Here is a 68,683-nt window from a genome sequence, read left to right on the forward strand (position 1 = left end):
CACCAGGGGCAGACCCGTAATTATCACCGCTGTCATTACCTTCCTGACCGCCACCCCCCAGCCACCACCATCACCACCACTGTTATTTTTCCTCCCTGGTCAGGAGATGGGCAACTGCCCCCCAGGCCTTTCTCACCAACCTGCAGCAAAATATTGGGGCCATGTGGGTGGAGCACCACCACCCCTTCCTCTGCCCCCCCCCCCAGCCCACCTCATCTCGGTACTTCAAGAGAGGCCAGGTATGGGACCCCAGGTAGCAAAATCTAGCCCAGCTCCAAAGGTGTAGGGGAACCCCTAGGACAGTTTCCTGGGAACATAACTTCAGCAGTGACCAGCTGGGTAGTGGTGTTGAAGTGGCCGGGTCACCCCTGCTTCCGCCTGTATCAGTGTGACATCAGTGGTTTCCTGTTAAGACTCAGCAGACATAGTGGCTGGAAAAATACTTTATAAACTGTAAAATGAATGACAAGGGTCAAGGTGATCCTCACACACATGGAAGTAAAGATTAATCAGCTTAGAGAGGTTCTTTAACACATGGGAGGCATCCTTATAAAGGTGGGAAAGTGAAAGTGAAGTGGCTCAGTCGTGTCCGACTCTTTGCGACCCTGTGGACTGTGGCCTACCAGGCTCCTCTGTCCATGGGATTCTCCAGGCAAGAATACTGGAGTGGGTTGCCATTTCCTGATCGAACCCAGGTCTCCTGCATTGGAGGCAGATGCTTTAACTTCTGAGCCACCAGGAAAGCCTGTAAAGATGGGAGGGGTCCCCAAATACATGAGCAGGGTTGTTGTTCAAGTGGGAAGAATCCTTCTACACTTACAAAGACATGTGGGTACACACTCCACTGTGGTCTGTACACAGTCATGCGGGTACGCACTCTGGAGTGGTCTGTACACAGACCTGTGGGTACGCACCCCGGAGTGGTCTATACACATAGGGAGGTTTGTGTAGAGAAGCTGTGTCCTTATACAGACTTGAGTGGGAGGTTTTTCACCCAAATGGGTTACAGGTGAGAATTCGCTCATAGCAGGGATGAATTTTACCGATGCAACCACTCTCGGTGACTGATCTTTATTTGTAAAACGCTGTGCAAATACTGGCGACCTAGATACGAAGGTTCTTCCTGAAGATAAAGGGATCGTGGAGCTGTAGGGTGATACGACAGTACGCGCGGCCCTCTGCTGATGTCGCTGTTCAGCCCAGCCCTGCCGGGCGCCTCCGGGAGCGAAGCGGTGCAGAGCGCGGGCCGCAGGTGGCGGTGGCCCCCGAGGGCGGGGGGCGCGGGGCGCCGGGCTCGAGCTGCCGCAGTGCGCCCCGCGGCCGCCAGGGGCAGCACCGGCCCCGCCCGGCCGCGCCGCCCCCCTCCTCCCCCAATCTCCGCCCCCCACCCCCTCCCTACCCCCGCGCGCTCCCCCGAGCCCCGAGCCCCGCCAGACCCCGCTCAGCCCGCGCCCGGCTCCGCAGCCCCGGCGCCCGCAGCCCCGGCGTCGGCCCCGCGGAGCCTTCCCCCGGGGGCCATGGGGGCGCCCCCGGGCTACCGACCCTCGGCTTGGGTCCATTTGCTCCATCAGCTGCCCCGCGCCGACTTCCAGCTCCGACCGGTGCCCAGCGCCTTCGCGCCCCAAGAGCGAGAATACCAGCAGGTGGGAGCGGCCAGGGGGTCTGTGGGGCGGGGGCTCCAAAGCTGCTGGGTCCCGCGGGAGAAGGGGCTGAGGACCGATTCCTGTGTTCTCTGGGGGTGGGGGCCGGGCCCGGACTTTGGGGTACCCGAGGGAGCAGGAGCGTGGTTACCCGTAGCTGGAGGTTCCCCTGGGATGGGCGCAGGCAGCCAGACCCCCTAGCTCCTTAAATAATGTGGGGGCTGGGGCCTGGGCCCCAGGGTCCCAGAGGAGGGAGGGGACGGGGGGCCCGTGGATTCCCGGGTCTCAGAGAGGATGCCCGGGAAGCTGGCCTCCTGGGTCGTCATCAGAGGGGTCCACCGCGTCCTAAAGGATGACCCTTCCCTCCTGGCATCGGGGCAGTCCAGTTAAACACGTCCCAGTTCAGGCGGGACCCAGGAGACAGGCGCTGGCATGGTGGAGGGGAAGAGGCTGAGGGTTGCCGCGCTTCTGGGACCAAATCGAAGCCTGAAATGGGGCAGAGGGTGTGAGGGGTCTTAGGGCCAGAGCTGGAAAAACCACTTGGAGGTGCTGGGAGAGGAGACCTCCAGCCAGTCCCGGGACGGGAGGGGCGGGAAAGGGGGGCTGGGGACGAGGTTCGGTTTGGGGGCCAGAGGGTGGGGCCGGTTTGGAGCCTTCAGGAAACCGGGGTCACAGGGGAAGGGGGCCCAGCCTGGGTCACGCTCCACTCGGGGAGAAAGAACGGGGTCCCCTGACCCAGTTTAATTCAAGTCCTTGACTTTGAGATTAATGAGCAAGGCTTGGCTGAGCTGGGGGCGGGGCGGGGGTGGGGAGGATGGTGGAGCCTCGGGTGGGTCCCAGGCTCTGCCTGCGAGGTCTGGACCTCTCCGATCGGTCCTGGAAAGCTCCCGGGACAGGGGGCTGGGGCTTGGCAGCCTTCGGAGGTGGGGGGGGGTGGTCCCAGGAAAGCGGAGCGGGGATGAGTGCTGTGTTCTGAGCTATTTGGGTCATGGCTGGACTGAGCTGGCGGTAAGCAGCTCCTCCCCGCCGGCTCCCCGCCACCCTCTCCCCAGCACGCGGCGACCGCCGGCCACGCGCCCACGGCCTCTGGCTTGCCCAGCCCGGTCCATGGACACCTGCTTACGATCAAGCAGACCTGCCCACGCCGGTGCCCACTTGGCCACCGCCAGAGGCACTCGGGGAGACCCACTGCGCCCCGTTGTCGACATTCAGGGTGACAGCGCTGGGACCCACAGGCAGGAGGGGACATCGCCCCCTAGGGAGAGCATCCTGAGGGCACAGCCGGGAAGATAGTCAGGGGCTGGGCGCCACTGTGCTGGGGGGACACACTCACACCCAGCCAGACACACATTCGCACACATGCATTCACACACAAACACACTCACATATGCACACATATACACCCATATTCAGGCCTCCCAGGTGGCACCAGTGGTAAAGAAGCCGCCTGCAATGCCGGAGACGTGAGACAGGGGCTCAGTCCCTGGGTCAGGAAGATCCCCTGGAGGAGGGCATGGCAATCCCCTCCAGGATTCTTGCTGGAGAATCCCACGGATGGAGGAGCCTGGCGGGCTACAGTCCATGGGGTCACACAGAGCTGGACACAACTGAGCGACTTAGCAAGCAAGCAAGCACACCCATATACAGATACACATTCTTGCAAGAGTCACACATGCACACATATATATCACTCACATATGCACACACTCAGACACTCGTGTCCACACAGACACACTGACACCTACATTCACAGACTACCTCTCTCTCACACACGCACACACACCCTACCACCACCAGAGACTACTCACAGATTCAAGGACTTGTGCTCAGAATGGCACAAGTGCACACAGATCACCCCCTCGTGCCTGCAGGCGCTCCCACAGAGGCGCACACGCACACTCACCTACACGCCCAGCACGCACACCCCAGCGTGAGGATAAGGCAGAGCCAGGCCTCAGCGCTTGTGAGTCCAGAAGTCTGGGTGTGCTGCGGCTGCAGCCCCCCGTGTGCTGTGTGGCTGAAGGGAAAGCGCAGACCCTCTCTGGGCTTCTGGGCAGAGCCCAGATCGGCGCCCCCGTTGTTGGGCAAGGCTCTTTGGGCTGCAAGCACGGCTCCTCTCCCCACCTCTGTCCTCCCACCTTTGATTCTGTCTCCATTTCTCTCTTTCCTCTGAGTCGCTCCTTCCCCCACCCCGCCCCATCCTGAGTCTCCCCCACCCTGCCTTTCTCTCCCCTCCACCTGCTCGGCCCTCACACTCTCAGCCTCCCTGTCCCCATCTCTGAGTCGTGTGCACACTGTCAGGGAGGCTGTCACGCTCTCCCCCCTGAGGCCCTGGGTGACAGACTCACTGCAGTGGGTGTGCAGAGCTCAGCCTTGGGGGAGAGTGAGCAAGCAGGGAGTGGGGAGGGCCAGCGGGAGGAGGGAGGAGGAAGCCTGCCACCCCCAGCCTCAGACACACCACCAGGAGCCCACACCCCCCCATACCAGCCCCCTGATCCCCCACGGTTCCAGGGTCCAGGTCTCTCCATGTCCTCGGATGGGGCTTCGTCCCAACTACCTGGTTTCTCTGGAGAGGAAACCGAGGCTCAGAGAGGGGATGGGCCCTCCGAAGGTCACACAGCCTTTGGAGGGCAGAGCGGAACTGGAACCCAAGACCCGGGCCTCTCAACTGGAAGTGCCCTCCAGCCTTAAGTTGCACAGCCCCAGCACAGACCTGAAAACCACGGGGTGGGCTTGCCACTCATCTCACCAGGATGCCCGCCACCCGCACTGAGATCTCGGACCCAGCGCATCCGGCCACTTGGGGAGGGCGCACAGAGCCCCTCTGACGCCCTGTCACCCCCCTCCTTCCCCAGGCCCTGCTGCTGGTGGTGGCCTTGGCAGGCCTGGGCTTGGGCCTGAGCCTCATTTTCATTGCTGTCTACCTCATCCGCTTCTGCTGCTGCCGGCCCCCCGAGCCTCCCGGGGCCAAGAGCCCCCCGCCCGGGGGAGGGTGTGTCACCTGGAACTGCATCGCTGCCCTTCTCGTCGGCTGGTAATGGGGCCCCAGGGTGGGCGGGAAGGGGGGCAGGGCTCCCCAAGCTCTCTGTCAGCAGCCTTCCTGGTGGTACCCCGCGGGGAGACTTGCTCTCCCATTCGATGGATGGAGAAACTGAGGCCGGGACAGGAGACATGACTTCCCTGGCAGGATGGGGTAGGGGCTGAAGGCTGGGCAGTCAGACTGCTGGGGTTGCTGTCTCTGAGTGGAATAGCTGTGTGACCTGTGGGAGTGGTATAACTCCTCCAGGCCTCAGTTTCCACATCTCTAGAATGGGCACTGTTGACACACCCACCTCCCAGTTGTGGTGAGAGTGAGTGAAATGTTCAGTGCCTGGTCCCCAGCTGGGATTGGTAAATGTGAACTAGTGATGTCATTCGTTAACTCATTGATGCATTCATTCAGCAGTTATTTCCTGAGTATCTACAACAGCACCAGGGGAGCCTGACCGAGCCAGACAGGAGCCCTGCCCTCATGGAGCCAGGGATGGCCCCGTCAGGGACGGCAGAGGGATGTCTGTGATCCCAGAGCAGACCCACACTGGCCTGACTCCTTCCCACAGTGACCTCGCTGGACTCAGAGTTGTCACGACCAGTTCTGAAGAGGGAGGCTCAGAGAGAAGCAACTTCTCAAGGCCGCCTGGGCCGCGGGGCAGAGTGCAGATTCAGACCAAAAGCCCCTAGGAGCGCAGGGCCGCCTCCCAGGGCACCAGCAGAGCAGAGAGGGACAGGACACCTGAGGAGACACTCTGTGCCCAGGGCTAGCTCTGAGCACAGCCCCTCCCACAGAGCACCCCCTCCACCCAGGACAGACCAGGGCGCTCAAGATCTGCCCCTGGAGTGGGGGCTGGGGGCGGGCAAGGCGGCCGCAGCCAGAAAGATGGTTCTGCCACCCTGCAGGGAGCCCCCCCCCCCCCCCCCCGTGCAGGGCTTTGGGGTGTGGGCAGGGGCGAGGGCTTCCTCGTTGGGCCCTCCAGAGTCAGGGTAGACTGGGGAGGTGGACAAAGGCCCCGCGGGGGAGCGGCACGGTGGCCCTGCGGCCTGGGAACAAGAGCAGCTTTGTGGGACCATGGACAATGGGTAGCGGCCGGTGTCCGATCCCAGGGCTGGGGGCGGGGCGCTGGGAGCCGTGAGGGCGTCCGGGCCTCCGGGCCTCCTCCGCCCCAGTGTGGCCCTGGCTCCCCTCCGCAAAGGGCCACAGTGCGTTGGGGGTGGGGGGAGATTGGAGACCATATTCAGGCCCCACAATGGAGCTCTGTCTGCTGGCAACTGAGGTGAAGGGGGGGCGCCCTGCTTCTGGCCCATCGGCCCACATTCCCTTCCTTCCCTCCCAGCTGTCCAGACACTTGGGTCCCCAGGGGAGGGGGAAGGCTGGGAGCTCCAGGTTCCAGGACCCCCAGGAGGTGGTGGCTCTGTGGAACCCCCAGGAGGCAGGGCAGAGGATGGCTGGAGCCTGAAGGGACGGGTGCTGAGGACCCTGGATGTTTGGGGGAAAGACTAGAGGGGCTGCGGGTGGAGGTGGCAGACCCCAGAGGTGAGAACTCCCCACTCTGGGGCTGGGCACAACAGGGGTTCACTCTGGGGAGGTGCGAGTTAAATCTGGGGGCCCCCTCCCCGCCACCTCTCCACCCACCATTAGCATCACAATGACGTCCCTGGGCCGGGGGAGTGAGACCTTCTCGGTTACCCTGGCAACCGGTGGGGGCCAGGCTAGAGACGTTGCTTTCCCACGAAGGGCTGAACCAATGGGATGGGGTGGGAGATGCGATTGGGTGTGTGAGGCAGGGAACAGCCCCCAGGGTCCCAGGACCGTTTGTGATTTCCCGTCCCTCCTCCTCTTAGCGCTGGCATTGGCGTCGGTTTCTATGGCAACAGTGAGACCAGTGATGGGGTGTCCCAGCTCAGCTCTGCACTACTGCATGCCAACCACACGCTCACCGCCATTGACCACCTGGTGAGGAGACCAGACACGGGCCAGACCCCAGGCCCACACCCAGACTGCTTCCCCACACCTGGCCAAAAGAACCCCCGTCCCCGCCCCCAGGAAACAGGGTCTGAACTCAGAGCTGAGAGCCCAGGTTCAGAATGTCAGGTTCCAACATGCAGATCTCAGACTGTCCCCCCAACGCTGACAGCCAGTCAGGGCTCCACGCATGGCAGCCTCAGAACCTCAGCCCAGATCTGGGACTAGAGACTCAAACCCAGACCCTCAGACTCACTGCATCCCCAGCCCTGGGCTTCAATTCACAGCCCAGACCATTCAGACACTAAACACCAAGACCCTGCCCTCAGGGCAGATCCAGGCCAAGTGCGAGGCGGGAGGCCTGAACGCTGAGATCCAGGACTCAGCCAGGAAGCCTCGCTCTGACCCCCACGACTCCAGGCGCGAGCCCAAGACCCAGCCCGACCTCACACCTTAGACTTCATGTCCAGTTGCAGCCCTGGGCCGCAGAACCCAGACTTGCGACCCCAGGCTCAGTCCTAGGATGCCAGCTTCATCCCAGCCCTGGGGCTCACCTGCTCACCTCTCCGCCTCCTGAAAGAAGCCACAGAAGCACGCACGCCAGACCACAGGCTCCTCCTTCGCTTCCCGCATCCTCAGATGCCCTAGCACCCGATCCCGGACAGCCAGCCCTGCTCACTCCTGCTGCACCCCCGCCACCCTGGCCCCTGCCCTCCCTCCCAGAGGACACCCTCCCCTGACTCCAGATGCCTCCCTTCCGCCCCTGTGCCCAGGTGCTAGAGATGGTGGAGAGGCTGGACGAGGCCGTGAGGACGGAGCTGACCACGCTGGAGGAGGTGCTGACGCAGCGCACAGAGCTGGTGGCCGCCGCCCGGGGCGCCCGGCGGCAGGCGGAAACCGTGGCCCAGCAGCTCCAGGGGCTGGCCTTCTGGCGGGGGGTGCCCCTGAGCCCCCTGCAGGTGGCCGAGAATGTGTCCTTCGTAGAGGAGTACAGGTGGGTGGCCTCTCTCCTGTCCTGGGTGGAGAAAATTAGGCAGGAGATGAGAACAGCAGGGGCTGGGGACAGAGGCTGGCAGTTTTGGGGGTGGGGGACGGTCATTCCAAGAAGGCCACATGGAGAAGGTAACATTTGAAGGAGGAGAGAGAACCAGTTATTAGGGTATCAGGCAGCCACTCATCCCAGCGGCCAGCACGGTGGAGTCCTCGTCGCTTCGTCCACTAGGAATGATTTCTTTGGTTCATCCAACACCTGGGGCCCCAACCAGACGTGGGGGCAGAGAGACAGGGAAGACTTTTGTCCTGGATTCCGTGCTCCAGAGGGGAGGCAGACCTGGGTTGAAGCAGCCCATAATTTGGATGCCCACCGTGGGCGTCAGACAAGCCTAGGTCCCAGTGAATTCAAGTTCTGGGTTGTGACCAAGTCCAGGGGCCACAGCTCCATTTCAGGGGGGCTGGGGGTAGGAGTGTAGACTTTGCCAGGATGAGACAGACCCACCATCTACAAGCAATAGCTGTTAGATACCCCCAAGAATCTACCTGCAACGCTGGAGGTGCAGGAGACGTGGGTTTGATCCCTGAGTAGGGAAGATTTCCTGGAGGAGGGCATGGCAACCCACTCCAGTATTCGTGCCTGGAGAATCCTTTGCACAGAGGAACCTGGGGGGCTACAGTCCATGGGGTCGCAAAGAGTCAGACACGACTGAGCAACTGCGCATGCGTGCACGTGAGGTCATGCATGCATATAAGACTGTCTGGCACTCGGGAGTCCTTCAGGGGACTTGGCTGGTTCTCCCAGAGGGAAAAGTTTGCTGTTCATGGAGGGTAAGGACAGAAGTGCCGCCTGTCCTGTACAGAAACCAGAGTGAGGCTGGAGCACGTGAGCTGTCAGTGGCCACATAGGGAACCTGGAGGTCAGCTGGACCCACTGGCCCCAGCTTCCCCTTCCTGGAGACAGCCTGACCCTCCCACGGTCCGGGAAAGGAGTGCACAGTCAGTCCCCACGGAGGTCCGAGCAGAGGCTGCCGCGGAGAAGGTGGCAGCTCCCTTGCCACTCTGCCCATGTGGGGACCTCTGAGAACGCTGCTATTTATTGAGCGTCTCCCCGGGGCCAGCACTGCGCTGTAGCTTCACGGGCTTTGTCCTCTGCAGTGTCGATCATTAACTAACACTGAATTTGTTTAGGTGCGCCCGCGTGCTCGGCACGCTCCTCGGTGCTTTGTGGGTTCTCTCAGCCTTATGACAGCCTTAGGAAGTAGGTGCTGCTGTTCTCCCCGAAAGTTACCAGTGGGGAAACCGAGGCACAGAAGCTGTGGGCGGGCAGGAAGCGGAGGGGCTGGTGTTGCGACCCAGCCCATCTGCCTGCAGACACTGAGCCCTTGGGTTGTGCCCTGTGATGCTGGATGCAGGCCTGGGAACAAGTCCCGCTAAGACACTGCAGCCTGGGGTGGAGAGGCTGGGGCTCCGAGAGGCCAAATCTCTGACAGTGCCAGTCGCAGGGCTCGTGCGTGGCATGGTGCGGGTGCGGTTACGGCGATCTGCCTCAGGCCCTGTGCTCTAAACGGCGATAGTGACCGGCCCCCTGTGCACCCGTTTCAGAGATGAGCTTGGCTGAGGCCTGGAGACTGGGCATCAGGGAGAGCGCAGAGATCCAGGCAGAGGCGGCCCTCGTGGGGGTGCTGTCACCTTCTGCTGTGTCCCGGTCCGGGAGCCTGGACACCCGACAGGCTGGGTTGGCTGCTTCCGCCTCACCCCTGTTGCCCCCTCCCCAGGTGGCTGGCCTACGTCCTCCTGCTGCTCCTTGAGCTGCTGGTCTGTCTCTTCACCCTCCTGGGCCTGGCAAGGCAGAGCAAGTGGCTGGTGATCGTGTAAGTCCTGGTGACCTTCCTGGTGGTGGGGAACATCACAGGGCGAGATCCCACACCGCCCTTGTGAGAAGGGCCACCGTCTTTCCAAGGCTCACGCAGGTTTCGTTCCCTTGTCCCACAAACCTCCAGAGAGTTCCTGGGGTGGGCAGGCACGTAGGGACACAGAGCGGCCCAGGAGGGGCTGGGGCAGCAGACTGTCCTTGTCACAGGGAGTGCAAGAAAGTCCCAGAAAAGAAATAACAGTAATAATGCTTGTGCTGAGGACGGGGGTGATCACTGCCCCCTTTGGTTGCCATGACAACACCGAGACCCGAGGTGCTGTCAGAGGTCTGTCTGGCAGGCAGATGAGGGCAGAAGGCCATTACAGGGTGCGTGGAATTAAGGACCACACTCTTACTGAAAGGTTCATTCTGTATGACTGATACTCTTCTGGAACACTCGCGTTGACCTTACGAAGAGGTCCTTCCTGTCTCCCCATTTAACAGAAAGGGAGACTGGTGATCAGAGAGGTTGTTAGGTCACTTGCCCAGGGTTGCACAGCCAGAAAGCGCTGGAGCTGAGATTCCACCCAGGCCAGCCTATCCCACTCAGAGGAGCCCTTGTATCCTCTCTGGCCCTGCTGAGGGGGCCCACGCTGGTGCCCACCACCATCCCCACGCTCCCCTCTGGGGTGAGCAGGCCTGCTATTCCATCCAGGCTCTCCTCTGAAGTTTGGAGATGGTAAACATGGCAGGTGGTCTGGGACTTGGGGCCGGGCCTTCAATGTGACCCCCTGCAGGCATCCTTCTCGCTCGCGGACCACCCTCCAATGATGATCCATCCCCCCGCAAAGAGAAAAAACAGGAGGCGATTTCAGCCCTGGAGCTGAGTCCACTCCTGGGCTGAGCTGGAGGCTGACCAATGGGTGAAGCTGAGAGCGAGCTCCTGCGGAATTCAGAGCTGGGAATTGGGGCCCCAGGCCGGGCAGTCACCTTCCCACGGTCCCACAGTCCGGAGCAAGGCAGGGGCAGACCTGGGCAGGAGCTGCCTGCACAGGGCCCTCTCACTGCCAACCCCCTGCCCCCCACCCCCCAGCAGGGCCAGATGTTCAGTTTGACGTCACCACCTACAGGCCCACCCTCTCCCTGCCCACTGCTCTGCCCCTAACTGTTATCCTTTTGGCTCCAGAGGTTGGTGGGGGAGGGGTGGGGCTGTGATATGATCTGGGATGGGAAGCGGTGAGGTGGGAGATTAGGAACCCCAGAACTCCAATCCCACCCCTCCTCCCCCACTTCAGGATGACGGTGATGAGTCTCCTGGTTCTGGTCCTGAGCTGGGGCTCCATGGGCCTGGAGGCAGCCACAGCCGTGGTGAGCACCAGGGGTGGGGTGGGGTGGGGACAGGCACCTGGGCTCCAAGACTCCAGGGGCTGAAGGCCCCTGACCTCCAGACCTGGGGAGGAGGGGAACAGAGGCCTCAGATCCTGAGAGACAAGACTTGGGAGACAGGCTCACAGGTTCTGCGGTCTGAAGCCAGTGTCCTAGGTGCTGAGGGGCGGGGGGCCTGGACCCCTGGGTCTGAGGAAGGGGGCGGGGGCCTGGACCCCTGGGTCTGAGGAGGAGGGGCGGGGCCCTGGACCCCCGGGTCTGAGGAGGGGGGCCTGGGGGACTGGACCTCCGGGTCTGAGGAAGGGGGCGGGGGCCTGGACCCCTGGGTCTGAGGAGGAGGGGCGGGGCCCTGGACCCCCGGGTCTGAGGAAGGGGGCGGGGGCCTGGACCCCTGGGTCTGAGGAGGAGGGGCGGGGCCTTGACCCCCGGGTCTGAGGGGGGAGGAGGGGCGGGGCCTGGACCCCCTGGGTCTGAGGAAGGGGGCGGGGCCTGGACCCTGAGGCACGTGAGGCGGGGGCGTGTCGGTCCGAGCCCCCTCTGTGCTGCTCTCAGGGCCTCAGTGACTTCTGCTCCAGCCCAGACAGCTACATCCTGAACCTGACCCAGGAGGAGACCGGCCTTGGCTCAGGTGATCACACCTCTGGGCGCACGTCCTGCATCCTCAGGCATCTACGCCTGGGGTGGGGTGGGGGTGCCAGCCCTGCCCAGTTCTGCCCAGCAGAAGCTCTCAGCACCTGCCCTGCCGAACTGGAAAAGAGGGAAGGGATAAAGACGCTGAGACAAGGGGTTAGGGAGAGGGGCGGGCTGGGCCACTTGGAGAAAGTGGGGAGCCCAGTTGGGTCAGGGCAGGTGCAGAAGCAGCGCTGTGGGGTGTTCAGAGCAGCGCGTTCCGCCTGTGGCTGCAGCAGAAGGGAGTCCGCTGGAGCAGAGGGAGTGGGGGCTCGGAGGGCTGGAGGGCTCGGAGGGCGAGGCCAGCGGGACCACAGGAGGGCCCTGAGCGGGGAGGGTGGAAGGCGTGGCCCTGCCCCGCCGCCTGTCCGCGGGAAGGATCCCGGGGCTCACGGCCTCCCCGGCCTTCCCTCCCGCTCCAGACATCCTGAACTACTATTTCCTCTGCGACCGGGCCATCTCCAGCCCCTTTCAGCAGGTGAGGGATGCGGGCGAGGGAGCCGGGGAGGAGGGTGCGCCCGGGGCCTGGATCTAGGGACCCCGGGGTGGGAGGAGAGGGGGCGGGGGGTGCGGGGGGTCAACCGCTGGGCCCTCCTCCCTCCTTCTTCTCGCAGAGGCTGACTCTGTCCCAGCGAGCTCTGGCCAACATCCACTCCCAGCTGCAGGGCCTGGAGCGGGAAGCTGTGCCCCAGTTCCCTTCTGCGCAGGTCGGCGGGCCGGGTGCTCCCCCTGCACCCCAACTCCCAGGCGGGGAAGGGGGCGGGGGCCTGGAGCGGTGGGCGGGGTCTTAGAAAGAGGCGGGTCACCGGTTGTGGGCGGGGCCCGCGTAAGGGGAAGGCCGAGGGCTGTGGGTGGGGCCCGGGGCGTGGGGTGGGCTGGGGCGTGGCCTGGATGTATGGGTGGAGTCTTAGGAAGGGGCGGGTCGGCGATGTGGGTGGGGCCCAGGGCGTGGGGCGGGCAGAGAGGCGTGGCCTGCTGCGGTGGGCGGAGCCCGGAGAGTTCCTGGGATAACAACCCCATTCCCACCGCAGAAGCCTGTGCTGTCCTTGGAGGAGACGCTGAATGTAACAGAAGGGAGCTTCCACCAGTTGGTGGCACTGCTACATTGTCGTGGCCTGCACAAGGTGACCCCTGTCCCCTTCCCTAAGTTATGCTCCCAGGGGAGCCTCTGCCTGGGCCTGGAAACCTAGGCCTCTCCATGTGGCTTCCTGTCCCTACCCTCCACGACCCTTCCTCCAGCAAGTCCTTCTGGACTCCAAGCACAGCTCACGCTAGCACCTCTGCTCCCGACGGCGGCAGAGCCTCTTCCCGCTCCCCACAGCAGCCCGCAGCCTAGCGAGCCTTTTAAACGCAATCTGATCTTCTTCCTCCGCTTAGAAACCTCCAGCAGTTCCCCCAGCCTGCGGATTAAAGTCCTGGCTTCTCGCCTGACCTCCAGGGGCCCCTGTGGTTACCCCTGGCTGGTTTCCGGCCTCAGCCCTTTGCACCCCCATCATCCCGGTCCCCCTCCCCCTCAGGGAGCGGTCATGGACCTCCCATCGCAGCGTTCCTTCCTTCCTGTACCATCTCTGCTGTAGCGGGGAGGGGAGGGGCGCCCAGTACTGCTTTTCAAACCGCCCCTCTCATCTCCTCGTGGTCTGAAGTGACCTCCTGGGGCTTGGTTACCGAAGTTGCCCCGGCGCTTGGAGCAGCGCCTGGCACTGAGCAGGCCGTCTGTCATTCAGGCCAGTTCCTGCTGAATGACTGAGAGTCTGGCATTCAGGAATCGCTGGTTTCTAGCGATGACAGCTGTGCCAACCAGTGTTTCCTGACCAGGCATTACCGTGCAGGGGGGGCAGGTCTACGCCAGTTGTTTTGCTAAAGCCTTCTTCTCAGTGTTGTTCTAAGCCAGGGATTTTTGCCCCGGGGGACAGTTGGCAGTGTGTGGAGGCATCCTTGGGGGTCTCAGCCCCGGGAAAGAGTGCTGTGGGCAGAGGCCAGGGAGGCACCCCCACCCCCCAACACACACACACACTGTGGAAAGTGTCCGGGACAAGCAGTCTGGCATCCAATAAGGGCCAAGCAGCAGCAGCCCTTAGCTGTAGCAGTGCCGGGCGTGTGTGGGGTGGTGGGTTCTCAGTGATGGACAGGAAGTCATGACTTGGGGTCGTGCCTGCGGGTGTGATAAATGACAGAGACCTCAGCACCTACTGTGCACTGAGCGCTTTCCGTGACAGGGGAGGAAGCTGTGGCACAGAGAGGCTGCGGGATTTTCTCAGTGAGGCACAGCCAGGTGGACGGTCTGGGCCGTGGGCACTGCTAAACCCTCCCGTCTCTCCCGCCCCAGGATTATGGCTCAGCCCTGCGTGGCCTGTGTGAAGACACCTTGGAAGGACTGCTCTTTCTGCTTCTCTTCTCCCTCCTGTCTGCTGGGGCCCTGGCCACCGTCCTCTGCAGCCTGCCCCGAGCCTGGGCCCTCTTCCCACCCAGGTCAGGAGGGGAGGGGCTGAAGTCCTGGGGGAGGGGATGGGGAGCACCATCGAGCCACTGCTGGGGACTGCGCCCTCACGGGTCCCCCTTCCTGCTTCTCTGCCACTCCCCTTGTTGCACCCCAGTGACGACTACGAGGACACAGACGATGATGACCCTTTCAACCCTCAGGTACCGGAGCCCCGGGTCTGAGGGAGGAGGGGCTGGGGGCCTCGAGCCCCGGGTCTGAGGGAGGAGGGGCTGGGGGCCTCGAGCCCCGGGTCTGAGGGAGGAGGGGCTGGGGGCCTCGAGCCCCTGGTCTGAGGCAGGAGGGGCTGGGGGCCTCGAGCCCTGGTCTGAGGGCACACATCGCCGAGCCCAGCTCCCTAGTCACACCCTCCCCTGCCCACGTCTCCCTGGCAGGAATCCAAGCGCTTCGTGCAGTGGCAGTCATCAATCTGAGCCCTTTCTCCAGTCCAGACTGGAGCCTGGTCTCCGTCTCTGGTGAGTGTCTAGACTGACACCCCAGCTCCCAAGCCGGCAGCCCCTGACCGCACCTCCCTCCCACCTCCATCTGGTCCGTTTTTGCCTCTCTCTGCAGTTCCTTCCCCGGCTGCCGGAGAAGACCCCACTAACCCAGCCTTACTGGGCTCCCACCACTAACAACGCCCTGGCCACGGACACCTTAAACAGGACTGCCTCCCTGCCCTGCCCTTCTCCGTGTCCTTAGCCCTGGAAGTAAGCCTGGGGAGCAGGCCAGGGTCTGGGGGCTTGGTGGGGAGAGGGGAGAAAGCCAGCCCCGCCACCCCTCATCCCTGGAGGGATGAGAGTGCCCTCCGGCCCCTGCCACACCCCAGAGGACTTAGGGCCCCTGCTCTCCACTTGCAGCACCCAACCTGGGAATGGGCTGATTTGAAATAAAAGGGAAGACTTTATTTTACAAGCAGCTGGGTCCTTATTTCTCCCTGATCTGGCCTCACAGTTGGGGGTGGGGGTGGGCAGAGAGCCCATCACCTCTGCTCCCACCTGGCTTCCTGGCTCCCAGGTGTTTTTGCTCCTGTCTCGATGCTGCACCAAAAAAAAAAAAAACAACAATCCCCCTTCCCCTGCCCCCTATCTAAAGCAGCACAAATGTCCTGATACAGGAAGAGACGCAGGTCCCTGGAACAGAAGACAGTCTAGAAATAGACCTCAGAGTGTGTGTGTGTATGACAGAAGACAGATTTCAAGTCAGGGCAAAAGGGACTGGTTTCAAAGGAATGCTGATATGATTAGCTTTCCATCTGGAAGGAAACAGTCTGCATACAATACAGGCCAAAAAATCCAAATGCAGATGAGTAAGGGGCTTCCCTGGTGGCTCAGATGGTGAAGAATCTGCCTGCAATGTGGGAGACCTGAGTTCCATCCTTGGATCTGGAAGATCCCCTGGAGGAGGGCATGGCAGCCCGCTCCAGTGTTCTTGCCTGGGAGAATCCCATGGATGGAGGAGCCTGGCGGGCTACAGTCCACGGAGTTGCAGAGTCAGGCACGACTGAGTGACTAAGCATAGCACAACGCAAGGGGACAGAAGTATTTCAAGAGAAAGGAGGAGACTCTTGTATCTCTTAGTTGTAGAGGGAGGGCGTTCAGTGAGATATCCTGAAGACAGAAACAAACAAGTAACTTATTTGACAAATTGTGGAATGAGAAAAATACTGTAAAGTCCAGAGGCAGATTGACAGTCTGGGGAAAATTTTTTAAAAAACAATGAAATAGATAATTCTTCATACATATAAGCTGCAAAGTTATATCCTCAAATCAAGAAAAAGACCACCCAACATAAAAATAAGCAAGGGAGAAGACCATTTAACAAAATGGAAATCCCAACACCAGGGGACAGACTAAAAGGCATTCAAACCCTGATGATTAGGAAGTGCGCTTTAAAACTTTGGGCGTCTCCGGTGGCTCAGTGGTAAAGAATCTGCCTGCAGTGCAGGAGACCTGGGTTCGATCCCTGTGTCAGGAAGATCCCCTGGAGAAGGGAATGGCAACCTGCTCCAGTATTCTTGCCTGGAGACTCTCATGGACAGAGAAGCCTGGTGGACTATACAGTCCATGGGGTCACAAGAGAGTTGAACACAGCTGAGCAACTAAACAAGTTGCTGGTCTGGTGTGAATGTCCATCTGTGTCTCTGGGAACACTGATGGGGTTACTCCCGATGCTGAGTAGAGTACTAAGGGTCATGTCCTCTGTGGAAAATAAACCAAATGTTCTCTCTTGAAAAAAGCCCCAAGGGTTTCAGGTCAAGGCCTGTTGGTCCAGAGCACCAGATGCCCGATGTGGGGCCTGCCATGAGGGGACTGCTCCATGCTTGCTAATCATTTCCATCTTGAGCACTGCAAGGAACGTTCAAGAAAGCCCCTGATGTGTGGGCCTGAAGCTGGGAAAGAGAAATGGACCATGGTTTCCAAAGAGGGACACCGCGGCAACCCGCAGGTCACTCACGACTGTGAGCTGTTTGGTGCCCTGTTGAGGGGATGGCCTGGAGGCTCTTCTAGCCGCTTTGCTCTCAAATGCTGCCCTCTAGTGCCTCTGAGTCTGTGTTCAGAAGCCGATGCCGCTGGATGTGTTGGGCCCTCACAGAGTACTCTGGGATTCACGCTGCCGGATTTTCCAGGAGTCATCATTAACTGGGAAGCCTGGTGCCTCTGATGCCTAAGAGATTCCCTGTAATGCAGGAGACCCAGGTTCCATCCCCCCTGGAGAAGAATGGCTACTCACTCCGGTATTTGTGCCTGGAGAATTCCATGGACAGAGAAGCCTGGCAGGCTACAGTCCTAATCAAGGAAAAAAACCCATTTTGGTCTAACTTTAACAAAAGTGAAACCTATTTTCATTTTCTGGGCAAAGTGGTGAAATTCAAACAAAGTTTGCAGTTAATAATATTGTGTCAACGTTGATGTCTTAGTTTTAATCTTAGTTTTAACAAACATACTACAGCGTTGCAGGGAAACTAGGTGTAGGATAGGCAGGACTCTGAATTATCTTTGCAACATTTATTGCAAGCCTAAAATTGCTCTAAAACGAAAAGTTAATTTTAAAAGTGAAGGGATGAAAAAAAAAAGATAAACTGTGCTAATACTAACAAAATGACACGCATTATCCACAGAAAAGTTTTTAATAATAGGGAATCGGAAAGAAATCGCTGCTTCTTAAACACCACCTACTGCAACTCCAGTGGCCCGCCCGTGAACTGCAGTGGATAATTCTATCATTCAGAATTGTGGGTGGGAACAGGATTACTGAAAAGATTACTTGCAAGGAATCTACAGACAGGCCTTTTTAAATGGTGCGTGTGTGTGTCAAGTCGTGTCCGACTCTTTGAAACAGTCTACTATGGACTGCGCAGCTGTCTAGCGTCCTCTGTCCATGGGATTCTCCAGGCAAGAACACTGGAGTGGGTTGCCATGCCTTCCTCCAGCGGATCTTCCCTGACCCAGGAATCAAACCTGTGTCTCTTGGGTCTCCTGCATTGGCAGGCAGGTTCTTTACCACTAGCGCCACCGGGGAAGCCCTTTTTTAAACAGGAGGGTCCCAATTCTTCAGGCGGACAAGGATGGCTTTTCAGGACCTGCTACCTGCAAACATCCACAGGCCTACCTCCTGACGCCAGGACCCCTCACTTCTGTTCCACCAGAGCCACCCCCGCAATCCCCAAGCTACGCCTGCTTCCCGCCCCTGTGTGTTTGCACACTTCCAGTTTCATTTCCTAGGGAAGTTCCCCTTTCCGGCCGGAGGCTGTTCTCAGGCCTTCTTTGGGTCCATCGTCCCACATCACTGCACGGTGGGGACTCTCAGAACTACTCAGCCCTACACCGATTTATAGCCAGAAATAGTAATGGCTGCCACCAGCTGGACCAAAACAAGGATGCCTGGGAGGGCGCAGGGCCCGAGCGCTCTACCGAGCGTGTCCCCTCAGGGCCACCGTCCGCAGCCCAGTTTCCGCCTTGTCTTAAAACGTCCACCCCGTGGTTGCGTCACAGGAGGACGGGTTCTAATCAAGTTTGCGGCGTCTATTGGCTGCCCGCGGTGACGGGAGGCGGGGCGAAGCACTGGCGTGACGTCAAGACGCCGCGGTCCGGACGTCGAAACTTAAAGACAGGAGCCAGCCGGGTCAAGAGCATTCGCGGAGCCCTGTTGCCGTCGCCTGGAGCCGCCGCTGACGAGTCCCGGGGTCGTACGGCCGAGGTGGGTGTGGCGAGCGGGGGTGGCCGGGCGGGCGGGCGGAGACGGCGTTTCCTTCTGGCCTTCCGCCCGCGGCCCCCGAGGCCTTGGCGGCCGTCGCACCAACGGACACCGCGCGCGAGCGACGGCAGGGTGTGGCGGGGACGCGGAGCAGTGCGCCTGCGCGCGGGGAGCGGCACGGGCGGCCGCGCCCCGTCGCGCCTGCGCGGTCGGGCGCCGCTCCCCGCCCCCGCGCTCGGAATTCCTGGGCCCCGAGCACCCCTTTCTTCAGCTCCCCTTGACCCAGCGGTTCCACCGGAGGACCGCGTTGCCCCGGGCGACGGGCCCCCTTGCTCTTTCTTCGCCGCCTCGCCCGGCTCCCCGGGACGTGGTGCGCAGGCCTGGCGCGCCGCGGCCGGGGCGGTGGCTCCGGGGCCGATGGCTAGGATCGGGATCCGGGCAGGCTGTTCCTCCACCCGGCGTCCTTGTTTGCTTTCCTTGGGCTCGCGGGACGGCCAGGTGCTCCGCTCGCATCCGCGTCTCCTTCCTGCCCCTCAGACCTGCCCGGAAACCTCCCTTCCGAGTTGCACCAGACCTTACCCTAAGTCTTCCTGTCCTGGGCTCCCCCTCAGTGCCCCCAATCTCTCGGGACCGCAGACCTCTGCGCCCCCTACTCTCGCTCACCCCCATTCCGTCTCTTCCCTGAGGCCCTTTCTTCTTTCGGACTCCTGTTCCTGTCGCCCCACTTGAAGGACTTCCGGGTTCCCCAGCGGGACAGGCTTTTGGACATACCCATCCTTCTCAGTTATCCCCTCGAGTCCTGGTCCCTCCCACCCAGTTCTTCGCCCCCAGGGCGCTCCTTCACTTTCTTGCAGTCCTCTCCCTCCCGCTCCTAAGTCCCTAACGATATTAGGGGTCTTTTCAGGCACCCGCAAAACTTTCTGTCCAGACCCCCAGCCAAGAGGATTTGATGCCTCTTCTCCTGGACCTACTGCTGTTTCTAGCAACCTGCCGTGTAAGAGTTTTCTCTATCCTTAAGGGACCTTCCGGAAATTAGTCTGTTTAAGAGTTTTCTAAGAACTCCTTTCCTTACTTCAGGGCTCTTCTCTTTGCCTTCTTCCGGCTCCAGGAGTAACTTCTGGAAATTCTCATTTCTTCCCAGGTTTCTCCGTTCTCCAGTGTTTTCTCCTCTCCTCTCAAGACTCCTTTAAACACGTCCCTCTTTACAGGCTTTCCTTCAGAAGTCTTTTCCAGCCTCCCAGCCTTAAGCTTCACTCAGACCTTGTTCATTAGTGCTTCCTCCCTACCCCTTGCCTGAGGTCCCCCCACCTGCCCTCTGCCCCTCCTCCGATCGGTCTCAGGGTTTCCCTTGAACGTTTCCCTGTCTTCATTTGGGTTTCAGATCATTCTTTTTCTCTTTGGGAAATTCCTTTCAACTTTTTTGCTTTCAAATCCTTCATTTTCCATCTAGAGCGCTGCAGGGGGCGGCCAGGGTCTTTCCCTGGGACTGTAGCCCATTTATTTATTCTCTTCAGGCTGTTTACCCTATTGGCTCCTTCCTCCTCTGGCTTCTTGTGAGTCATCTGCTTCCCTTCGCTGGTTTGTGACATGTTTCTTGCTCCTTGATTCTCCTTAATTCGTTTTTTGCCTTACAGACAGTGAAAAAGCATTCTGGCTCCCGAGGTCCACCCCTTACACCCCAGGGTGCAAATGGCGGCCAACGTGGGTGATCAGCGCAGCACAGATTGGTTAGTGGGGCTGGAGGGATGGCATGGGGGTGGGGGGCGGTGAGAGGAAGCAAGGCCCAGTGTTGGGCTCTGGGTGGGCCCTCACGCAGCATGGGGGTCATGATGCTGTCATCCCTGTGCTTGGGCTGGGGGTGAGGCCCTTGTGTGAGCTTTCATCATTCACAGTACAGTGCTTGAGTCACAAAACTTGAGTCACAGTTCATCAACTGTGATTAAAGGAGCAGCCTCTTAACACTTCATACTCAATTTTTTTTTTTAGTTCCTTATATTTTCCAAAACAGTCTGGTGATTAACTGTCTGACTGAGGTGGCATCAGACAGAATTTGTGGATTCTTAAAACATTTAGGCCTGCTCGGCCCCAGGTCTTAAGTTCTGTGGTTACTGGGCATCTTTTTGTTTGACTTTTAACAGCTGTACGTAGCAGGCATCTGGTGAAGCACCTTAGGTAGGCAGTGGCGTTCACGGCTCACGGAGAGCTGTGAGCAGGAGCTGTCAGCACGCCTCAGGTCAGATGCAGAGGCTGTGGGGCTCCAGCCCTGGCGTTTGCCGGCCTGCACCCTGCCCACCGCCTGTGGTGGGAGCGGGGGCTGACTCCACGTGCTCTTCCCTCAGGCCCTCTCAGTACAGTATGGTGACCGGGGCAGGCAGAGAGAACGGGATGGAGACTCCCATGCACGAGAATCCGGAGTGGGAGAAGGCCCGCCAGGCCCTGGCCAGCATCAGCAAAGCGGGGGCCGCCAGCAGCTCCGCCAAGGCCAGCAGCAATGGGCCTGTGGCCAGTGCACAAGTGAGAGAAGTCCCCGCGGGACTGGGAACCCTGAGCAGGGCGGGGAGCACAGAGGTGTCCTCTGGGATCTCCAGGGCAGGGCGCTCTGAAGATGCTCCCGGAGCCCTTGAGTGAGGATGCCTGGTCTGTCTCCTCGAGGAGTCTAAGGCCACGTGATCCTCACCTCGGGGAGTCCAGCCTGAGGAGGGAGAGGTGCCTGGGTGGGATGGCAGAGGGGGGGGCTCTCCATGGAGAGGTGGCAGACCTGGCTCCGTCCCTGAGCAGTTAACTCCTGGGAAATGGGGCTCCCGCCTGCAGCCCTCAGGCCCGCCACCCTCTGTCCACAGTACGTGTCCCAGGCAGAGGCCTCGGCCCTGCAGCAGCAGCAGTACTACCAGTGGTACCAGCAGTACAACTACACCTACCCCTACAGCTACTACTACCCGGTGGTGAGTGCCCAGCGAGGGCAGGCTCCAGGGCAGCTGATGGATGGACCACAGCAGGGGCGGCTGCGGGAAGGCCCTCCCCGGCGCACCCCAGGCCCACTCCTGCTCCCCACTCCCTGCCCTCCTCCTCGTCCCTACGCTCCTTGCAGAGGGCTGCCTGGAACAGGCTTCCTTGGAGCGACAGGCCCGCCGCCCACCCTGCTGGCCACTTGGCTTCTCTGCTTGGCCTTCTTTCTTCACTCACTGGGGGAAGTGTTAGGTGTCTACAGCTGACTTCATCGGCACTGGGTTTCTGTGTGTACAGTTATTCTGTTGTAGTGTTTAGACGGGGTAGTGCTCAGTAGATGGCTGTTGAACACGGTGAAACGTGGGACAGAGAGAGGTTTTCATCTTATCTTGTAACCTATAGCATGAGCCAGTTTGGTGCGTTTATGTGGTGGAGAAGGGAGGGGTGAGAGGTCAGTGGCAGATTGCTGCTGAGGTCTGGGAAAGGGCAGGGCCAGGCACACCCCCCCCCCCCCCCACCTGAAGGGAGTGGGCCTGCGGCTGACCCCTTCCTTCCTTGCCCCCAGCAGAGCGTGTACCAGAGCTACGGCTCCCCCTCCCAGTACGGCATGGCCAGCTCCTACGGCTCAGCCGCGCCCCAGCACCAAGGGCCTCTGAACCAGGTAACGCCCATGCCCAGCCCTGTGGCCCGTCCAGCAGGGGTATGGTGGGAGGTGAGGAGGAGCACGGGCCCCCTGGAGGTCAGCAGGGTGGCTGTGGTAGCTGAGTCTGCACCCAAGGGTCGCTCTGAGGTCGGGGTGGGGAGAGCTGCACGCTGAGGGATGTGACAGTGAAAACTGGAGCAAGGACCAGCCTGGAATGCCCGATCCGCCCTCAACACCCGTTCCCCCCACAGCCCCCCGTCCCGGGCATGGATGAAGGCATGCCCTACCAGGCGCCCCCTCAGCAGCTGCCCGCGGCCCAGCCCCCCCAGCCCGCCAACCCCCCGCATGGGGCCCATCCTCTGAGCAGTGGCCCCCAGCCTGGGACAGCCCCCGCCACCCAGCACAGCCAGGCAGGACCCACGTCAGGCCAGGCCTACGGGCAGCACACCTACCCTGAGCCGGTCAAGCCCAAGAAGGGCCAGCAGTTGTGGAATCGCATGAAGCGTGAGCGCCTCGGGGTGGGGAGTGGGGGCGCGGGGCGGGGTCCTCACTGGTGGGAGGCATTTGGGCGCTCTGACCTCGCTTCCAGTGTTGGGACCAACCAGGCTATGGGTGTTGCTGCTCGGGAAAGGGACGGGATTCCCAGCTCAGGTGTCCGATTCTGAGGGGCAGGGCCAGCTGACCCCAGCTTTTCATGCCCTCACAGCAGCCCCTGGGACTGGGGGACTCAAGTTCAACATCCAGAAACGGCCCTTTCCCGTCACAAACCAGAACTTCAGCTCCACCACAGAGGGCCAGCACAGCGGCTTCGGCCCACAGCCCAACCCCGAGAAAGTCCAGAACCACAGGTGACTGCCCGTGCCGTCCCTGAGAAAGCAGACAGTGCTCTCTCCCTCCTGTGGGCTCCTTGGGTGTTACAAGGGGGCTGACGAGGGTCCTGGCCCAGGTGTGGGGGCTGCTCCCCAACCGGCTGTACACGCCCGCCCTCCGCCAGGGGGAACCTGTCTGGGAAGCCGGACGACTGGCCGCAGGACATGAAGGAGTACGTGGAACGCTGCTTCACGGCCTGCGAGTCAGAGGAGGACAAGGACCGCACGGAGAAGCTGCTCAAGGAGGTGCTGCAGGCGCGGCTGCAGGACGGCTCGGCCTACACCATCGACTGGAGCCGCGAGCCCCTGCCCGGGTGAGTCGGGGGGAACACACAGGGCCTGGGGCTGAGGGGAGCCCCACAGAAGGGCGGGCAGGAGGGTTGGGTCCTGGAGTGGGAGTTGGCTGGGCTGGAATTCTGAGGCATGCGAGCTGGGGGGCGTGTTATTTATCGGCTCGGAGCACCTCTTCTTCCTGCACCGAGTTAGCCGCGTGTGAAGCCTGGGGGGTGCCCTTCCTCTTGAGCGCATCCTCAGGGCGGGGAACAGGAGGCACCAGACTGATGCTCTGCTCTGCCATATCCTCAGGCTGACTCGGGAGCCTGTGGCCGAGAGCCCCAAGAAGAAGCGGTGGGAGGCGCCCAGCACCCTCCATCCTCCCAGGGGGGCAGCCTCCACGACCAGGGGCGGGGGTGCCCAGTCCCAGCGAGGGACGCCGGGGGCTGGGGGCGCCGGCCGAGCCCGGGGCAGCAGCTTCGCTAAGTTCGGCAACCGCAACGTCTTCATGAAGGACCACAGCTCCTCCTCCAGCACCGACTCCCGCTCCCGCTCCTCCTCCCGCTCCCCCACCCGCCACTTCCGCCGCAGGTGCTGGGCCCCCCCGGGCGGGCGGCGGGGGGCCCCCATAGGGGCCAGGCCCAGCCTCACCTTCCCGCCCCTCCCTCCGGCAGTGACTCGCACTCGGACTCCGAGAGTTCCTGCTCAGGCAATGAGTGTCACCCTGTGGGCCGTAGGAACCCACCCCCCAAGGGCCGGGGGGGCCGGGGGGCTCATATGGACCGGGGCCGGGGCCGGGCACAGCGGGGCAAGAGGTGAGCCTGGGGCTGACGGCAGGAGGGGTTGGTTTGGGGGTCCTGGGAGGAAGAGGGAGGTGTCTCGGGAGCGTCAGAGAGGGCAGTGCCACGCCCCACGCACCCCCTCACGCCCCCCACCCCCTCCCCCAGGCACGACCTGGCACCCACCAAGCGCAGCCGCAAGAAGATGGCAGCCCTGGAGTGTGAGGAGCCGGAGCGCGAGCTGAAGAAGCAGAAGCGGGCGGCGCGCTTCCAGCATGGACACTCGCGCCGCCTGCGCCTGGAGCCCCTGGTGCTGCAGGTGGGCAGCCTGGAGGGCGGCACGGCCGACCCTGACTGGCAGGAGCTGCAGATCGTGGGCACCTGCCTGGACGTCACCAAGCACTACCTACGCCTCACCTGTGCTCCTGACCCGTCCACAGTGCGCCCTGTGCCGGTGAGTGCCCAGTGTGAGGGCAGCGCCAGCGTGCCTGGGAGGCCAGGCCAGGGCGGGGCGGTGATGGGCAGGGGGCTGGTGTACCCAGCGGTACTGACCTAGAGCTTGCACTTGGGAGACGAGTCCGGGAGGTGGGGCCGGCCTCGGGCCTCCATCCCTACTGAGGAGGCCGGTGCCTGCGAGACCGGGTGCATCCCCGAGGCCCGAGATGGGCGCACGGGTGCAGGAGGCTGGGAGTGCACTCTTACTGTTTGTGGTGCTCGTTTCTAATGCTGACACGCAGTCATTGAGGGTCTGATGTTGGAGCCACACTTTGGGACTCAAGTCCGTGGGCCCCTGGCGGATTTTAGCCCTTCAGGCGGGTCCTGCCCAGGCCACACTGAGCCTTACTTCACCTGCCCCAGGTTCTGAAGAAGTCGCTGTGCATGGTCAAGTCCCACTGGAAGGAGAAGCAGGACTACGCCTTCGCCTGCGAGCAGATGAAGTCCATCCGGCAGGACCTCACGGTGAGGCGGGCGCCGGCGAGGGGCCGGGGCAGGGCCGATGGGGGAGGCTGGCTCTGCTGTGACAGCCGCTGTCCTCCCACCAGGTGCAGGGTGTGCGCACCGAGTTCACGGTGGAGGTGTACGAGACGCACGCGCGCATCGCCTTGGAGAAGGTGAGGGCGGGCAGGGCCCCGCCCCGCCCCACCCCACCCCAGGCTTTCAGCCGTCCCCCCACCCAGCCGTGTGGGCCTCACTCTGCCCCCTCACACTCTGTCCTCCAGGGGGACCATGAAGAGTTCAACCAGTGCCAGACGCAGCTCAAGTCGCTGTACGCCGAGAACCTGCCGGGCAACGTGGGCGAGTTCACCGCCTACCGAATCCTCTATTACATCTTCACCAAGAACTCGGGAGGTGAGGTGCAGGACTGCGGCCCTGGGCCCCTGACGCAGCCCCCCGAGCCCCCTGACCCCGAGTCTCTGGCCGCAGACATCACCACGGAGCTGGCGTACCTGACTCGGGAGCTGAAGGCGGACCCTTGCGTGGCCCACGCCCTGGCACTCAGGGCCGCCTGGGCTCTGGGCAACTACCACCGCTTCTTCCGGCTCTACTCTCACGCTCCCTGCATGTCTGGCTACCTCGTGGACAAGTTTGCAGACCGGGAGCGCAAGGCTGCGCTCAAGGCAATGATCAAAACGTATGTAAAGCTGAGCTCCGCCCCGCCCAGGCCGCGGGCCGCCCTGTCTCCTCCCCCTACCTGTGCGCTCGTCCTCATCTGGACCCGCCCCTCTCTGCACAGCCCCCCGCCCCTCCCCTCTCTCCTGCTGCTCTCTGCTCATGGCAGCCTGGAACCCCCCGACATCATCCCCTTGTCCAGGCCGCCTTCATCCAAAGCCTCCCGCTTCCCCGACCCTCGAGGCCGAACCGCGCCCAGAGGCTGAGCGCCCCCCGTGGGGCAGCCCGCAGAGCCGGCCCCGCCCTCAGCAGCTGTGGGCTCAGCGACCGGGCCTTGTGCCCTCGTGAAGGCTCAGATGAGTTTAGGGCCGGGTGCAGGCAAGCGAGGCCGACAGCCCCCAAAGAGGGTGCCCTCTGCCCCGGGCAACGGTGTGTTCGCATCTGTCAGGAGGGAGGCGCGCCAGGTGGGCTAAGGACACCCCTTTTGTCACGGCCGGAGTCGTCCCGGCTTCTAGGACTGGAGGCCGGGGATGCGCTGAGCGTCCCACGGTGCCCAGGTCACCCCCACCAGGGCCACCTTCTGAGGTGACAGGCTGCCAAGCCCTGCTCAGAGGTCCCAGGGGCCTTGGGAGCCACGGGGCGCGGTCTGGGTGGGGGTGAACACCCACTGAAGGTTAGGAGGCTCCTTGTGGGCTCCAGTGTGGGATGAGAACGTTTAAGGGTGAGGTAGGGGGCAGGGCCGTGCAAAGACAGGCAGTGAGGCGGGCTCAGCAGACAGGGCAGGGCGCGGGCTGCTTCCTGCCCAGAGCGCCGAGGGGCCTGTGTCTGAAGGGGCCCGCATCTTCAGCAGAAACTGCCCCCTGTCCCAGGGCCAGTCCCACAGACGGCCAGGGTTCGAGGCAGGAGGGGTCCTGTGTCCCCCACTAGTGTGAGCTCAGTGGCTGTGCCCCTGGAGCCCTGCTCCTGGGTGCGTACAGCTGGGTGGGCCCGCTGCTGGGAGGGTGCATGCACAGAGCTGCTGGCCGGCACCAGCCCGCCTCCTCTTAGCTGGGTGCTCAGCCTCCTCTGACCAGGGCGAGGCAAGCAGGAGGGGTGGTCCCCAGATAGGATCAGCCCCCTCCACCCCCCGCCCCTCGCATCGATCCCTCCCCCCCCCCCCCCCCCCCCGGCCTCGGTGGGCCCTCTTGTGAGGGTCTGCGCAGGCACCCAGCCAGCAGAGGAGCCAGCTGGCCCTTCCCTCCCATCCCCTCCTCCTGTCCCCTGCTCAGGTAAGTGAGGGCGAAGGGGGGCGCAGCCGGGGCCGGGGTCCGACCCCACCCCGGGCCCCCCCGAGCCGCTGAGGTGGGGAGGCTGCGGGTGGGAGTGGGGCTGGCAGCTAATGCGCTGAGGAAGCCTCTCGGGCGCCCGAACGGGGGCGCCCCCTCCCTGCCCGTGGGGCCTTCCCGCGTCTACCGCCGCCTCATCACCTTCTCCTCTTGTCTCCGTAGCTTCCGCCCAGCGCTGCCCGTCTCCTACCTGCAGGCCGAGCTGGCCTTCGAGGGCGAGGCCGCCTGCCGGGCCTTCTTGGAGCCCCTGGGCCTGGCCTACACGGGCCCGGACAACTCCAGCATCGACTGCCGCCTCAGCCTGGCGCAGCTGCCGGCCTTCTGAGCACCAGCGCCGCGGGGGCGGGGGGCTGGGCTGCAGATCTTGTCTTTGAGCCATGGACTTGGGGTGTAAATTAATTCGTGGGGAGAGGGCTCCAGGAAGAGCCCTCGTCCCTGCCCCCGTTTTCCCACCGGGGAGTCTGTACAGAGATTTTTCTACGTTTTTATTTTTGGCCTGAGAGGGTCGGGCTGGGGAAGGGGGGGACGGGCAGCGTAGGGCCGGGGGCGCGGTCTATAGGCTGGTCTGTCTGTCTGGCCCTCCACTAATGCTGTCTCAGTGTTTTTTCTCTCTCTCTCTCGAGCTCGTACTCCGGTACCGACCCAGCACCCTGGCCCGTCCCATGCCGGGGGGCAGGGCAAGAAGACAGGCCGCTCCGCCCGCGCCCGCCTACGGCGGGGGCACGCCCACCGCCCGCCTCCCGCCTGCTGCTCCACAGACTCTTGTTGCCAGCCCTCCGGGGCCTCAGTGTTTGGGGCGAGGGGAGCCGCCTAGAGACTGTGCCCTGCCCTCGGCCCCCGAGCCCAGAAGCCGCCGCCGCCGCCGCCACCCGCCACGCCACCGCCACACTGAGGACTCCGGAGGCCGCCGCGGGACCTCGCCGGCCGGGCCGCCTCGTCTGCAGTTGTATTGAGTTGTCTCCGTGTCCCCCTCCCCCGTGTCTCCCCTGCCCCGTCCTCCCCCTCCTCGCACTCTTCCCTCGGTTCAGCACAGGTAAAGCGGTTACCCTCCCTCCCCGCCTCATGGATCACCAGCTCACGTCATGTTTCCTTCTCTTTTCTTTTTGTGTGTGTTTATTTAAGTTATTTTTCTTCCTCCCCTTTTCTTTTCCGTCTCCCTCCCTCTTCTGCCATGTAACTGGAGGGTGCGATGAGTTGCAAACAGCTGGACTGTCAGGCTGCTTCTCTTCAGATGTCCTCCTCTGCCTCCCCTCTCCCCCTTCTCCCCTCCCCTTTCCTTCCTTCATTCTTTCCTTGGAGCACTGAGCACCACTTGGAAGCTTGAGAGAAACCAAAATTAAAGAGAGAGAGAGAAGCCGCGTGCGCGCTTTGTCCTTGTCTGGGGCCCGGCCCTTATTTTGGGGGTTGACCTCCCAGGGGGAGCTCGGCCACCGCCTGGTAGGTGCCCCCGGCCCTGCCCACGCGGCACAGCCAGAGTGTCCCCAGGGGCTGGCTCCCCAGCTCCTGCCGCGGGCTGACCTCGGGGAGGCAGACTTGGGCGCCCTGGGGCACCTTGGCCAGGGTGAGGTGGGGGCGTATCCCCCCGAGAGGCTGCAGCACTCTCAGCCCCTCGGTCTCCAGCCTCTGGCTCAGCCTCTGGGCCAGGCTCTCCAAGGGTGGGGACGGGGGAGCACAGAGCACGTGGGAGCCCAGGCGTACCAGGCGACCGAACCTCAGCCTCAGAGGGACCTCAAGCCCGGGGTCCGAGAGCGCGCGTCTGAGCGCGGTGACAGCCGCCGCCGCCTCCCCGGGGCCCGCCAGCCTCAGCAGGGCTAGGGTCAGGTGGAGGGCTTCTGCCGGCACCGTGAAGGCCGCGCAAGCTGGTGCGTCTCGTACCAAGTCTTCCTGGACCTTGGCCCGCAGCTCAGGCTCCGTCACCATGAGCGCCACGAAGTGCGTGGGGCGGGGCTGGCGAGGGCCCACGGCCCCGGCCGCTCCTCGGTCCACAGGCCAGATCCCGGGACCCCACTCCATTCCCGTCTCACAGAGGCTGTCCGAGGGCTTCCTGCCACGGGTCTCCATGGCCCTAGCGGCAGCGGGGGCAGCTGGCTGCAGCGCCTTTCCTGGCGCCATCCACGGGGAAGCTTGGCCTCCAGGGTCGGCCGACTCCCACTCCTGGGTCCTCGCTAATGCGCCTGCCAGCGTCAGGCGCCCAGCTTCGGGGCTTCCCCCGTCCGAGGCCAAGGCTGCCCGGAGTCGGGTCTGGGCTGGCTGTACGGGGTCCCCCGAATCCGTGCCAAGGCGGGTGGCAGCTACGCTGTCCAGTGCGCCTCCGGTCCCGTCCGTATCCTCACCGCCGAGCGCATCTCCGACTGAGTTGGCATCCTCGCCGTCACTCGTATCGCCGTTCCCGTGCGCGTCCCCGCTCCGGTCTCCACCGTCGTGCACGTCCCCGGGCCGGTGCGCGTTCACGCCGCCGCTCTCACCTCCGGCTCCGTGCGCGTCCTCGCCGTCGAGCGCGTCCAGGATGGTGGGCCCACGGCCGGCCGCCAAGCCGGAGCCAAAGACGAGGTCGGTGCGCGAGGCGCGGTCCCACACCAGGCGGCCGCGGAAGCGGAAGTAGCGCACCCGGTGCTGCGGCACGGCCAAAACGCCCGGCGCAAGCGCCGCTAGCGGCTCGTCCCAGCAGAAGGAAAGGAAGGGCTCCTCGCGCACGCCCAAGAAGCGGTCGACATAGCCCACAGAGAAGTCGGCCGGGTCGAGGCGCGGGTCCCAGCGGATGCGCTGGATGACGGCGTCAGCCGTACGCAGCGGCGGCTTCTTGGCTTTGGCCTGGTCTTCGGCCTCGCCTCTAGGCTGCGGCGGCGCCGGCGCCCCGGGGTGGGGCTGGCGGCAGCGGGCGCCGAAGCGGCAGCGGCCCTCCAGGAAGAAGCGGCAGGCCGGCGGGGCCGCGGGTTCCGCGACCGAGACCCCCTCGGGCGGCTCCGGCCCTCCGGCCGCCGCCATAGGCGGAGCGTACGGCGGGCGCGCTCGCCCGGCACAGGCCGCGCCTCGCGGGGTCAGCCCTGCCCGGCCCGCCGTGACATCACGGGCGCGGCTCCGGCCCCTGCCCAGCCTGGAAAGCACCCCGCGCGCGGGCCCGCCCCGCGCCGAGCCGGGGAAAGCCAGACACCTGCGGGCGATCTGGTTCTGTTGTGGCCCCGCCCCTGCCCACGCCCCTATCGCGTGTGGCCCCGCCCCTCCCGGGCGCGTAGCCAGCGCCGCTCGGCTCCCCTAGGGCGCGGGTCGGCTCCCTTAGGGTTCGCAGGCGCCGCTCGGCTCCCCTAGGGCGCGGGTCGGCTCCCTTAGGGTTCGCAGGCGCCGCTCGGCTCCCCTAGGGTTCGCAAGCGCGGCTCGCCACTCGTGCGCCCCGGAGAACCTGGATGCCCCCGCCCCCCTAAGGATCTGCACTGCTGCCACGCCCCTCCGGGCCCCCCTCGGGCCTCGCCCTCCGCGGGAGAACCGGACGCCTGCGGGCTCAGCATGAACTTGGCAGCCCGGATTTCGTGCACCCCTGTCGGCCTCGGGGCGTTCCTCTCCTAGGGGACCACGCCTCCTCCCGGCCACCTTCCCTGCGCGTCCGCTCCCGGGGTAAAGGGCATCCTTCCTGGGCGGGATCCACCGGCGGCGCGGAGCTCCCTGGGTCACAGCCCTTCGCCGATCCCCGGGAGGCGTCCGGCCGGCAGCGGCGCGCGGCCCACTTTGCTGAAAGAACTGTGCAGCGGGGGCGACTATGTCGGGGGCCCCGCCCCTGTCCCTCTTAAAGGGGCCGCATCCCATTACACCAGGACCATCAAATTTCTACCACCATCCACCCGGCGGGAACCAGAACCCCCTGCAACACACGTGGCTCTTAGGGGCGCCGGGACCCCGTCACCCCGTCTCGTTACCGCTCTCCACGTGCAAAGTGAACAGACGAAACCCGGGACACAGACCTTGTCGGTTTATGTAGAAAGAAGTGGGGCGCTGGGCGGTAAGAGCGCAGGGAATGGGGGTGCCTACAGGCCGATGACGTCGTCCGGCTCGAGGTCCGCGTTGGCAAGGCAGCGGGCCCGGGGGTGCTGCGCCTCGGGGCCGGGGTCCACGTCCGGCTTGGCGGCAGCGGCGCCCGGGCGCTCCGCGTCCATCACGCCCAGCACCGCGTCCAGCATGGAGGGGCCCAAATCCAGGTGGAAGGACAGCAGCGGGTCGGCGGGCGCGGGCGCACGGAGGGCGGGCGGCGAGGCCTGCGGCACGGCGGGCGGCGGAGCAGTGCGCGGGGCCCCCGCGGGCGGCGCCCTGGGCTCAGGGGGCGGCCCGCCGCCGTGGCGGCTCAGGAACGAGGTGTCCCCGAAGGCGTCGCCGCCGCGCCCCACGTGCAGCGTGTGCCGGAAGTCGCCGAGCGGCGCGGAGATGGACAAGGCGCCGCGCTCCGGCCGCTTCTTGGGCTGCGCGGGGCCCAATTGCTTCAGCACCGGCATCTGCGGGGTAGGGGCGGATTAGCACGGCCTCCCCCAGGGGCGCTGCCGAGGCCTGCCTGCCGAGTTCCCAGCCCTGGCCTAGCCCGCGGTGCGAAGAATGCTCCGGACACGCACAGGACGACCGTGGTGGGGGTACGGGGGTTACTTCCATTTTACAGCTGGGGAAACTGAGGCCCGAGGTCACAGCTGCTTGATTAAAAACTCAGACTCAAATTTAGGTCTGCCTGTATGTTAACTGCACTTACAACTAACGTTTGAGGATTTCATACTCCAGAGAACCAGCAATACACGCTTCACCAAGCCTGCAGACAAGTTTCTTCCCAAACTTGGCAGAAACTCCACCCTGAAGACGGGCTCCCCTAGTGGCTCAGACGGTAAAGAATCTTCCTGCAATGCAGCAGACCCGCGCTCGATCCCTGGGTCGGGAAGTCCCCTGGAGGAGGGAATGGCAACCCACTCCAGTACTCTTGCCTAGAGGATTCCCTGGACAAGCCTGGCAGGCTAAGGTCCACGGGGTCACAAAGAGTTGGACACGACTGAACGACTATCACTCATTCCACTCTTAAGGCAGAGCTGCCCCTGTCCTTTAGGGGAAGATGCGGTGCCCAGAGCCTGCCACACTTCTAGAGGCCTGCACAGTTTTAAACGTCTTAATTTATTATTATTACCTTTCTGAGCCTCGGTCTTTAACTGAGGCCGCTGGCCGCCAGCTCACATAGGGCGGGGACAGGCACAGGTCTTCCTCTACGGCACCACCTTCCAGGCCCACAGAGCTCACGCAGCCCAGAGGAAGAGGAGGGCAGAGGAGACCCTCTCAGATGAGGGGAGCCCCCCACCCTGTCAATACACAAGGTACAGAAGCCCTTTCTGAGCCGAGGGATGCTGTGTTTTGATTTATTTCAAAATGTCTGGATTATGTTTGTCTTTATACCAACGTGGTCGTAAAATATAACATATGTAATTATGTCCATGAAAGCTTTGCCTGGGACACACAAAAGTCACAATGTAGGCTGGCCTGAGGATTCTAATTTGGGAGGTTTAGGGTGGGCCTGGGAATCTATATACTTGCACATGTATGTGTGCGTGCGAGTCCACATGCATGCTCAGCCGTGTCCGACTCTTTACAACCCCATGGACTGCAGTCAGCCAGGCTCCTCTGCCCATGGGATTCTCCAGGCCAGAACACTGGAGTGGGCTGCCATTTCCTCCTCCAGGGGATCCTCCCCACCCAGGGATCCAACGTGCATCTCCTGTATTTGTAGGTGGACTCTTAACCACTGAAACCATCCCCTCCCCACCACCAACAGCGTTTTGACACACTGTTTTACAATTTCAAATTATCTGGTTTTGAAACAAGCAACATAATATCTTACTTCTTGCTAAGGGTAACAGAAGTAAGAATGCAAAATTTCCTATGTTAAAACATGGCAAGAATGGCATAAATTCCAATCTGGCAGCTCATGAACTATAAACCAGGTGCCCTATGGCCACATGACTTCATGACTTGATGGTAAATAGATACGTCCACCAACCTTTGCCCATATCCTGGAACTTGGCTGTTTTTATGGAACTTCTGGGAGGGACTTTGACGACCTTGTACTTTTGTTTTAACAGTCACTGTTGTAATAATAATAATAAACATTCTTTCTATTTGAATTGAAGCCCCACCCTTTGCCAACTGTATGAACTGAGATAATTGATGTGATTGATTGGCTTGTTTTCTATCTGAAAATGGGTAAAATAACACTACCTTCCTTGTAGGACACACAGAAACACTCAAAGAGAACTATATTTGTAACACCACCAGTCAATTGATAGTGATAGCATTGGGGATGGGGGGGAGATGTGTCCCCAAACAAAACTGTGGAACAAAATTTAGATTTCATAAAATCCTCTGAAGCAGGCAAAGCATTGTCCTTTTAGTAACCACCACCCTGGGAAATACCATCTTTTATGTGGAGAAAAATTAAAGCCAGAGGATTTGAAATAAGTATAGATGGCTGTAGTCTGAGGGCTGTCCACTCCCCTCCTCAGACACACATACACACTTTACATTTATTTCTCTTGAAAAACCAGTTTTGCTTGACCACCTCTATAGCATTTCTCAAAATTCCCTAACCTCCACCCAGGTGAATAAATATATTTTACTGCAATCTGGAACACAATCACCATTCCTTCCCCACCCCACCCAGTGTATAAGGGAAACAACATTTATGAAATGAGACTGCTCAGCACATGCTAGGCACTTGGATAGTTTCAATTCTAATCTATATTATTATTTTGGCCGTGCTATGCAGGACCTTAGTTCCCCAACCAGGCATCGAACCCACAGCCCCTGCAGTGGAAGCCCAGAGTCCTAACCACTGGACCACCTGGGATTCCCTGTTAGTCTTTTTAACGCTGACCTCTTCTCATTAACAAATCTCAATCTACAGTTTAAAAAAAAAGTCTCAGAGCTAGCAGTGCCCCGTCTCACTGAGCTGTGGATTATAGGTGAAAAAAGCAGAACTCAGGAAGGCAGCTGCCCAGACTTGAATTTGACTGTGCACATTGCTGGGTTGCTTTGGGCAAATTACTTACCCTTTCTGACCTCACGTCCTCATCTCAGAAATGGAATGTTACTCATAGGATAATTCTTAGTCTCTTTGCAAGAAATAGTGAGGGGGAATTCCCTGGCAGTCCACGTGGTGAGGACTATGTGCTTTCACTGCCAAGGGCACTGGTTCAATCCCTGTTTAGGGAACTAAGACCCTGTTAGCCAACCAGTGCAACCAAAAAAAAAAACCAGAACTGGTGAGATATTGCCCCATGGAAAGTCTTGGCATGGTAGCCAGCACACAGAAAATGCTGTGTGCTTCGTGGCCAAACCTTGGATCATCCTCGCCTGTCCCAGAGAAGGAAACAGATGCTGAGAGAGGGCACGTGACTTGCCCGAGGTCACAAAGCAGCTCTGCGGGCTTCCAGAGCCCAGAGTTACGCCTTCAGCTGCCAGCTGCCCCACGCATTGGCCCCCGCTGGACGGCTCTCGGCCACTGCTTCCTCTCCTGCCCACCCCCCACCTTGCCCTCATCCCGTCCTCCCACCACCCTACAGGGTGATAGTCCTGCCATTTCCCAACACTTAGCAGCTCGTTAAGATCTTGGTCTCTCACAAGCCATGCAGACAAAAGGAGGGAAAAAAAAACAAACACAGCCAGAACTCACTCTCTCAACCTCGCACCTCAGTTTGCTCCTCTGAAAACTGGGAAGTTGAAATGCCTATTTGCAAGGGGCTGTCCTAGAGTGTACTCATGGTGCTGACATTGTTTCCCAAGCACTCACCCTGGGCCAGGCAGGGGTCTAAGCACCTCAGGCACATGAAGGAACTCCTGTGGCCCTCCTAACAGTCCCCTGTGAGGGGAGAACCCTGCTACTATGTTCGTTTTAGAGATGGGGGTGACCGCTTGAGGCACAGAGAGGTGAGGTAACTGGCCCTGGGTCACACAGCAGCAAATACTGCCTGAATCTCGAGCGCAGGCAGACGAACTCCGGAGTTGGAAGGATGTTATATCGCTCATGGTCCCAAAAGGGTAGGGCATGCAGACCCGTGGGAAAATAAATAATGCTTTCATATCAAGGCCAGGGACCTACACCCTTGACCCTGTTTGTTTGCTTTCTTTTTTTTCCATTCCAGGTAAGAACAACCAGTTAGAAATTGTTTTTGAAAGCCACCGCTTCTCCTGGGTAGTTCTGAGAACTCGGGGTGACCGGGGGAGGGCTGGGGTGGGGTGGAGGGGGTGTGGGGTGCAGTCCGTCCACTTCTCAGAGCCTCGGTGTCCCCTGAAATAGAAGGCTCGAGTCTCCTAGTGTGCCTGATGCAATGAGGTCATGCTCGGAAAGAGCCAGTGGCGGGGCCAACTCCGCACAGAGGAGCTGTTGTGTGTGACGACCTCGGGCCGGGCAGAGAGCAGGAGCCGCGACCCTGGACCCGCGCGCCCCTCCTCCCGCCTCCGCGCGCCCCACCTTTCCTGCCGAGGCTCCAGCTGCGGGGAGGGGGGACGCACAGCTGGCTCTGCTCCGTCCTCTCCGGGCCCCAGCCCGCCCCACATCCAGCCTGGCTGGTTCTCAGCCCCGTGGGAGCGGCGACCAGGCGGGCGGCACGCGGACGGCGCAGGGGGACCGGGGACCGGGACCCCACCCCGACCCCCTTGGGGCTCCAGAGCGCGCTTCCTGAGGCCACGTGGCTGCGGCCCCGGCTTCAGCGGCCGCTGTCCCTTCGGCCGTCTGTCTGCCCCTCTCCCCTCTGGACTTGCCTGGGGACCCCGGGCCCGCCAGTGCCCCCTTACCTCGCGGTCCTTGCCGAACCGGGCGGGCGCGCTCTCAGACTCCGGATCCGCCCGGGACCCGCTCCTCTCGGTTCGGGGCCCGCCTCCGCCTCCTGGTCCCGGGCCCGCGCCTCCCTCCGCCTTCCTCCGGGCGGGATCTCACCTGCGAAGGGCCCGTCAAGCGGACCCTGGAGGGGCACTCACGACCCGGGTGGCCGGCCCGCAGCGCCCCCTCCTTCTCTCCTGGGTCCCGGGAGCCCTGACTCAGTTCCTCCTCAGCCTCAGGACGCGAGGGGGGTCCCAGACCACCCCCCGGCCTCCCCTCCACCAGCCCCGGGAGTCTGAGCCCCACGCCCGCCCCCAGACCCTGTCACCGGGTCCCCTTTTTACCTGCACCGGGAACGGAAGCGTCAGCCCCTCTCGGGGGCCATGATGGGAGCCCAGAGGGGCGCAGAGTTCCCGCCCAGTCCAGCTCGGCCCGTCTGGGGCCGAGAGGGTTAAGGCCGTAGGCCCCTCCCAGGCCTCCCTTATTCCCCCCCGCCCCCCCTCCAAAAGTTGACCGCTAGGATTTAAGGACTAAGAAGCCGCGGCGGAAAAGCGGAGGCCCCTCCAGGTTGAGTGTGGGGGCGGGAAGTGGCCGGGACTGGATGTGCGGATGGAAGGACCGCGGAGGGGGTGGGGGATTGGATGGACGGGGCGGCCCCCCAGCCCGGCCCCTCCCCTGCCAGCCTGGAATTTCCTGCAAGTGGGGAAGTCTGGCTGTTTGGAAAGAGTAATTTCTTCCAGATTGCAGCGGTTGGGGGAGCGAGTGTGGGGCCTGGAAGAGAGAGAGAAGCCGACAAGATCAGGCAGTGAGACCGGCGGTAGGAGCGGGTGGAGGTGGCCGCCGAGGGCGGCCCTCTGCCTGCGGTGGGGAGTTGAAGGTCCGGGCCTGGGCGTCACCTCGCTAGGGGCCCGCACCGAGCGGTACGAGAAGACTCAGGGTGGGGGGGGAGGACGATCCCCAAGGGGCTGAGGGCGGGAAGAGCCCCACCTCGGAGAGGAGGCCGGCTCGGTTGTGAGCTGGGATGGAGGGGCTGGAGAGGAGGGAAAGAAAGAGAAGGCGCTCAGTCGTATCCGACTCCCATGGAGTGGGGCCCGCCCGGCTCCTCTGTCCTTGGGGATTCTCCAGGCAAGCATACTGGAGAGGGATCTTCCCCACCCAGGACTCGAACTCAGGTCACCGACATTGCAGGCAGACACTTCACCGTCTGAGCCACCTTTGCGGCCAAGAGCAGGGAGGGTCCTGGATAAGGAGGAGGTGTGGCTTGACCTGAATCTTCAGAAGCGGGAGGAGTACATGTTTACAGGGCCGAGGACCGGAAGGAGCGGGCCAGGCCGCCAGGTGGAGCCCAGGGCCCTGAGGCCCCGGGTGGAGCCTGGTTTGCCTGGAGAGAAAGCCACGGGGAGCTTCTGATTTGTCCTGAGCCGGGTATTAAGCGGGAAAAACAGGGTCAGAACTTGAAGGGGCAGCGAGTCCACTTCACAGCCCAGAAGGGGGATGGGCTGGAACAGGCTGGGACGGTAGCTCAGATGGTAAAGAATCCGCCTGCGATGCAGGAGACCCGGATTCCATCCCCGAGCGGGGAAGATCCCCTGGAGGAGGGCACGGCAACCCACTCCAGTATTCTTGGCTGGAGAATCCCACGGAGAAAGGAGCTTGGCCGGCTACGGTCCACGGAGTCACGAAGAGGCGGACAGGATTGAACGGCTAACACTTTTTTCTTTCCCATTCAAGGCAAAGTTTAAGGTGGGGGTGGCAGAACGGTCACCCAAGATAAACGTTTCAATAACAACAGCATTGTAGTTAGTCATTTTCTGTTGATGTTTGGATTCACATTACAGTGCATCATTTTAAAGGGATTTAGTATATTCTCAATGTCGTAGAACCGCCACCTCTCTCTGATTCCAAAACACTCATCACCTCAAGCAGACAAACAAAAGACAAACTCCCCCACCTGGTCCGGTCTGCACCTGGTCTGCTGCGACAGGCTGCCTGGGTCCCTCTGCGGCATTCACTCCGTCTCTCCACCTGGGTCCCCCTTAGGCTTCACACTCCCTGGTTTGCCGGCCTGCTCCACTGTCCTGCCTCTGGCCAGAGAAGGTCCTGGTCACGTGAGGCCCACCTGGGTGGCAGCCATGGCGATGGCTAGATCTAATGCGTTGCTCCGTAATCAGCACAAGTCACATGCTGCTGCGGTGGCTGTGCCTTCCCAGTGGCTCAGTGGTCAGGAGCCCGCCTGCCAATGCAGGGGACCTGGGTTCAGCCCCTGATCCCAGAAGAGCCCGTGTGCCGCAGAGCGGCTAAGCCTGGAGCCGCGCCTGTCGTTCGAGCCACAGGCACTGCGCCCTCACATGGCAACCACTGGAGCCCACGAGCCAGAGCCCATGCTCTGCAGAAGCACCCACCGCAGCGGGAGGCCCGCGCACCTGAGTCAGACAGTAGCCCCACTCACAGAAACCAGGGCAAGTCCACATGCTGCCACCAAGGCCTCACGTAGCTAAAAAAGAACCAAGAACCCAGCTGCAGCGCAGGAGACGCAGGAGACCCTGGTTCATCCCTGGGTTGGGAAGATCCCCGGCAGGAGGACATTGCAACCCACTCCAGTATTCTTACCTGGGAAATCGAATGGACAGAGGAGCCTGGCGGGCTGCAGTCCATGGGGTTGCAAAGAGTCGGACACGACTGAGCGGCTTAGCACACACACAACCTAGTCATAGGTTCCAGGGGTTCGTGCCTGGACACCTTTAGACGTGCGTTCTGTCTACCCCAAGGACCTTCGGAGGGCAGTCCTGAGGGATCCTGGGGGACTGCCAAGCTGGAGAGCCTGGGAGGAGGGGCAGGAGGACAAGAGACCCCGGAGACCCTGACCCAGAGCAGAGGGAAGGGCAGTGAGCCCCACCAGAGCACAGGGGGCGCCTGCAGGGTCCCTGGGGGCCATGCCCAGCAGGCCCTGTCCTCATTTAATAGTTTGCTCTATCTTGAACTATTAGTCCTTTTGAACAAGGGACCCCGCATCTTCCTTTGCCATGCACCCTGAAAACTGTGTAGCTGGTTCTGATTGAAGTGGGAAGAACAGAGGCCCGAGATGAAGCGGCTGCAAAGGGTGACACTGAGAGAGAAAAGGGAAGGAACTTGGACCAGAGCCCAGCAGCAACAGAGAATGAAACATGAGGAGTCTGTGTCCACACAGAGGAGGACACACATGTCCCCTCGCTGCGGGCTCAGAAGCAGACCAAGGCTGATTTAAAAAAAAAAAAAAATTCCACTGGATTTGGTAACAAGCCAGAGGCCACCGGTGGCCTGAGTGAGAACCACCTGTGGGGGCTGAGTGGGTGGGAGCCAGCTTGCTGTGGGGGAGGGGAGGGAGACGGAGAGGAGGATTCGGAATCCAAGGAAGGAAAGGGAAGGAAACAAGGTATCCAGAGGAAGAGGTGGGGGGGTCAGAGAAGGAATTTTGTTTCTTTGCTTGGATGCATTTGCTGCTATTTTGTTTCTTTTTTCAAAAAAGTAATTTTTAGTTACATAAAGGGTACCTGAACACATCCTCCTTGAAAAAGAGAAAAAAACGCTAGCTAGTAAGGTTTTGAGAAGGAAATGGCAACCCACTCCACTATTCTTGCCTGCATGATCTTGTCCAGTCCAAGGCCATGAAATTAGTTTGAAGTATATACCTTCCAGGGGCTTCCCTGGTGGCTCAGATGGCAGAGTCTGCCTGCAGTGAGAGAGACCCCTGGATTTGATCCCTGGGTCGGGAAGATCCCCCTGGAGGAGGAAATGGCAATCCATTCCAGTATTCTTGCCTAGAAAATCCCGTGGATGGAGGAGCCTGGCAGGCTACAATCCATGGGGTGGCAACGAGTCGGACACGGCTGAGTGACTTCACTTTATCCACCTTTCAAGGGGCTTCCCTGTTGGCTTAGTGGTAAAGAACCCGCCTGCCAATGCAGGAGATGCAGGTTCGATCCCTGGGTCTGGAAGCTCCCCTGGAGAAGGAAATTGCAACCCACTCCAGTAGTCTTGCCTGGGAAATCGAAGGGTCGGACGAGCCTGGCGGGCCACAGTCCATGGGGTGGCAAAGAGTCGCCCACGACTGAGCAAGTAAACGACAACAACGCGCCATTCAGCTGGGTTGAGCTCCTGCGCTTAGACCTGTGGTTCCCAGCGGGAGCTGCTGGCGTGTGGGGCTGGGCCGTTGCTTGTGGTGGGGGCGGCCTGTGCACTGAGGGATGCTCGGCAGGGTCCCAGGGCTAGTAGCTCTCCCTCCCTGTGGTTTAGATTCATCGCTGTTTCCAAATGGCCCCCGGGAGGGGGATAAAGGCTCTGCTTGAGAACAGCCAATCAACGTGGCGGTCTAAGTAAACACATTTTAAATACACAAAGGAGGGGCTTCCCTGGTGGTCCAGGGGCTAAGACTCCGTGCTCCCAATGCAGGGGGCCCCGGGTTCAATTCCTGGTCAGGGAACTAGATCGCACATGCTACAACCAAGACCCCGTGCAGCCAGAGACACAGCTGTAAACACATGCAAAGGGACTCTCACCGGTGGCTCTGGGCCACCACTTCTTCCCCACTTGGCAGTTTCTTTAGGAACTCATTCATGCAGATTTTATAAGGGGGTGGAACTTATTTCAGCATCTTGAAGTACATAACAACAACAAGAATAGCAGCTAATGCTCATGGAAGGGTTGGAATCGTTTAGGAGCAGTTCTAAGCTCTCTCCTTACAGAATCTTAATCTTCGGAATAACTCTATGGGTGAGAGGAGGGTGGTATTACTATTCCCATTGGGTTTTCCGCTTTGTTTTGCCTTAGGAAACTTAGCTCATGCAGCTGTAAAGCTGTGTGGGTGGGATTTGAACTCAGGCAGGCTGACCCTGAGGAGAGACGGAAAATACAGGAGAGAAAGGTTCTATGATGGACAGGACCTCAGAGCCAGGGCAGGGGGCGGGGGTAGGGTGGGCAAAGATCTGTCCCACAGAACCTTCAGCACAAGCTGGACTCAAGGTGGCCAGAAGAAATATCAGAGATGCAGATGACACCACCCTTATGGCAGAAAGTGAAGAGGACCTAAAGAGCCTCTTGATGAAAGTGAAAGAGGAGAGTGAAAAACTTGGCTTAAAACTCATCATTCAGAAAACTAAGATGGCATCCGGTCCCATCACATCATGGCAAATAGATGGGGAAATGGTGGAAACAGTGGCTGACTTTATTTTGGGGGGCTCTAAAATCACTGCAGATGGTGATTGCAGCCATGAAATTAAAAGACGCTTGCTTCTTGGAAGAAAAGCTATGACCAACCTAAACAGCATATTCAAAAGCAGAGACATTACTTTGCCAACAAACGTCCGTCTAGTCAAGTCTATGGTTTTTCCAGTGGTCATGTGTGGATGTGAGAGTTGGACTGTGAAGAAAGCTGAGCACCAAAGAATTGATGCTTTTGAAAAGACCCTGATGTTGGAAAGATTGAAGGCAGGAGGAGAAGGGGACGACAGAGGATGAGATGGTTGGATGGCATCACCGACTCAATGGACATGAGTTTGGGTGGACTCTGGGAGTTGGTGATGGACAAGGAGGCCTGGCATGCTGCAGTTCAGGGGTCACAAAGAGTCGGACACAACTGAGTGGCTGAACTGAACTGAACCTTCTGGAACGATGGGCATGTCCGGTACAGTAACCACATGTGGCTGTCGGCACTTGAAGTGTAGCTAGTGGGGCCAAAACTAAAATTTGAATGGTATTTCATATTGATTCTACAAGGAAATCGCCACTGGGCCAGTGGTCCAGGTGTCAGGTAGTCCCGTCTAGGGCACCTGAGGAGGGTTTAGCTCCCCAGCCGGGGCTCTACTTGGAAAGCAGGAGGGAGGGCGGAGGGGCGGCTGCAGCCTGGACTAGTAGGCGGGGGTGCTCGTGGGGCTCTGCCCTGCTGGTCCCAGCCTGGGTGCCGAGGTTCAGCTGTGCTGGGAAGGGAAGGGAAGCTGGTTCAGATCTGAAAGTGTCAGTCGCCCAGTCGTGTCCAACTCTTTTCCACCCCCGTGGACTGTAGCACGCCAGGCTCCTCTGTCCGTGGGATTCTCCAAGCAGGAACACTGGAGGGGGTAGTCATTCCCTTCTCCAGGGGATCTTCCCGACCCAGGGGTCAAACTGCAGGACTTCTACAGAACACTTTGCTGTGCGCAGGCTCTGTCCCAAGCCTGCTCCCATGCTCCCTCATTTAGGCCTTGAACCAACCTACAAGGCAGGTGCTGTGCGCTAGGTCCACTGAATGGACGAGGGAACTGAGTCAGCCGGGCAGCGCCCCTACCAAGGCCGGCAGGGCGGTGACCTACCCCGGAAGTGTGGGATTTCCCCCGGTGCTCAAGGATGCGAGCAGAGGATGCTGATGATCTGGGGAGTGACCCAGGTTTCGCGTTTTGCCCTCAGGAAGTATTTCCAAGAACCAAAAGGACTTTGAAAGAGACTCCTTCCTTCTAGAGGCAGAGCGGGAATGGAGGGAGCCAGGGAGGGGAGGGGAGACTGAGAGCAAGGGAGGGAGGGAGAGACAGAAAGAGAGAGAAATCCGGAGGGAGGCGGAAGAGGGAGACAGGATCGCGTCCACTGTCCGCAGGTGGAGCCCTAGGGCTGAGGCCAGCCTCCGGAGCTCCCCACTCCTTCCAGCTGCGCGCCCTCAGGGCCGCCTGCAATCCCCCAACACCCCTCCCCCCTCCCTACAGTTTAGAAGCAGTTTTGTTTCTTTGGTTTGGATACACCCGCTGCTATTTTTGTTTCCTTTTTGTAAATGTACTTTTCAGTTACATTAATGATACTCCCTCCTTATAAAGACAGAAAGGAAGGGTTCTGCGGTGGTGGTGGAGAATCCGCACCGCACAGATTGTGAGACCTTAGTTCCCCCACCAGGGACTGAACCCAGACCCTCGGCAGTGACCGCGCAGAGCCCTAACTAGTGGACCGCTTGGGAATCCCCTGTCCCTGTAAAGGCAGGAAGGAAAAATAACCCTAACCAATAAGGTTTTGATGACCTCATCCAGTGCAATTTTCATGAAACTGGTGTGGGGTATACACCTTCCAAGTTTGTGTTGGTCTCTTACAAACACACAGACCAGCCTTTCCGCACCCGGAGCTATTGGCATTTGGGGCTGGGTCATTCTTCGTGGGGTGTAGGGTCCTGTGCACTGTGGGACGCTCAGCTCAGCCCTAGGGCTCCGCCCACTGGATGCCAGAGCTCCTCCTCCCCGTGGTTTGGATAAGACAATATTTCCAAATGACTGTCTGCAGTTCCCGCCTCCTGGCTGCAATGCCAGCAGGAAAAGCTCCTGGGATCCACTGCAGGGTCCATGAAGAAAGGGAGTATCCGGGCACAATTGGCAAAGGTGAGAAAATAGAGAAGGGCTGAGAGATAATTTGTGCAAACCTCTGGTCAAACTACCATGAGCCCTGGTCTTCCATCTGGGGATGAGGGTAGGGGATTCCTAAGGTTCTTCCTGCCTTGCTGCTAAATGTGGGCAGGTGGGACCACACATTGGTGTCAGACGGCCTTGATCGGAGCCCCAGTTTCCTAGGCAAGTCACTTTTCAGCTTGTAGCTTTAGTTTCTTCATCAGTTTCAGAGGTCTAAGGACACTGACAGAAACCCTAAGAATAATTCATAAAAGCAGCACTCATTACCAAGCAGAAGTAGTTTTTCAGACTGTGTCTAGGTGCTTGGTGATGACGGTGATGGTAATAGCAGTGATAACAGCCCGCTTTCTTGAATGCATGCTAAGTACGTGCCAGTCATTTCACTCCACGCATCACATGTAAAGCATTCAGTTTCTCACAGAAGCCCTACAGAGCAGGTCCTGGCATTATCTTCACTTGATAGGTGACAAACTAGTGGCATGACTTTGTCTAAGTCACAAAGTTAATAAAAGGCAGTTGTTGTTCAGTTGCTAAGTCGTTTCTGACTCTTTGCGACCACATGGACTGCAGCACGCCAGGCCTCCCTGTCCATCACTAACTCCCGGGGTTTACTCAAACTTATGTCCATCGAGTCGGTGACGCCATCCAACCATTTCATCCTCTGTCACCCCCTTCTCCTCCTGCCTTCAATCTTTCCCAGCATCAGGGTCTCTTCCAGTGAGTCAGCTGTTTGCATCAGGTGGTCAAAATATTGGAGCTTCAGCATCAGTCAGAATTCTGATTCGATCCCAGGACGCCTTCCTCCAGATCCTGCCTCTTAGCTAAACTGCCCGCCTCCTATGAGAGAATATAATAGTCTCTAACCATCTTCTTCCCATTAAGCAGACACCGTTGTTACTTCCATTTCACAGAAAAGCAAAGTGGGCCTCAGGGAAGCACAACGACATTCCCAAGGACACAGGGCTAGCGAGAGGCAGAACTAGGTTTGAAACCTACTTTGGTGTGAACCAGTCTGTTATCTTTGGGCCACCCCTAGATATCTGGTATGCTGACCCTGGTCTGGTAGAAGACAGTTATGAGGGGGTAGAGGAAAACGAACATCACATGACCCCCTGGCTGCTCAGCGGTGGTGACGCTGAGCGCGGCGCCAGCGCCATGAGCTTCTGCACTCTACTCCTCTTCGGGGTGCACGGATCATGAAAGGAATCTGAGTCACTGTCGACTACTACCACCCTGGTGTTTGTCCAGTTTACCCGCATGCTCTGGTTGGGTGTTCTGTTTAACTCCTGCGTGGAGACCACACAAGAGGACCACGGATGGGGCTCAGCTGATGAAAACTGGCCGACCGAGACAGCAGGAAATGGTGGAGGCTGCCTTGCCTTCATAGACTCTGACCGTGGTGCTGAAACCAAACTCAACCGTCGAATCCCGGTCAGCACCGCGGACAGCAGCCGCAGAGCCTGCCTTCCCTGGGACTGGGTCCTGGCGGGTCAAAGAGGGAGGGTGTCCAGATACAGGTATGGGGTACGCGGGCCACCCAGAGGAGGCGCCAGAACTGTTCAGGAGGGAGGGAAGCTCAATAACGCAGGTCATGAGGAGCAGACTGACCACATAGTACTGCCATCAGAAGGCAACTCCTTGGACTTCCTGCTGGTCCTGTGGATGAGAATCCGCCTGCCAATGCAGGGGACGTGGGCTCGGTCCCTGGCCGCTGACAGTCTACCTGCCACGGAGCAAATAAAGCCTGTACGCCACAACTACTGAGGCCACGCGCCCTAGAGCCTGTGCCCCACAACAAGAGAAGCCGCTGCAGTGAGAAGTCCACGCAAGGCAATGAAGAGTAGCCCCCACCTCCACGCCTGGCTCAGCTCCCTGAGCCTGGTCTTACCTGGACATCACGGGGGCCTGGACGCTGAGCCCCAGCATCGGTGGTGGGGGGCGCACAGACCCGACCTTGCTGGGCTGCTGGGAATGGGTTTCTGGAGATGGGGGAGACAGACCCCTTCAGGGGAACCTGTGTCTTGTCCCCCAGACAAGGGTCAGAATGTGCGGCTCCTCCGGGCCGAGTGCCCCCGTGGTGAGGTCCACCCTTCACCGGGCAAGTCACAAAGTCCAGGGGACCCCTGACCAAGGCTGGATGGTGCTTCAGGGCACCTTTGGGGGGAGGCCATCCCTGTCCTGTGTGTGGTCAGCCCCCAGGGTGTCATGGAGTCAGGGTCCATCCAGCACACTCTGACCCCCCACCCCCAGAGGAGGTCACCATGAAGAGTCTGGGCAGTGATGTGGGGCACAGCTCTGGGAGGTGCAGAGGGTGTGACCCCAACACGATGGAGCAGGGGGCTCCGCCTTGTCTGGCCCCGGTCCCCTTTTCTCAGGAATCTCGGTGTTGTCCAGGGTTGAGTGAAGGCCGTGCGTGGCCCGCGGTCGGATGCTCAGGATGGAGAGGCACCAGGCTGAGTGGGACAGACCCTGGGCAGCCCCTACACAGCACCAGTCCTTCTCCTGTCCCCCCACCATCACAGGACCCCCTGGAGGCGTCAGCTCCCCCACCACTCAGTGCTGCTCCTCCGCTGGTGAGTAGCTGACCCCCGCCTGGAGGGGTGTCTGCGGGGCGGTCTGTGCTGGGATCAGGGCGCCAGCCCTCTCCCGGTCTTGGCTCAGGGACTGTGAGAGCGCAGCACGGGGCTGGCAAGCTCAGGGCACTGGGGTGTCTCTGACACTCATAAGGATCCCGGGAACAGCACCCACCTGGATAGATGACCCTGCACCGGGCGCCCGATGGCAGTAATGCCCGGACGGCCCATTGTGGGCGGCCCTTCCCGGACCTTCTCAGAGCCTCCGCCCCTTTTCCTATGCAGAAAGGAGCTTACAGGTTCTTGTCCAAAAGGACGGGGATTGGAAGGGAGGAACCAGCCCAGGGCAGCCAGACTGGACCCCAGACTCCGGGGTTTGGCCGCAGCTCCGCACCGCCCCCTTGTGGTCAGCGTCACGGCGGGCCCGGCTCCGCGCTGAGAGAAGGATGGGGAGCTGGCACACGAGGAGAGGGAAGGGACCGCTGATGGTTACGCCTGAGCAGCCTAGAAGGGAAGCCACTCTTGCAAAAGCCTAAAGTGGATCTTGAGAGGGTTTCCCTGTGGAATCATTCCTTTCTGGAAAGTCATCTAGTCAATTCTGCCACAGGCAAGAACTAGAGTCCTGAGACCCGCCATCAACTTCTAGGAGATTCAGTATCCATGTGGTCCCTCACACAGTCAACTAGCTCCTTGGAGAGAAGGTGTAGCACCTGTTTCCAGAGACCCAGCTTTGGTGCTTGGCTGTTTCCCGAGACCCAGTTATGTTCTTACAGTTGCTCAGCTGATTTCAGGCGTGTTCTGTGAATCCGCCACTGCCCGCAGAGATGCGTTTTCATTGTCTTCTGAGCTGACTCTGCAAACCTTCCTAGAGTGCAGGTGGTGATCTTGAATCTGAGCTGCACGCATGCAGCTCATAGCTGACACCCAGTTTTCTGGATCACACTTCACCTTGTTCATCAGTCAGTGTTTTCACAGGTCCACGTCAGCCCCGCATGTGGCGCTGGGTACACAGGTTCTAGGTCCCAGTCTCTGCTCCACCGTCCCCCAAAACTCAGTGAGGGAAACAAGACAAAAACAAGACAATCAGTGTTTTCTGACCCAAGAGTGTCTGAGAGGACTTGTGTCTGGGTGAAGGCACAGAGCTGCCCCACCTGCATACAGCTCCCATTCCTCACATGCACCGGTCCATGAAGGCACACACACACAGATAGACTTACACACATGCACACACTGTACACACGCATGCACGCATGCAGACACGCACACGCGTGGGCACGGTGGGCTGGCCGAGGGAGTTGGTGAGGCCATGACTGCACAGGGAGGGCCCCTCGGGCTTTAGGTCCACCCCGAGGAACCAGCAGGCCCCCGTCTCCCATCCCACCCCAGTTCATCCCCACTGAACGCCATGCATTCCCCAGACACGAGAGGGCCCAGCAGCTGTAGGACACTGTCCTTGACCTGACCTTTACCCCTCACTGGGCTAATGCCCGTTAGATCTGGGATTGGAGGCCATTCATCCCAACAAGCATACACCTGCTGCTGTACCAAATTACCACTCACATAGCAGCACCAAACAGCGCAGCTTATTTCCCTACAGCTCAGGAAGCCAGAAGTCAGATCAGTTACCCGGGGCTGAAACCCGGGGCGGGCAGGGCTGTGTTCCTTCTGGAGGCTCCACGGGAGGCTCCGTCCCTTTACCTTGTGCAGCGTCTGGGGCCATCCGCACTCCTTGGCTCGTGGCCCCTTCCTCAACCTTCAGATCCTCCCTCTGACTAGGACGCCTGCTTCTGCGGTCACGTCTCATCTCCTCACTCTCTGACCCGCCTGCTTCTCTTATAAGAACTCTGGTGATTACACTGGGTCCACCTAGAATATCCAAGCTCATCTCCCCTTCACAAGAGCCTTAACTCAGCCACACCTGCAAAGACCCCTTTTGCACCTAAGGTAACACAGCAGCTGGTTCCTGTCTCCCTGAGTGGGTGTCCATCCACAGCACCACCTCCGTTCGTGGGCTCCTCTGGGCTTGAATGCCTCACTCTGAATCCTACGCATCTCCTTGCAGGGCTGTTTCCCTCTGTTTCCACTAGCTGGTGAAATAACGAATTCTTCAGAGTCTATTTCCTGTGTCCTAGAACCTCTGTGTAAGAGGAGGTCGGGTAGGAAGTGGTGGAGACTAGAAACACCCCCACCGTGTGACCCCCAGGTCCCCATAGGGACAGGTGGCCCCTGTGCGACAGGACTGTGGCTGCCCACAGCACCGTGTCCTCCCTTCCTGGGCTCCCAGCAAGATGATCTCCCAGCCTCCTTGCAGTTATGTGTGTCCTGGGATGACGTTCACAGTGAGCAGGATGCACGGAGCTACTTCCAGGCCTGGGCCCAAACCCTCCCTCACAAGATCCCCTCTGTTGGTCATTCTGCCGGTGGATGCGGATGCCCTGGGCGACCTTGGTGGCACACACAGCGTGACGCCTGGCTGCCGGGATGACAGAGGAGTAGAGCTCTCTGTGCCTCTTGTATTAGTCCTGTTTCAGGTTTCTGTAAAGTTGATGCTTTAACATGTGTGATACCCGTACAGTAAAAATGAATTGAAAATGGAGTTGGGAAGCCCCGAGGTGGAGCTCTTTCACCATTGCTCTCTGCTGCAGCTTACCTTACATTGCTAGGTAGAAGGATGGTTACTTTACAATCCAGCAGAAAAACGATGATTTTTTTTCTTCTTATCCAGCAACAGCCACCAATGAGAACCAGTCACAGCACAGCCAATGAAAAATAGGCCGGCCTGGCCAACGAGAAGCAGTTCAGCCAATGGGAAACAGCCACAGTCCAGCCAATGAGATAAAGGGAATTTCAGCCTATGAGACACAGTGACTGTCCAGCCAATGAGAAACAGCCACAGATGAGCTAATAAGAAACAGCCGTCACAGCCCAGCCAATGAAAAAGAGGGAAATTTCAGCCAATGAGACATGGTGAATGTCCCACCAATGAGAAACATCCACCGTTCAGTTCGGTTGCTCAGTCTAGCCGACTCTTTGCGACCCTATGGACTACAGCCCATCAGGCTTCCCTGTCCATCACCAACTCTCAGAGCTTGCTCAAAACTCATGTCCGTCCAGTCAGTGATGCCATCCAACCATCTCATTCTCTGTTGTCACCTTCTCCTGCCTTCAATCTTTCAATCTTCAATCAGCAACAGGGTCTTTTCAAATGAGTCAGTTCTTCGCAGCAGTTGGCCAAAGTATTGGAGTTTCAGCTTCAGCATCAGTCATTCCAATGAACATTCAGGACTGATTTCCTTTAGGATGGACTGGTTGGATCTCCTTGCAGTCCAGGGGACTCTCAAGACACCACAGTTCAAAAGCATCAATTCTTCAGCACTCAGCTTTCTTTATAGTCCAACTCTCACATCCATACATGACTACTGGAAAAGCCATAACTTTGACTAGACAGACCTTTGATAGCAAAGTAATGTCTCTGCTTTTTAATATGCTGTCTAGATTAGTCATAACTTTTCTTCCAAGGAGCAAGTGTCTTAATTTCATGGCTACAGTCACCATCTACAGTGATTTTGGAGTCCCCCAAATAAAGTCTCTCACTGTTTTCATTGTTTCCCCATCTATTTGCCATGAAGTGATGGGACCAGATGCCATGATCTAAGTTTTTTGAATGTTGAGTTTTAAGCCAATTTTTTTCATTCTCCACTTTCACCAGGAGGCTGTTTAGTTCTTCTTCGCTTTCTACCATAAGGGTGGTGTCATCTGCATATCTGAGGTTATTGATATTTCTCCCGGCAATCTTGATTCCAGCTTGTGCTTCTTCCAGCCCAGCATTTTGCATGATGTACTCTGCATATAAGTTAAATAAGCAGGGTGGCAATATACAGACTTGAAGTACTCCTTTCCCAGTTTGGAAACAGCCACAGCCCAGGCAATAAGAAACAGTGAAAATTCAGCTAATAAGAAATAGCCACAGATGAGCCAATCAGAAGCAGTAAAGTTTAGCCAATGAGAAACAGCACAATCCAGCCAATGAGATACAGGCACAGATGAGCCAATTAGAAACAGTGAAATTTTAGCAAATGAGAAACAGCCACAGTCTAGTCAATGAGAAAGAGCCACAGTCCAATCAGTGAGAAACAGTCACAGATGAGCCAATCAGAAACAGCCAAATTTTAGCCAATGAGACAGCCACAGATGAGCCAATGAGTAACACTGAAAAGTCAGCCAATGAAAAATAGCTATAGATGAGCCAATCAGAAAGAGCAAAATTTTAGCCAATGAGAAACAGCCACAGGCCAGCCAATCAGAAACAGTCACAGATGAGCCAGTCAGAAGCAGCCAAATTGTAGCCAATGAGAATCAGCCACAGTACAGCCAATGAGACACAGCCACAGATGAGCCAATCAGAAACAGCAAAATTTTAGCCAGTGAGTAACATCCACAGACCAGCCAGTCAGAAACAGCCACAGCTGAGCCAATCAGAAACACTGAAATTTTAGCCAATCAGCAACAGCCACAGTCCAGCCAATGAGAAATCATCCCACCTGCATAGCTTGCTTTTCTCTAACAGATTTGCATTTAAAGCACATCCCTTGATGGATCCTCATTTTTTCTGTATAAAGCAACATTCCTCTCCATTGCTCTCTGGACTTGACGCTGGTTTGCCACAGTTTGAATGTCCTGAATTGCAATTCCTCGGCCGCTCCTAAATAAACTCATTTTGCCCGCAAATAACTGGACCTTTAATTTTAGGGTTCAAACTGGACACACCTTTTCATGGATGAGCCAATAATATGTCTGAGTCACTTGCTCTGGCCTCCTGCCTCCCTCTTCCTCCCCCGCCCCCTCCTCCCTACCCACTTCTTAGCAGGAATCCGCTTCCTGGTGCTCTTATCAAACTGTTGTCGTTTAGTTGCAAAGTCGTGTTAGACTCTTTTGCAGCTCCATGGGATGTAGCCCTCCAGGTTCCTCTGTCCATGGGATTTCCCCGGCAGGAATACTGGAGTGACTTGACATTGCCTTCTCCAGGGGGCCTTGCCAGCCCAAGAATTGAACCCGAGTCTCCTGCATTGGCAGAGAGATTCTTTACCACCGAGCCAAGCAATTATCCAACACAAAACAGTCGATCCAGAGTCCACACCCCCATCACCTCTTTTACGGGCCTCCACAGTCTGGGCCACTATCCACCTGCTGTTGACACTCGGGGGCCAGGTACAGGCCAACGAGGGACACCTCCTCCACCCCACAACCCGCTGAAATCATTAAACCAGCCAATCCCAAGCTGCTTACCTTTTTTTTGTCCATTCCTTCTTGTGGCAACCACAATAAAGTCTCTTGCCCACATTCCCCTCTCACTCCATCTCCTTTCTGTCCCTGGAGCGTCCTCATGTGACCCTGGTGGGTGGCATCCATGCCACCTCTTCCTGGGAACTGTGAGTTGCAAAATATCTTTTCAACAGCCAGGCGTCTCCTGATGGCTCCCTCACTATCCCTCACATTTAAAAAATACACAGCATTTTAAATCATCACCGTGCTGAGCTGGAATCAGCTTCACCTGTTTACTGGGGGAGGAACTAATTCCTATCAAGAGGCCTTAGACTACTGGCTATAATAATTACACAGCTGAAACACACATTCCGACCATGAGAACGGGTAAGGGGTGACCTGGCCTTGGATGTGCAGAAAGCAGACCCCCGTCTCTGCCCGAGTCAGAGCTTCAGCTTCCGTTCCCCGTGCACGATCTCAGCCCGCCCAGCGCTCTCTGAATCCCACACCTGGGAACTTCATACCTTTCTCCCTGAACCCTACCCCCACCCACACTGCCATCACAGACACATGGACGGACCTCGTGTCCGTGTTCCAGGAACAGACCCCCTCCTTCCTCTCTTGGGTCTCCGTGCTCTTTCCTAACATCACTTGCCGCAGATTCAGGTCCGGCCACAATTGCCCACTTGATCACTTCGCGTCACTGCTGAAGTAACAGGGCTTCTAGACGAGGCCGCTCCATGCTGTCTCAACAAAGAAACACTTGGGGTCCGCATGACCACGGCCCCGGAGCGAGACCAGCGGTGCCGCCAAGGGTGCGGGGTCACCGGGAGCCCCTCGCCAGGAGACCTCTGATCCCACACGTGGTCACTGTCCTGCTTATTGCGCAGTCAGACCTGCGGTTCCCACTCAGTGCAAATGGGAACGTTACCCCCAAAGCCCGCTAGGGCACAGCAGAGTTCAGTTCGCAATTTTTGTGTCTTTTATTATTTTTAATAGATACATAAATAATCCAGCCTACCAATGCAGGAAGCTCAGGAGACTCCCATTGGATCCCTGGGCGGGAAAGATCCCCTGGAGGAGGGCATAGCAACCCACTCCGGTATTCTTGCCTGGAAAAATCCACAGAAAGAGGATCTTGGGGATACTGTCCATGGGGTCGCAGAGTTGGACATGAATGAACACACACAAGAAACCAGCGTGCCTGTTGCAGATCTGGTATTTTTAAATGTCTTCATACGTCTGAAGCATATTTTAATAATTCATCCTAGATTCAGCCAGCTCCTACAATGGCTATGCTAGTTCTGCACAAACATTGGCACATTTAACCCTGGCAGGAACCTCCACAGAATGTCCTACCCTCTTCTCCCCTTTTCTGCAAGAACCAGGGACTGGAGCATTAGATGACTTGCCCAAGGTCGGCCAGCTCTGAGTGTCGGGGCCACAGACCCACGAGGACACCTGACGCCCTGCCCTGACCTCAGGGCGGGCTGTGTCTCACCAGCCTGGAGGTTACTGTCCTGGCTCGAGGAGAGTGCCCAGCCCCCAACTCATTATTAGTCCTGACCTTTCCTTTCTTATTTACACTCGCGGTTAGTTCCTGCCGAGACCTGCGTCCTAACTCGGTCGTCTTCATCTTCGTTTCCTCCGGTTCCATTCTTCCGCTCGGTTTCTCTGTTTTATTCTCCTTCTGCCTCTCTCTGTGTTCCTCTCCGTCCCTGTCTGTTATTTTCCCACTATTACCGTATTATTCAGGACTCTCTGGGATGTTCAGGTCATCACACGGTTGTATGGGGATTTCTGAGAGGAGGCCATCACGGCAACAGACTCTTGGGGTTCAGGAGGTGGAGAGTCCACCCCAGGACCTGCTACAAACCCAGGAGAGTGGCTGACAGCATCACTGTGGGTGTGTGACAGCGTCAGCGTGCGTGTGACAGCGTCAGCGTGCGTGTGTTGACAGTGTCAGTGTGTGTGTGACAGCATCAGTGTGTGTGTGTGTGATAGCATCAGCGTGCATGTGTGAGAGCATCAGCATCAGCGTGTGTGACAGCGTCAGTGTGGGTGTGTTACAGCATCAGCGTGCGTGTGTGACAGCAGCTGTGTGCGTGTGTCACAGCGTCAGTGTGTGCGTGTGTGACAGTGTCAGCGTGCGTGTGTTACAGCAGCTGTGTGCGTGTGTCACAGCGTCAGTGTGTGCGTGTGTGACAGCATCAGTGTGAGTGTGTGACAGCGTCAGTGTGTGTGTGTGACAGCGTCAGCGTGCGTGTGTGACAGCGTCAGTGTCTGTGTGTGTGACAGCATCAGCGTGCGTGTGTGAGAGCATCAGCGTCAGCGTGTGTGACAGCGTCAGTGTGGGTGTGTTACAGCGTCAGCGTGCATGTGTGACAGCAGCTGTGTGCGTGTGTCACAGCGTCAGTGTGTGCGTGTGTGACAGCGTCAGCGTGCGTGTGTGACAGCGTCAGTGTCTGTGTGTGTGACAGCGTCAGCGTGCATGTGTGAGAGCATCAGCGTCAGCGTGTGTGACAGCGTCAGTGTGTGTGTGTGACAGCGTCAGCGTGCGTGTGTGACAGCGTCAGTGTCTGTGTGTGTGACAGCGTCAGCGTGCATGTGTGAGAGCATCAGCGTCAGCGTGTGTGACAGCGTCAGTGTGTGTGTGTGACAGCGTCAGCGTGCGTGTGTGACAGTGTCAGTGTGTGCGTGTGTGACAGCATCAGTGTGGGTGTGTGACAGCATCAGTGTGCGTGTGTGACAGCATCAGCATCAGCGTGTGTGACAGCGTCAGTGTGGGTGTGAAGGCTGAGACTGGGAGGGCGGCGGTGTCAGTCCCGGCCTGGCCTGAGGAGGCGGGGAACCAGGGGCTCTGAGTCTGAGGGCAGAGGGTGCCCACATTGAGAGGGTGGACCCCTTCTCTCAGCCACTAAACCCAGCTCATCTCTTCCAGAGTGTCCTTCGCAGACACGCCCAGAAATACTGTTTTACCAGCTCTCAGCCAAGGCAGGTTGACACATAAATTAACAATCACAGTTAGAATGGTGCATTTCCCCCAAAACCTGGCCTGACCCTGACCCCAGGCAGACAGGCAGACAGGTGGGTGCTTAGCAAAGGAAAGTGTGGAGGGCTGGCATTCCTGGAGACGTTCCTGAATATTCTATGCTCATGGACTGGAAAATTAATATTGTTGAAATGCCTATATTATCCAAGGCAATCTGCAGATTCAATGCAATCCCTATTGAAATACCAATGGGATTTTTCACAAATGAGATGAACAATTCTAACATTTCTATGGAAACACACAAGACCCTTAATGGCGAAAAAAACAAACAAACAAAAATAAAAACACAATAACTGAGAAAGAAGACTAACAGTGGGGGGACTGTACACTCTGATTTAAACTATACTACAAAGCTGCGGTGACTGGATCAGTATGGTAGTGGCACAAAAACATACCACAGCCACAAGTCACTGTGGTGCATGAAAATGTGCCCCGTCGGGGGATGTAACCCGGGGCAGCCACTGTGGAAAGCAGCACGGAGGATCCTTGAAGTATTAACATAGAGCTGCCATGTGACCCAGTCAAGGCCCATTCTGGCATTTACCCAAGGAAAACAAAAACACTAATTCACAAGGATATATGCATGGCGAAGCTCAATGCGTCATTATTTCAACAGTCAGGATATGAAAACAGCTAACAGCATTCAGCAGACGAATGGACGCAGGAGATGTGGTGAGTGTCTGAGGCTCTTGCGCTCGTTTTCTGTGAGAAATGACCCTTTATCCCCATATAGTCCTTGTTTTCTATAACTGGCGTTTCTCTGATGGCTCAGCTGGTAAAGAATCAGCCTGGAATATGGGAGACCTGGTTTGATCCCAGGATTGGGAAGATCCCCTGGAGAAGGGAACAGCTACCCACTTCAGTATTCTGGCCTGGAGAATTCCATGGACTGTATAGTCCATGGGGTCACAGAGAGTCGCACACGACTGAGCAACTAAGCACAAACTCTCCTGTCAACTTCATGTTATTCCATCAGAAGGAGCTCAGACAGGCTCTTCCACTGTTTCTATGACCGAGTAATAATCTTTTATACGTGTGTGTGTGTGTGTGTGTGCGCAAATCTTGGCATTTGTAACATTTGTGGACCTAGAGGGCATTACGCTAAGGGAAATAAGTCAGACAGAGAAAAACAAATTACTGTATGATCTCATATATGGAGTCTAAAACACAAAACAAAGAAAACAGTCTGAGAGAGACTCATAGAAACAGAGAGCGAGTGGGCGGCTGCGGGAAGGAAGGGGACTGGAGGGGTGAAACACTGAGGGGGACAAACGTCCAGTCATAAATAAGTCACAAGCCTGTGACCACAGCGTGAGGAATGGGCCGGCAATGTAATAAGTCTGTGGGGCAGATGGTCACCAGACTCACGGCGCTCACCATTTCAGACCACATGCAAGTGTAGAATCCTTATGAGCTGGACCTGAAACTAACATAACTTGCACACCAGATATGTTCCAATAAGATAAGAGAAACGAGTAGACTTCCTGGAGGTCCAGTGGTTACAGCTCTGCGCTTCCACTTCCGGGGGGAGAGCTTTGGCTCTCTGGTTGGGGAACTAAGAACCCCACACGCCATGTGGTCGAAAAAGAGCGAACCTCCACTAGAACAGGAATATTCACAATAAACACATCTGACAAAAAAGTCACATGCCTAATAAGAAAAAGAGAAAGCGTCCCGTTACTTAGTAAAAATAATGACAATAATAAAGTTAGTTAGCCCCAATTTTTAAATGAGAAAATGATTCAAATAGACATTTCACAAAAATAAAATTAATATCCAAATGGCCAAGGACGGATGGAAATTTTCACAAGTTCATTAGTTACCAGAGACATGCAAAGTAAAACCACAAAGGTACCACCACCCCTCACAGCGAGGCAAAAATAAGAATGTGGGAAAGCGGAGGGGCGGGTGAGGATGTGGGGTAACCAGAATGCTCAGAGTGTGAACTGATGCCATCACTTCGAAACATATTCAGAAGTACCTACTAGAGGCGAATAAATGCACAGGACAACACACGGCAATTACACCCCGAGGTTTATTCCAACAGAAATGCACATATACACTCATCACTGGACATGAATTAAGACAGTCAAAGCAACACTTTCCATCCTAACGTAAACTGGAAGCTAAGCAAATGCCTCTTTACACAAGGGGGGATGTGCACATGGTAGTGATTCACACAGTAAAATACTCCACAGCACCCAGAGTGTCAGACAAATCTTAAAATATTCAGTTGAGCAGAGGAAGCCACACACACACACACACACACACACACAAAGAGGCTGCAGAGAATATTCACCCTGAGATAAAGAACCAAAACACGCAAATTTAACCCATGCTGTTGAAGTCAGCAAAGTCATTACCATTGGACAGAAGTTACTGGAAAACGTGAGTGCTCAATTTGTGAAAATTCACCAAACTGTGCATTCAACATGTGCAATAAACTTCAACACACACACAGAGAAACACATCAGCGAAAAACTGCTGAAAAGCCCAAAGACAGAAGCTTAAGCGCAGGGAAAGACATGTAATTTTCAGAGGAGCAGCAAGAGGAGGCTCAGTTTATCTGAACAGAAGCGATTACTGCCATATTTAGTGTGCTGAAAAAGCCAGCTGCCAGCCTAGAACTCCAGGACACAGGAAACATCCATCCTTCAGAACTGGAAGTGAAATGAAGACATTTCGGTGGGCAGTGAGAACCTGTATCCATCGCCAACAGACGGCCAGGCTCTCTCAGCCCCAACCGCGTCCTCTCCACTCCCCTTCCCCATCCAGGGTTGGAACACAGCCCCTCGGATAGAACTAGGTTTCTGTTAATAGGAAGACTGAGCACCGGCTGCTGTGTAGCCCGCCATCACCGTCTGGCAGGGCTCCTCCCAGGAGAAGCAGCTGTTCCCTGGCCTCAGGGACAGAGGACAAGGATTCCACGATGGGGCTCCTGTCCCGCAGGCTCCGTGCGCACACATGCCCTCCCACCCCCCAGCCCTGCTCTCATTTCAGCTCCCAGCTGGGGGCCCCACTGGGTCCCAAGCCCAGGCCCAGGTCCCAAGGTCTGTCTCCCCATCACTCAGCTCTGGGATTTTGTGTGTGCTCCCCGGCCAGCCCCGCCTCCCCCAGTTCCAGCGCCGCCCGGGGAAAGGGGCAGAGAACCCATGGGATAAGGTATTTTTAATGGACTTGACACCTCCCAGGAATGCAACATACATTGCAATATTAAACACTCAGAGGAGGATTTCAGGGGTTTTCCATTTTCAATATGAGGAACGTTGGCATAAATGATGTAACTCCTTGCCCAAGAACAGAGTCGGGACTGACGGTCAAGTCGGTGTTCTGCTCACGGGCGGAGAATGGGGCTCCCCCCTGGGGTGCACCCGGAGAGCAGTTGAGCCTTGTGGGAGCCCAGAGGCACATGGAGGCCTCAGTAAACGGATGGACAGAACTAGATGTGGTGGAAAGAAAGAGGGAGGGGGTGAGGGGGTGAGTGAGGAGTGAGCTCTGCCGGCCCCTGCCTCTGTGCGGACTTCGCTAACTGAGGCCAACTTCCTGCTTCAGGGCTGCAAGCCCTCCCGACCCCCCACCCCCACCGCGCCCCTGCCTAGTTGAGACACGTGGGGTTTCCAGAAGCCTCAGTGACAAGGACACGGAAATACACTGGGATGGAGGAAACCCAGGGATGGTCTCTGCAGACTCACCCTGGACACAGCGACCCTCACCCGCCAGGGAATGCGGGACCAGACCTGTGCTCCAGCTCCTCCACAAACACACACACACACTCATGCACATACATACGCACACACACACACATGCACACACACACCCACATATACACATGTACATACACACACACCCGTGCACACACACACACTCATGCACAGACACGCACACACATACACACACATACCTGCACACACACACACACGTATATACCTGCACACACACACACATGCACACACCCACCCACCTATACACATGCACATACACACACACCCACACACCCCTGCACACACACACTCATGTACAGACACACACATACCTGCCCACATACACACACCCACACACGTATATACCTGCACACACTCACACATGCACACACCCACCCACATATACACATGTACATACACACACACACACCCCTGCACACACAGACACACACATACCTGCCCACATACACACACACCCACACACGTATATACCTGCACACACACACACATGCACACACCCCCACATATGCACACACATATATACACCCACACACACACACCTGCACATATACCTACCCCCCACATACAACCTCTCCCAGCACAGGCAGCGGCCCTTCCCTTCAGACCCAGTGCAGGTCACTCCCCTCACTCAGAGCCCTGCTTTCCTCGTCCCAGGAACGACCCGGGCATTCCCCCGCTGTGTCCCCCTGCCCCTCTCTCTGGAGTGGCTGTGGGCAGGGAGGGAGCCGCCCCCAGCTTCTCTGTCACCTCTGTGTCATCCTGAGCAAGCTGTGACCGAGCCTCAGGGTCCTTATGTCAGTGGGGAGGCTAACCGCAGTGGTGGGGATTCAGCTGCCCCTGGGACGGGCGGGGGGTGGGGCTGTCCACTGCGGGGGTGATGTGGGCGTCCCAAACTGGATGGGCCCAGGGCTGTACAACGTTGCAAGTTTCCAAAAAGAAAAAGAAGTGAGAGAGTGGTGCCGTGTGGTGATTCTCCACTGCTGCTGCGGCTGCTAAGTCGCTTCAGTCGTGTCCGACTCTGTGCGACCCCATAGACGGCAGCCCACCAGGCGCCCCTGTCCCTGGGATTTTCCAGGCAAGAGTACCGGAGTGGGGTGCCATTGCCTTCTCCAGATTCTCCAAAATGTGAGAATTGTGTTGTGTTATGATTCTCCACTAAGATGAGAGCCGGGGCCTGGTGGGGGACGCCTGGCCCATTTCCTTCCAGGGACACTCCCCAAACCCACCATCTAGGCTGAGCCAGCCTCTGTGGTCCCCTGGGGGAGCCCCGTGACCATCTGGTGCCGGGGGACCCTGGAGGCCCAGGAGTTCCATCTGGATAAAGAGGGAACCTCAGTCCCCTGGGACAGACAGAAACCCCCGGGGCCCGGGGACAAGGCCAGGTTCTCCATCCAACACATGGGGCAGGACCACGCAGGGAGCTATTGGTGCTACTACGGAACCCCCACTGGCTGGTCAGAGCGCAGTGACCCCCTGGAGCTGGTGGTGACAGGTGAGGGACTCTCGGGGGCCTCAGGCTCTGCCCTCGGGAGGGGGTCTGCTCTCAGAGGGTGTCCCTCTCCCAGCCCAGCCCTGGGGGGGTGAGGGGGGAGCCCCAGGGAACCAGCTGTCTCCTTCTCTCCTAGGACCCTCCGGCAAACCCAGCCTCTCAGCCCTGCCGAGCCCTGCGGTGACCTCGGGAGGGAACGTGACCCTCCAGTGTGCCTCCTATCAGGGATTTAACAGATTCCTTCTGACCAAGGAAGGAGAAGACGAGGCCTCTTGGACCCTGGATGGAGAGCGACGCCCTGACTGGTAGACCCAGGCCCTGTTCCCCGTGGGCCCCGTGACCCCCGGGCACGGGTGGACGTTCAGATGCTACAGCTTTAACAGGGACACCCCCCGGGTGTGGTCGGCCCCCAGCGACCCCCTGGAGCTCCTGGTCTCAGGTGAGGAAATTCCGTCCTGACCCCATGCATTTGTGCAGACAAGACAGCCTACTGGGTTCTGCTCCCAGGGGAGCTGCTGTGAGAGGGTGGGGAGAGGAACGTGGGGCTCACAGGGCAGACACACAGACTAAGAGACAGGGAGGCCTGGGACCTGGCCGGGAGAGGGGCATCCACAGGGGAAGCGTCCCTACAACCCAGCGCGTGTCTCTTCCCAGGGCTGTCTGGGAAGCCCTCCCTCCTGACCCCGCAGGGCCCCGTCGTCACCTCTGGACAGAACCTGACCCTCCAGTGTTGCTCTGATGTTGGCTACACCAGATTAGCTCTGTCCAAGGAGGGGGGACAGGACCTCCCCCAGCACCCTGCCCAGAGGCCCCAGGCAGGGCTCTCTCAGTCCGACTTCCCCCTGGACCCTGTGGGCACCATCCACGGGGGCCGGTACAGATGCTACGGTGGACACGGCCTCTCCTCTGAGTGGTCTGCCCCCAGCGACCCCCTGGAGCTGCTGGTGGCAGGTGAGGGGCCAGCGGGTCACTCAGGGACCAGACTCGGCACAGGCCCCACCGGGGAGCCCCAGGGGTGATGCTGGGACCAGGGGGAGGGGTCCCAGGGAGGGACAGAGAGACAGGGTGGGGACAGGGAGAGACTAGGAGAAACAGAGACAGCGCTGAGGGGCCAGAGAGGCCCGCGGAGTCTCGCTCAGAACCCGCCCGGCGCCCGCACCCCCTTCCCCTCTGCAGGATGGCTCAGAGACAGCCCCTCCCTCTCGGTGTGGCCCGGCCCCTCAGTGGCCCCGGGGGAGACCGTGACCCTGCTGTGTCAGTCAGGAGACAGGACGGACACTTTCCTTCTGTCCAAGGAGGGGACAGCCCATCGCCCCCTGCATCTGCGCTCCCAGGACCAAGACGGGCAGTACCAGGCCGAGTTCTCCTTGAGCCCTGCGACCTCAGCCCACGGGGGCACCTACAGGTGCTACCGCTCACTCAGCACAGACCCCTACCTGCTGTCCCAGCCCAGTGAGCCCCTGGCGCTCGTGGTCTCAGGTGAGGCCCAGTCTGTCCTTCTGACTCAGCAGCTTGGGGCTCTGTGCCCTGGGAGCACAGGGCGGTCATGGTCTCAGGTGAGGCCCAGTGGTCCCCTCTGAAGGAGCCCCCTTTTCTAGGGTGGGAGTTGGGGTCCACAGAGAGTCAAGGAGGATCACGCAGATGGGGACCCAGGCTTCAGAGGGACGGAGGGAAACACTCCCCCATGCCCTTTCCCACATCCTGTCACTGGACTTCTCGGGGGTGGGGGGAGAAGGCAGAGAGCCAGGGGCAGCCGCGGGGCCGTTCCAGAGACGCGCTGAGCAGAGTGGGTTCCAGGTAGCTGCAGCCCCTCCCCAGGTACAGGGGTCATCCAGAATCCTCTGGGGACACCAGCCCCCTGACAGGGGCTAAATGTAACAGCTCCTGAAACAAGGGGGTCTCTGTAAAGTGAGTGGACACCTGGCCCCAGGCCTGCCCCTGGGTCCTTGGCTGATCTGACCGGACTCTGCTTCCAGTACTGGCTGACCTGGTGTCCTGGGGGCAGTCTGGAAGTTGGGCAGAGAAGCGGGGCAATTGCAGCCTCCAGGGGCTCTGAGGCTAATGGATGAAGGGTCGGGGTCATGGGGTGGGAGATGCTGGGGCCCAGCCTGGTGGGGGGAGCAGCAGGGTTGAGGAGGGGAGAAGCAGCCCCACCCTCACCCCCTTCCTGATTCCCAGGAGGTTCAGAGGATCAGCCTGCGCCTCAGTGGAGTCAGGAACTGCAGAGCAAGAGTGAGGCTCTTGAGGAGGTGGTGGCAGGTCCGGGGCAGGCTGAATATGCCCCAGTTCACGCGCCTCCGGAGACTCTGATGTGGACTCCCTCACCCTCACCACACCCGCGTACAGGCCTCAGTTTCTCCCAGTGAAACAGGAGAGACCCGTGGCCCAGATCTTAGGTTTCCTCAGTTCTGACCTGGGTGTGACCCCCATCGGGGTGAGGAACACAGGGAGCCCCCGAGGAGGTGACTGTGGGGCCTGTCCCGTCCACTGCAGCATGGACGGGGCCGGGGGGGGCGAGGACCCAGAGGCCCCTCCATGCAGCCTGCCCCTCCCCCCACCCCCGGTGAGGGAGGGGAGGGGAGGGGACAAGGGAGGGCCCTCAGCTCCAGCTGAGACCCTCGGACAGCCCCCTGCAGGTGAGGGGCCCCCAGAGCAGGAAGCCTGTGTGCTCCTGGCGGCCAGCTCAGGAGGAGCTCAGGGTGCCCATGGCCCTGGTTCCAGTCCCAGCTCTGCCCGCTCCAGGCTGGGCGACTTGGGGGCCCGTGATCTCCCGCTCCGGGCCTCAGGCTCCTCGTCTGTAAACAGGTGGGATGGGCTGGAGATGGACGCACAGACCCCAGCACGAGTGCTCACACAGCACGTGCCCAGTTAAGCAGCACCCCTGGCTCACTCGGGCGTCTCTGGTGCCCCAGGCCTCACGTGGTACCTGAGCGTCCTCATCGGGGTCTCGGTGACCTTCGTCCTGCTGCTCCTCGTCCTCCTCTTCCTCTTCCTCCGACACCGGGGTCAGGACAGACGCAGGGACTCGGGTGAGTAGGGAACGGGGTGACTGGGTCCCTGGAGGCCGGGGTCTTCAGGCTCCACTCAAAGGAAAACGTAACAGATGGGAAGGTCAGCTTAGAAAACATCGTCCAGAGACTGATACTCAAAAAACTCAGAAAGGAAACACCCACTGTCAGCTCACGGGCACTCATTTAAGCCATTTCCCTCCTCAGTGTCTCGAACACGAAACACGCACCACAGGCCCAGGCTGCCTTCTCTCCTCCTGAATCCCACGTGGAGGGCGGGGGTCACCACATCCCGGGGCCGAGCCTCTGTCCCTCTGAGGCTCTCGGAACCCCGCCCAGCGGTGCCCCTGCTCAGAAGGGTGGGGACCACACAGCACCTCCACCCCGGGGTGCAGGGCGGGGGCTCCAGCCCTGAGGCTCTCGGAACCCCGCCCAGCGGTGGCCCCTGCTCTGCTGCAGGTGCTGCCGTGAGCGACGCCCACTCTGAGGTGGGGCTGCAGCTGGAGCATCAGGTGAGACCCCTGCTCCCGTCTGGCCACCACAGACGACCTGTGGCCAATCTCAGCCCAGCTCCCGCCTCGCTGTGCTCACACCGCAGCTCCAGCCATGCCCACCCCACGCCTTCCCGGCACCTGGGTCCTGCTGTGACCCCTCCCTCCCCTTGCCCTCTGACCTCACGGCCCCTCCTTCGGGGCGCCTTTCCCAGCTCCGTGGCCTCTGGCTGACCTTCTGGTGTGGGGGTGCAGCCCCAGGTCTCATGAGGACGTGTGCATCAGTGGATGGCCCACACGCCCCAGGCCCCCTCCTTCACCCCGCAGCAAAGTGTGCGGGAGAGCGGGCGCCACCCCCCAGGCCCTGCAGGGACAGCAGGCGCTCACCTCGCAGTGAGAGGGGCCCCACGCCAACAAGCTGGCAGAGTTCCAGAATGCAAGGTGCTGACGAGGAAAGTAAATCAAGAGACGACTGGGCGCACGGGGCGGGCACACTCGGTAGGAAGGTCCTGAGGTGGGAGGGACGTGCTTTTAGCAGGAAGACGGACGTGTGCCGGGCCAGATGAGCAAGAGGTCTGGGGCTCAGACAGAGACCAGGGCCGCACAAAGCACCCGGAGGCTCTCGGGGGTCAGGAGCCCCCTGGAGTTTCCATGAGGAGAGTGAGCTGACCTGACCCGAGGTTCTAAGCCTCATCTGGGGCACAGCAGGGAGCTGGCTGAAGGAGGGACGGCGGACCCAGGGGGCGCCTGTCCTGCCTCACTGTCTCCCTCCAGCAGAACAGGCAGGAGGCAGACCCCCCAGGAGGGGATGGGCACCCTGTGAGCCCCGGAGATCAAGACGAAGCGGCGGGAGGCAGACCCCCAGGAGGGGACGGGCGCCCTGTGAGCCCCCGAGATCCAGACGAAGGCGGGAGGCAGACCCCCAGGAGGGGATGGGCACCCTGTGAGCCCCCGAGATCCAGACGAAGGCGGGAGGTGCCCCCCTGTCCTCCCGGTGGGGGGGATTCTGGGAAGGATGGACAGACGCATAGCAGATGGGTCCCTCCTCTCCGGGCCCCCAGGCGCCCCATCTCACACACCTCCCCCTCCGCAGGCTGCCACGTCCGAAGCCCCCCAGGATGTGACCTACGCCCAGCTGAACCACTCGACCCTCAGAAGGGGGACGGCCACACCCCCCGGCCCCCCGGTGGGGGAGCCCCCAGCAGAGCCCAGGGAGCACGTGGCTCTCACCATTCGCTAGCCCAGGAAGGACCCAGACCCCGGGCTCCAGGGACCAGATCTCGAGGACCCCAGGAGGCACGGGAGCTGCCAGCAGTGGACACCACCTAGCCACCAGCAGCCAGTCCCTGGGCTCCTAATAGAGCACCAGGAGCGCCTGGGACCCCTTTCAGGTCAACTGGTTGTACCCTCAAAGATAACCAATACCCTGACATTCGTGAGATAATACCACAGACTTGTCTAAAATCAGTGTGTGGATGAAAAGTAAACTGGCTCCAGGCTCTACTCCCTCCTGGAGGCTGAAGGGGGCAGTCTCACTGAGTTTCTTGGAATAATGGAACTCATCATGCTGGTGGGAATCAGGCTCCCTGTCGGCGAGGGTCCTGCCCAGCTTCCAGCAGCTGTCCCAGTCCCTGCCTTGTGGGTCCGCGCTTCGCCTTTGAAGCCCAAACGGAAGACGAGACTTGCTGCCTCTCTCTGACCACGTCTGCGGCTTTCCTCTCCGGCTGCTGAGGACGCGGGTAACTCTGCGGACCCCTCCACCTAATTTAGGACCATGCCCCCTTCTCCTCTCAGCCGCAGCTGCGTGATCCTTCTTGCCATGTCAGGTAAATGCCACAGGCTTGGGGGATAGGAAAGTAGGCATCTTTCTGGGGGGTCTTTATTCTGCCCATCACACATTGTAAGTGTGCGCACCATTCAATGGTGACTAGTAAACGTATACAGTTGCGCAGGCATCACACAAACCAGTCGCAGAGCACATCTCACCATCCCTCAAACTCTGCTTGCCTGACTGCAGGGGCACTCTGATCTCTGCCCTAGGTGGCCACTGAATTGCTTTTTGTGTTTATAAATTTGCTTTTTAGGATATTTCATATAAACAAGATTAAAAATATTTAGTCTTTTCATTCAGGCTGTTTTCCTAAATTTAGCATAATTTCTTTTTTATTTTTTTCCGTGTTTAGCATTGACCTATAGTTTCCTCTTTTACTGTTGACTATTTTCCATGGATTGTATGTGCTGCGTTTTGTTTATTCATTTACCAATTAATAAACATTCGAATTGCAGCCAGTTGTTGACTATGATGAATAGGCTTGCAAAAAATGTCCCTCCTATGTCTGTGCGTATACAAAGATAAATGTGTGTATTGAGAACTGAAACAAGAAGCAAACCGTAACAAACAACAAGACAACACAGACGTTGGAAACTGTATTCAATAAATGATAATGTAAATAATATGCATCAAATGTATGAATTTAAAACACCAATATGTGCAGGAAAAAGATGATGAATTTAGAAAATTTAGAACCATGAATGAATATATTACAAAAGCCTAAAAAAAATCAACGACCTCACCACTCACACCAAGAATTTAGGAAGAGATAGTAAATTATTTCACTTGAAGGTAGAATGTGGGAATAATAAGGACAAGGGTCGCTAAGGATGAAGACGATTGAGAAGTTGAGAAAATCAATTAAGGTGAAAAAACCGCACTCATTCTTGACAATAGTCATAAATCCTAACCACCACAACCCAGGTAAAAAGAGAGAAACCGTATTTTTTAACATCATGAACAGACTCGCAGGCTGCAGCACAAATCCTACAGAATTTATTTGGTGACAGAACATGAAACATTTGATACCAGCATCCAGAAAACGAAGAGGAAATGGAAGTATTCAAGCGCGCAATTTACTAAATGGACTTAGGATTGAATGGAATATCGATCACTTTATTCACTGACTCGGTAATCAAATGCCCATGATTGAACTATGTAGACTCTAAAAAAGTCAAAAGGAGAGACAAGGAAGTTAGAATGGTGCTCACTAGGCTTGGTGTGAGGGGGAGGGGAGATACTTTGGGCAAAGGGCACAAACTTGTGGTTATAAGCTGAGTAAGGTCTGGGCATTCCGCATACAGCAGGGTGATGATAGCTAGTAACGCTGTATCACATTTCGAGTCTTGTGAAGAGAGTAGATATTAACCACAGAAAAGGAGATAGTAGCTGTGAGGACATGGGGCAGTTACGTGAAGCTGTGGTGGTAACTAATTCCACATGTGTATCAGTTCGGGTTGCCTTGCTGGAGATTATGTATTCCTCTTCTTAACTTCACAAATAACTGACAGTCTTTATCCAACTGTGCTGGGTCTGAGGTGGGGCCCGCGGGATCTTTGATCTTCTCGCAGCAAGCGGGACATGCAGTTGGGCATGCAGGGGTCCCGGGAGCCCCTACTCCGCCCCTCTGCCTCTGAGGAGAAGCCCCCTCCCTGAGGACCGGCTCCTCGCTCTCCCCCGTCCCCACCAGGGGCAGGGGGTCCCTCTTCTCTGACCACTGCGGTGTGCACACTGACACAGCCCTGCAGTGTGAGCTCCTGGATTTCAAGGAGAAATTGGCTCCGTTACTGGAGTCCTGTGGGGCCCATTTCCAAGGGTCCACAGACCCTCTTTTTACAGACAGAAGGCTTCAGCCTGTCGTCACCCCTGACACAGAGGGTCACAGGGCTCCCCTTGGTGACCGTGGCCCTGGGTCAGCCCAGATGGAGGGTGTCGGGGGATTCCTGGGAAGGACGCAGAGCTGAAGGGTCAGGCGCCCTTCTGCCCTCGGTTCCCCCAGATGTCACTGCAAGGCTGTCCCCAGACCGGTCACCATCCGTCCACACGCACTGTGCTCCCCGCCGATGGCAGGGCTGGGGCCTGTCGTGGGGCTGAAGCAGGGGCTCGGGGGAGAACTCACCCACCTTGATCTGGTCCCATAGGCCCCGACAGGGCCCTGGAAGTGTGGGGATAATAGACATAACCACCACAAAATAAAGGGGGTGAGAACAGTGCGCCCTATAGATGTATAAGGTCTCTACATTTCCCGCAAGGAGGTGAAATTCTCTTTCCGTGTAAAGCTGGGTATGCACCTGATAATGTCTAGGACAGCCGCTTAAACAGCAAAGACGTACAGTTACGGCACCAATGGAAAAATTAAAACGGAATGCTGAAAATATTTTTAAATCCGAGGAAAAGCAGGAAAGGGTAAACAGAAGAACAAGAAAGAAAAGGAAGAACACTGTAAAAGATGAGATGGTAAACCCAAACAACAATCTTATCAGTAATAACATTATATGAGGATGGGCCAAACACAGCAATTCAAAGACAGAGATTGTCAGACTGGTTTAAGAAAAGACCACCACCACCAAGAGCCTACACTAGGAAGTTTGGAAAAAGCTCACTTCAAACACAACATATAAAAGATATGAAGGGACCTGGGCAACGCCACTCCATGTGACGTCAGCCTGACACAAGGTAGCTCCTGTTGGATGACTCCCTGATGTGAACCGCTGGGAACAGGCAGATCCCTACAGGCAGGAACTGGAACAGAGCCGACCAGGGGCTGGTTCTAAGAGGACCTAAGGGATTCTCGCTTCACGGGTACAGAGCTTCTGTTTGGGATTACCAAAATGTTCTGGAAGATGGACGGTGGCCGTGAATGCCGGCACGGTAAATGTGCTTAAGGCTGCTGAACTACCCGCTTTAATCATGTTTCAACAGTGGAAAATATCAGTGTGTAGGGTTTATACCGTTAAAAAAAGGAGAAGGATTAAAAATGTACTATGCACACTCTAACCAGAAGAAAACTTAAGTGGCTGTATTGGTTGCCATTTACCACAAATGGCCACAGACTTGGCGAATGGAAAGACTTACATGGCCTTACAGCTCCAGAGGTCAGGAGTATGGAATCGGGCTCACTGGCGTGAAGTCAAGAAACAAGAAGTTTCATTTAGTTCATCTCAGCCCAGGACCGGAATTCTGGAAGGCAGCTGAATTCTAAATATTGATCATGTGTCCAGCAACGTTGGAAAACCACTTTTAAACCTTTTTTCTTCCTCTCTTTCACTGCGCCAGGTCTTTGGTGTGGCCTGTGGGATCCAGTCCCCCGACCAGGGATCAGACCCGGGCCTCCTTGTGCTGGGAGTGTGGAGTCTCGGCAGCTGCACCAGCAGGGAACTCCCAGAGAACTCCTTCCCAACTAGAGCAGAGCATCTCTGTGTTACTTTGTTTTACGTGCACACAGGGGCGCAGTCTCTTGGTAACGCAGTCTGGTTCTCGCCCTCCAGAGCCGCCTGCTCTGGCTGGCCTCACTTCCTTGGTTCGTGCCGCCAGTGCGCGGGTGAGGACCGTGGTCATGGGCACGTACATGGATCCTTGCCAGGCACAGAGGAGAGGACCCCCGTCCTCACCTTTACAAGTGGCGTCTAGGGCTGGTTAAACACGCCTTCACCGATGGAAGCAAATCCCCTTTTACTTCTGATGTGTTTTTATTTCCAGCAGAAACCGTTAGCATATTGTACCAAAGGCTTTGCCTATGTGTGTTGAGGTGATTATTCTTTCTCTTGTGGTATCGATATATTGCATGATGTGATAGATTCTTAAAAATTTAACTTACTCTGTCCATCCAAAAACAAACCAACCAACCCACAGTATGGGCATGAGTAACGTCCCTTGAACATGTCACTGAATCTGACTTGCGTACCCTGTTCATGGATTCACATCCAAGCCCATGGAGAGGTCATCCTTTCCCTTTAACATTTAAAATTCCCTTCTCAGATTTTGGTGAATACATCCTTCCGGCCTGATAAATGTGTTGACTTGTTGACGTATATGCCTTCTTTTTCTGTTTGAAAGAAAAGTTTATGCAGTTACGGAGTGTGTGTGTGCTTAATAAGTACATAACTGTTTGGGACTTCCCTGGCGGTCCAGTGACTAAGGCTCGACGCCCCCAGTGCGGGGGCCCAGGTTCCATCCCTGGTCAGGGAGCGAGATGCCGCTTGTCACACGAAGGATCCGCAAACCGCAGCTGAAGACCCCAGACTCTTCACTCTCCGCCGTAAGGACCCAGCGCAGCCAGCTAAATCACACAGGGAAATATTTCAGTTTTTCTTTAATTAGTACTTAAGTGATTGGAAGAACTCCCCAGGGAAGCTTCCTGAACTGACCCACGCATCGGAAAA

At 58.4% G+C, this 68,683-nt stretch overlaps 4 protein-coding genes and 1 pseudogene across 4 annotated transcripts; 3 read left to right on the forward strand and 2 right to left on the reverse strand.

Moving 5' to 3' along the window:
- The first annotated feature begins 1,517 nt into the window (after positions 1-1,517).
- TTYH1 (tweety family member 1) lies at positions 1,518-14,907 on the forward strand. The gene is made up of 14 exons (XM_052656295.1): positions 1,518-1,643; positions 4,496-4,674; positions 6,519-6,630; positions 7,413-7,633; positions 9,408-9,503; positions 10,780-10,852; positions 11,423-11,498; positions 11,962-12,017; positions 12,154-12,246; positions 12,571-12,663; positions 13,866-14,008; positions 14,134-14,179; positions 14,411-14,491; positions 14,589-14,907. The coding sequence occupies exons 1-13, from the start codon at positions 1,518-1,520 to the stop codon at positions 14,447-14,449; spliced, it is 1,353 nt and encodes a 450-aa protein (XP_052512255.1). The 3' UTR covers positions 14,450-14,491; positions 14,589-14,907.
- A 3,169-nt stretch (positions 14,908-18,076) lies between these two features.
- LENG8 (leukocyte receptor cluster member 8) lies at positions 18,077-26,473 on the forward strand. Its single transcript, XM_052655793.1, is given in 17 exon segments — positions 18,077-18,215; positions 19,847-19,939; positions 20,552-20,726; positions 21,053-21,154; positions 21,724-21,819; positions 22,053-22,305; positions 22,508-22,649; positions 22,796-22,984; positions 23,256-23,534; positions 23,618-23,758; positions 23,891-24,176; positions 24,581-24,682; positions 24,766-24,834; positions 24,943-25,072; positions 25,148-25,525; positions 25,528-25,604; positions 25,606-26,473. Coding segments are annotated over 16 exon segments (2,658 nt in total). The 5' UTR covers positions 18,077-18,215; positions 19,847-19,901; the 3' UTR covers positions 25,807-26,473.
- A 1,257-nt stretch (positions 26,474-27,730) lies between these two features.
- Positions 27,731-29,643, reverse strand: LENG9 (leukocyte receptor cluster member 9). Its single transcript, XM_052655795.1, has one exon. It carries the CDS (start codon positions 29,641-29,643, stop codon positions 28,051-28,053), a length of 1,593 nt encoding a protein of 530 aa, XP_052511755.1. The 3' UTR covers positions 27,731-28,050.
- A 980-nt stretch (positions 29,644-30,623) lies between these two features.
- Positions 30,624-35,946, reverse strand: CDC42EP5 (CDC42 effector protein 5). The gene is made up of 3 exons (XM_052656391.1): positions 35,830-35,946; positions 35,461-35,602; positions 30,624-31,136 (listed from the first exon to the last, which is right to left on the reverse strand). Exon 3 carries the CDS (start codon positions 31,134-31,136, stop codon positions 30,675-30,677), a length of 462 nt encoding a protein of 153 aa, XP_052512351.1. The 5' UTR covers positions 35,461-35,602; positions 35,830-35,946; the 3' UTR covers positions 30,624-30,674.
- A 15,139-nt stretch (positions 35,947-51,085) lies between these two features.
- On the forward strand, positions 51,086-63,710 carry LOC128064092 (leukocyte immunoglobulin-like receptor subfamily B member 3; annotated as a pseudogene).
- The last annotated feature ends 4,973 nt before the right edge of the window (positions 63,711-68,683 follow it).

The sequence above is a fragment of the Budorcas taxicolor genome, chromosome 18, assembly GCF_023091745.1.
Source record: "Budorcas taxicolor isolate Tak-1 chromosome 18, Takin1.1, whole genome shotgun sequence".
Classification (NCBI taxonomy): domain Eukaryota; kingdom Metazoa; phylum Chordata; class Mammalia; order Artiodactyla; family Bovidae; genus Budorcas; species Budorcas taxicolor.

Excerpts from the sequence above, each read along its gene's own strand:
- TTYH1 (XM_052656295.1), top strand. The coding sequence starts at position 1,518 with ATGGGGGCGCCCCCGGGCTACCGACCCTCGGCTTGGGTCCATTTGCTC. Across the intron at positions 4,675-6,518 it reads GCTGCCCTTCTCGTCGGCTG|CGCTGGCATTGGCGTCGGTT; the intron begins GTAATGGGGCCC and ends TCCTCCTCTTAG. Across the intron at positions 14,009-14,133 it reads TGGGCCCTCTTCCCACCCAG|TGACGACTACGAGGACACAG; the intron begins GTCAGGAGGGGA and ends GTTGCACCCCAG.
- CDC42EP5 (XM_052656391.1), bottom strand. The coding sequence starts at position 31,136 with ATGCCGGTGCTGAAGCAATTGGGCCCCGCGCAGCCCAAGAAGCGGCCG.
- LENG9 (XM_052655795.1), bottom strand. The coding sequence starts at position 29,643 with ATGGCGGCGGCCGGAGGGCCGGAGCCGCCCGAGGGGGTCTCGGTCGCG.